Below are 72,089 nucleotides of genomic sequence, written 5' to 3'. Positions count from 1 at the left end.
GAAGAGGGACACTGAGTGCCATTAGTATCTTTAGTCACTTTAAAGTAAACATCTTCTGTGAAGGTTGGGTGCCAGGCTGGCAACTCGACACTGTAAAAATCCAATGCTAATCAATAGCGGACTGGTGTTCCTCTGTGGCTACCCCTAATCGGGAAAAGCCAAAAGACATTCATTTTAAAGTAAACAAATATTGCTGCCATGTTCCTTTACTTAGAACTAAATAAATATCAGAAAAGCACACCATATACAGCCGCCCAGTTGGCCTTCTGATAAGGCCAGCCATGACTCTCTTTAATCAGCATTAGAAGGGCAGACAATGAGACATAGTTTTCATAAACTTGCCAAGCTGATTGTGAATGAAGTTACATAATGTGTCCACAGTGGCACAGTTGCCTACTAAGTTTAGCATAGTAGCATGAAATGCGAAGGAAATCCTGCTGCTCTATGGAGGAACAGTTCAAATTAATAATGAAAAAGCACCAGGCACAATAATTAAAAAAGACATGATCTGCGATTGCCAAAAATAGTCTCAAATCTGTTTTCTATATACACAGACAACACATTATATCTCCACATGTTATAGATAAAATGTGATGTCTGCATGCTTTCTTCGTGGGATTTCACTGTGGTCTTAGATTTCCTCCTACATTCCAAAGTTATATTAAGCATCTTCTAAATTGTACTTTTTCTATGTAGTAGTGTGTGTGTGTGTGTGTGTGTGTGTGTGTGTGTGTGTGTGTGTGTGTGTGTGTGTGTGTGTGTGTGTGTGTGTGTGTGTGTGTGTGTGTGTGTGTGTGTGTGTGAGTGTGCGCCTCTGTGAGTGCTTGTGTACGTGTGTGTGTGTGTGTGTGTGTGTGTGTGTGTGTGTGTGTGTGTGTGTGTGTGTGTGTGTGTATGCACACACATATTTGTGTGTCTGAATTTGTATGCCTTCTGAGATGGAGTGCTGTCCCTGCCAGGACAGGTCTTCTGCATTATGCCCTCTGAGTGACAAGATAGGCTGTCACTCCTCCTCGACCCTGAATAAGATAAAGTGTGACTCAGACATGAAAGACTGAACCTCACAGCTGAATGTTTATATTAAGCAGAACTAGGTTGTTTAGTCACCACAATATATGCAAATGCAGCAAGAGACACAGTAGTAGATAATATTACTGGAGTATTACTGTCCTTAACACATCAAAATATAATTCCTTCAACTTAATCTCATCTGACATGGTGGTGGTGGGGCATGTAATATACTTACAGTACTGCGGCAGTAGAATCTAAACAGAATAAGTTTGAATGGGTAATGGCACAAGAATGTACTCTTTGTGCAGTTTCTGCCAACTACCTGACTGTCTGTAAATATATAACAAAAGGTGTATCTAAGCTTGATCTTTGATTTTTTTTCTACTTCTCTGGTCTTTCAGTGTAGCCCACCAGGCAGGACCTTCATGAGTACAAGCTGAGAGTCTCTTTAGGTCCACTAGGATGAAGTGCAGCGATTAATTAAAAAAGTGAAGCAGAGGCACATTGCAGGCATTGTGGTACAACATTAACAGTGTGCACAGTAATTTGCACAGATGATCACTACCAGATAGTCACTGCTATGTGACTGTCACACCAGTCAGAGGCAGCAGCAGAACAGATGGACTGGTCCTGGGCCACTATTAAGAAGGAGAGTTAGGAACAGGATGGACATCCTTCATCCTATCATTATAGTTGTCAGAATGGGTAAAAGGGTACAAGAGCAGAGCAACACCAAGTCTGAAGCCATGCATAAAGTGTTATTATGGTACCATTATATATAGTGCCACCTCACAGCAAGAGGTTCGCCAGTTTGATCGTCGGCTGGGGTGCCTTCTGTGCGGAGTCTGCATGTCCTCCTTGTGGTTGCGTGGATTTCCTCTGGGTGCTCTGGTTTCCTCCCACATCCCAAAGACATGCTGTAGGTGAATTGGACACTCCAAATTGGCCCTAGGCATGAGTGTGTGCATGTGCGTGCCTTCTATGTAAAGTTGGGGGCCGGGCTCACAACTTGACACCGTAAAACTCCACTCCACTGCCAATCATGAGAGGACAGGTGATCCACTGTGGTGACCCCTAACTGGGAAAAGCCGAAAGAAGAAGATATACAGTGCTCTATATCAGCACTGCATCTCCACCACTATAGCTGGGAATGTATCATGAGGGACTTAGAGAAATGCCTCAGATGGTCACAAGTTAATATTCTCCTCCTCAGTGCACTGAGCATTCACTTCAGCATTTCAGGGAGGGTGTTCTAGTCCCCCATTGAAATAAAAGGAGTGCAGTAGCTAATGATTCCTCAGGATCCTGGAAAGAGTAGTAGGCTTTTTATCTGTTTATTTTATTACTCACTTATTTTATAACCACATCAGTGAACTATTCCAAGCACCTGTTTTAGCCATAACCCATTCAGAAGGCACAAATCGCATAACACAAAGATAACAAAAAAGGTGCACAAAGAACATGACTTGATGACAAAACAGTACAAAGAATAATATCAGTACAAGCATATAACATCAATACAATGAGACAAGAAACAGCTTCACGAGATTGCAAACTCACCCTAAATACAAAAAGAGAAAAGTCAAATTAGGCAAATAGAACTAGTTATAATAGCACTTAGAAGGAAAGGACATTGTTTGAAGGTTAACACACTGGTTCCTCATTTAAACTCTTCATAACTGACATCAAAGCAAACAAGCCAGTAGTAAAAAGCAGCCCCAAGTACACTTATGACATGATCACTGCACGTGTGTGTAAATGACTTGATGCACTCACACTTGGATTATATGAAGACAGACATGGCAGAGCTAGCTGAGCATTATCTGAGGCTGGTATGTAGCTAGTCTTCAGCAGCATCCTATCCAAGCCAAGAATGATTCCTCAGTTTGAACAGAAAATAATTGACTTCAACATTTGGCTAATTTTCTGATGTTATTCCAAGGACATCCAATATGTATCAGTCTGGAAGGAGATGTTAAACAATTCAAACTGCTTTTCACAGGATGCCTGGCACTTTCCCCTGCACATTCCCATACCCACTTCTACTTATACATACCAACTGTTTGGTGTATTGGCTAAAACTGTCTCTACACCATTGTGATTTTTAAATAATGTCAGTCTTCTACATCTAGCAACCTAGCCAAGCAACACCTGGAAAATATAAAGGTAATGCTCTTCAATAACAACACATCTAAGAGCTCAGCAACAGCAAAAAGAGACGCCAAGGAATAAACCAGAAAAACTTTAAAGAACTTCTGAAACCTCAGGTTCATGTTAACACTAGAAGGCTTAATCAGAACTTGCTCTACCAAGAACTCTTCCTGATCATGGAAAATATTGATATTTGTGTTGTCACAGAAATGTTGTGTCCATGCCATGATAAAATACCCTTTTATCAAGATTCAGTCCATACCACTTTTTCAGACCCTACATTGAGGGAATCAATGTCAGATATGGTGGCATGTCTGTATTTCTTCAAAAATTAATTTTCTCTATACCTTTAAGGCAGGATAACAATATGGAACTCTACCAAATCCTGATGACTATAAACAAGACTATTCACCATATACTGACTATCTACAGAACCTCTTCTATGACAGCTGCTACCGACAAGTCCCACCTAAAACAACTTGAGTCCTTTACTACTGAACCAATCATCATCATTCTTTGTGATCTCAACTGTCCATCTATAAATTGGATGACCTATACTTGTGCCAATAAATATGCATAATGTTTCATAGATTTTCAGTGTCAAATCCCATGGCCAAATACTGTCCTCCCTTACCACCAGGACACATCTACTTGACCTAATCATCACCAGTGTTGCACAACTATGCTCTCTAAACCTTCAGTTATCCCTATCAGTGATCAAGTCTGACCGCCTCTCAAAGATCTTTACCATCAGATCCCTGGCCATGTCCAATAACTCTGCTATCATTAGGGATTTATCTAACACAAACTGGTTGTAACTATTTGATAACCAGATTCAAAACCGCATCCCCTTTGATGACCCTGTGACCAACACTGCTACATTTGAAGATTTCTACAATCATCTCAACAACTGTATCAAAATAACAGTTCCAGTCCACCACAAATACAATGCCAAATTTTCAAAAAAGCACCTTTGGTGGACCCTTGATATAAGATGAAGTTACTATTAAAAGGAAAAATTCTCACTCTCGGGAACAAAGTGAAATCTTATAATCAAAATCTGAACTCAAGAAACTAAATAAACAGCTTAGAAATTAAATGAAACCCACCAAAGCTAAGTATAAGTTAAAATTAGATTTTGCTAGCAAGGACAATCATAACCCCATCTTCAACTATATTAAGAATCATAGAACAATGTCCTGCAATATACCAAGTTGATTCTTAACAATATTCCCAATGTATACACATGAGGACTTAGCCAACATATTAGCTGACAAACTCAGTTCAAATTCTACCCTGTTACTCACCCCCTACACACACAAATTACTGTCTATACACCTCCTGCCCTGAGATCACATCCACAAAATCCGAAAAGCTCTCTTGGAGGTAAAAGCAGAGTTCCTCCCTAATCTAATTCAAGTGCAACTTGGACAACTGGATGGGCAACCAGAAATTCATCCCTGGTTTGGCACCTATGTCTCTGATGAAAACATGTAACCTGTAAATAGTTCATCACCCAGGCCCATGCTTACACATATATTAGAACTCATCAGAGATTCGGGATGCATGGCTAGGCTTAAAAAGGCCCTTGTGATTGTTAGCCTAGTAAACACTTATGAACCTATGAACCTACAAAAATACTAGCTGAATGGGGTATTATAATGTATCAGGGTGTTGCCTTCTCACCATGATATACTGCCTCACAGATCCACTCTGAAATGTGTTCAGCCTCACTGTCTGTAATGGATTTGCACCTGTGACTTAGAGAAAAATTGTGAAATGCACAATCAAAGTGAGACTTTCCAGGGGCCTTGTCCCGAAAATTATATAAGAATATCTTGAAGCACTAGAGATATAGTGATATTTAAAGTTAAAGTCAAATTCAGTGCAGAATGACCATTAGAAATTCACAGAATGTAATATTTACATATCATTTACATGAAAACAAAAGGGTGGTATTCATTTCTCTTCATATCTTCCAAGTAAAAAAATTGCTACCAAAACAGGTTGGGAGGGTGGCCTAATGGTTAAGGTGTTTGCCTTACAAACACAAGATGCAGGGTTTGAGTCTCACAAGGGATAATTGGCTAGGCTTAAAATGGCCCACAAGGGCAATTAGCTTAGTACTAATCTATTAAAAACATCTAATGATACGATTTTATTTTTCAAGAGATAATGTATTTCTATATAAAAAAATTATATGTTTTTTCTTTTTATGTGATGAGGCATAAGAAATTCAAGATGCAGATACTCATTTGGCATTGAAGACAGAAGCCCATTCTAACACTGTCTTATCAATAAATATGCTAATAATAATTCCTGAATTGTTCATGAAGAAATGTTGAAATTTTTGAGATATGGGCATTTATATGCAAACAGTAAACATAGCCAAAAATGGTATTATAGGCTAGACATTCTAAAAATGATCAACAGTTAAGAAATTAAGTAAGTGATATGCAAATGTTAACACATAAACTTTGTAGTCCTGATAATAAAATAAACATGGATCTAATGAAGTTAGGAGAATTGCTTTTGAAACATTTAGCAATTTTCAACAAATGTTACAAAAAGGGGGTAGTGTTAGCAGGTAGTGTTAGCAACTGGGAAATGTCAGTAGTAACCCCAAAATATAAGAATAAGGCAGGTAAAGTCAAAACAAAAAACTAAAAGAAGATGATGAAAGATTTATATTAGACACTATTCTGGATAAATTAACTAAAATAAAATTTTGAAATGTAAACTTTCATGTCCACCAGCAGGGAAGATCATGTTTAGTAAATAACCAGATCATTTGTGTATCTGAAAACAGTTTACAAGTGCCACAGTTTATACATATTTTATTAGAGTGTTTAATTTGTTGGACCGTGAACTATTACTTAAGAAGATAAAACATCTGGGTATATTACATCACGTTGTTAAATGGGTAAAGAATTGGCTAAGTGACAATCAATGGTGAATCTGGCTGGAGGGCATGCAGGATGTATGGTGACCCCATACCTAACAAGTGGCACAAGGACCCTTTTTAGAGAAGCATCTCTGTACTATTTATATATGGGATTTGAATATAGGTAACACAGTGGTCAATAAATATTATGCTGATTACTTAAAGATCTGGAACAACTATAACAAATAGATAAGATCAAGCTGAATTACAAAAATGTTTACACTCTACAGTGGTTTGGGTGAAAAGAAAATAATATGAACATTGACAGCACTAAGAAAAAATAATGAATCTGGTAAAAAGAAATTAGACGGTGGTCATTTCCTAAATAATAATAGGTTCATAGGTTCATAGGTTGGTACTAGACTGTCGGCCCTAGGGCCTATACAAGCCTAGCCATAACAATTCCCTGGATATTGCTTCCCACAATATTTACTTCCCTGGACCCCTGTCTAGCAGGGTGACTGACGTGATTCCTGGGGTGAATTTCCTATCACCCATCCAGTCATCAAGGGTCCTTTTGAAGAGGGCCAAAGAGGTGCTCAGCTTGACATGTATGGGCAGTCTATTCCAGAGTATGGGGAGTCTCTGGGTCAGGAACCTATTCCCCCAGCATGTTTTATTCATTGTGATGACCAGGTTTAGATCCCTAGAGCATGTGGCTCTGAGGGATTGGGATTTCTTTAAGGGTAGCATGTCCAATAGCATTGGGTTTGACATGGCCTTGTATGTTAAGCAGAGATCACCTCTGAGTAGGTGATATGTGACAGAGTATAGCTGGAGTTTTTTAAGGCGGTCAGCATAGGGCATCTGCTTTAGGCCTGTGATTCTTTTAGTGAGGTATTTCTGCAGCCTTTCCAGTTGTTGCAGATGTCTTGAGAGGTACATACCAAATGGGGCGTTGTACTCTATAATGGGTCTAATGAGGGATGAGTACAGTGGGACAATGACCTCCTCTTTTCTGGATGAAAAGCCCTTAGTGATGAGGTGTGCCACATAGAAGGATTTCCTGACTGTTGTGGCGATGTGGTTATCGAAGGTGAGACCACTGTCCACCTGTGTCCCTAAGTCTCTTATCACACTTTCAGTGTTTAGTGTACTGCTACCTATGTGGTAATTCATGGGTACATATTTTTTCCCAAAGGGGATAACTATACATTTCTTGGTATTGAGCTTGAGCCCATGGCTCTGGCACCAAGCATCTGTTTCTGTAAGTCCCTTTTGTAGAATATCCACATCATTTGGGGATTCAATAATGGCTCCTAGTTTGCAGTCATCTGTGAACTTTGTTATCCAGAGTCCCTTAGTGCTGACCTGTACTTCAGAGAAGTAGATGCCAAACAAGAGCGGTCCCAGAACTGAGCCCTGAGGTACTCCAGCTGTCACTTGTCTGGAGCTGGATTTTGAGTTGGCTGCTTTTACAGTGTGGGTTCTGTCCGTAAGCCAGTTGGCAACCCATCGAGTGATGTAAGGATTAATGCCCAGCTTAGTACGTTTATCTATGATTCCATGGTGTTGAAGGCCTTGATGTGGTCCAGATAGGCTGTGTGGACTGCCTTACCCTCGTCCACAGCTCTGGAGACTGATTTGAAGAAGTCAATCAGGTTGAGGAGTCAAGATCAGCCCTTTACAAAACCAAACTGGGTGAGGTCCAGTGTTTGAAGGTTGCCATTGTCTTTGTTTATAAGTTCCATGATAATGCATTCCATGGCTTTGCAGATCAGGCTCATCAGACTGATGGGATGATAGTTCCTGGGATCCAAGGTGGATCCCCCCTTGTGGAGTGGGATAACTGTAGCTGTGTGCCACTCATTGTGCAAGAAGCCTGAGGTGAGGCTATGATTAAACATGACACTTAGGTGAGGTGCCAGTTCATTTTGTAGTTCATGTAGTACACAGCCCAGGATGTCATCTGGTCCCATGGATGCTGTATTCTTAGCTTTGGAAAGTGCGTTTTTTACCTATGTGGCCATGAGTACTGGAATTTGGCAATCTTTTGGTATTGATATGGGCGTTTTAGGGGGTAAGAGGGGGGTGAAGGTGGCACTGAATTGATCTGCCAGGATAGTGGCAATATCCTTGGGATCTGTATATTTAATGCCATTCTGTTGTAGCTCAGAGCAGATCTGAGCTTTGCCATTTAGATTCTTGACATAACTATAGAATGCCTTGTGGTTGTCTTTGGAATCTTTGGCAATTTTATTTTTGTAACTAGCTTTGGAGGATTTTATGAGGGATCTTAGCTTCTTACTGAGGCTGGTAAGGGAGTTTTTTGCATCCTGGGATTTTCCTCTTTTCTGCAACAGTTTCTTCCTTCTGTTGTATAGTTTGTTTATGGCAGGGGACCACCAGATTGGGTTCCTTTTTTTGGAGGAGACCATCTTGGTTCTGTTTGGAATGTCATGATTCATGCATGAGTGGATGTGCTCGTACAGTGCCTTAGTGTAGGATTTAGCGGTCGAACTTTCAGTTCCCATCTGCATGGGCATCATGAGTAGCATGAAGTTGGCTTTGGAGAAGTTTTTTATGGAGGTTTCCCTACTGGGGGGTGGGGGTGGGATGTGGACATCAAGGGTGATTAGCTTATGGTCAGACCTGACCAACGAGGGGGTGACCACTGGTGTGGAGCATTGATCTTCCATGTTGGTAATGACCAGGTCTAGGATATTTGAGCCCCTGATGGGATTATGGATTAGTTGGTCCAGGCCATTGGAATTTATGAATTCTAAGAACCATTGGGCAAAGGTGTTGGTACCCAAGTAGTTTTCCCAATTAATGACAGGGTAGTTGAAATCACCCAGTATTAGGGTGTTTGGTTGTATCTTAATATTATCTAGTATGTTTAGTGAGAATCTTGGGGCATGGTGGGGGATCTGTAGCAAGCTACAATTTGGATTGCAGTCTTACCTAGTGTTAGTTGCACCTGTAGAATTTCAGATGCATTGTGTTGGGCAACTAACCTGGCGGTGTGAATATCCTTGGTGAATATGGACACTCCTCCGCCTTTAGTACGTCAGTCCTGGTTTGGTGGCCGAAAAGTGTGGTAAGAGGTGTAGCCTGGTATTGCAGGGGTGCCTTCTGGAGCCTTGAACCAGGTCTCAGTTACTGCACAGATATCCATGTTCTCCATTTTTAGGAGTGCCTCGAGAGAGTGCATTTTGAAGTTTAGACTTTTAGCTTTGAGTAGCATTACCTTCAGATTTTGCATGCTTATATCTGTTACAGTGGTGGTTTTGTCCTTTGAGCCTTGTCTAAAAAAGGCACTATAGGGGTTGCAAGAGCCTTAGCCAATAACCTAAATCCCAGGGGCGACAGGTGAAGACCATCTCTGGCAAAGCATCGTGGTTTGTTGATCATGTCATCCCAGGCAGACAGATACTGGATCCTCTTTGAATGACACCAGAAACTTAGCCAGTTGTTGAAGTCTATCGTTTTGTCCTTATACTGTGGTATCATTCTGGGTGAAGGTAGGATACCGTTCAGGGCTAAGGTCATACCTGCCTGGGCCACATGACCTGAGAGCTCTTCCATGTCTCTTTTCATTTAGTCCAGGGAGGTACCTCTCAAGTCATTCACTCCAACATGGACAATGACAGAGTCATATTTGTACTTGTTATAGAGTGACTTGAGTGCATGCATTATGTGGCGGATCCTGGCACCCGACAGGCAGCTGACAGTAATTTTCTCCTTGTTCAACCTAGTGAGTGGGACATCAGTGTGCCTGACTATAGAGTCACCTATGACTAAAGTGTTGGGTACATTGTCTTGCCTTGGGGGCTGTTGTTTGGTGGCACACTGATGTTTTGAGCTATGTGTCACTTTGGTTGTGAATGGTGTTTGTTTGCATTTTAGATTCAGAGGTCCTTGATGCTTGGGCAGGTTAATGTTATGGGCCTCTGCATAAGTGGGTTTAGTGCTACTATGTGTGGATGTTGGTGGCATGAGTTTTGAAGAGCTATGTGTTGCTTGAGGTATATTGCAGGTGTTAACCTTCTCCTCTTGACTGTCTAGCACAATCTTGGCTGGAGAGAGCTTTGCTTCCAGTTTGGCTATGTAATTGCATCTCTCGCAGGTTGTAGTGTTGGGTGGTAGGAGCAGAGGGCTGTCCCTGTACATGAGGCAACTGCTGCATTGCCCCAAGATACCCAGATTCATCAGGTAGACAGGAGAAAACACTGGGAGCTGACCCTTAGACATGCCTGGATAAATCCTTATTTATTAAGTACTAAAAACTGGTTTCCTCTAGACAAGTAAGGAAAGTTGAGTGCTGTAGTAATTTGTAGCTTATTTAGTGCTTACAACAAGTTCTGAACAAGTGCTGAGCTCAAAGAAACAGATTTGAGTGCTAAAACTAAAAACTGGCTAGTTCTAAGGGAAAATTTGAAGAGCAGAGAATTGAGTGCTTATATCAGTTTAAGACTTCCTAATGATTTCCAGCAGGTTTTAGAGCAAGTGCTAGTCACAGAGATTCAGATTTTAGTGCTACTACTGAGAAAGCAGCTAGTTCTAAGGGAAAATTTGAAGAGCAGACTTTCTGGCACTGGGAATATATTAAAGTGCTAGACTAATAAGCTAATACAATTGCAGGAGAGCAGAGAACTAGCAAATCTAAGGGAAAAAATTGAAGAGCACCACTCAGAAGCTTACAAAAAATCCTGGATACAGCAAATCTGTATCTGGGCTACACTAGTTCAAGGAAAGGTAGGAAACAGTTTTTTTTTTCTTTTTTTTTTTTAGAGAATGAGATAATTCAGTATGCAGAAGCTACTAAAGGGGTGGGCCTTTGCTAAGTTCTCACTATTAACAGTAGAATGAGCTGATGTAATGTGACTAGGGGGTAGTGTCCAGTATCAACTTTATACCAGAGGTGGGCAACTCAAAGGCACCAAGACATAAGACCACCACAAGAACAAGGTGTTGGGAAAAACAGTTGTACAGATTACAGAGATATTAAATCAAAAGTGCAGACGAAAAATGAGAATAAACTCATCTTTTCTGAATATCACAGCAGGCAGTAAGTCAGTCTCTCAGCACAGCTTGAGTAACAGGCGTATCTGATTTAAGGCACAGAAAGCAGAAACAGACCTATTATCCAGACAATACAGTTGCAGGAATGCCCTGCCAGATGAAACCAGTTCTGTTCACTTTCTCAGACTAAAGAAAATAAGGCTGTAACAAACTAAAAGATCATGGTATTATCATAGACCAAATATTACATTTCAGAAAACATAAGAAATCTTACATCTGACTGTTATAAATCATCAGATTTATTCAGAGTTTTCGGAAATCAAGGTCCTCCAAAATTATGGTCAGCTTGTTAATAGTATCATAAGAACTAAGATGGAAAATTGAAACATCTTCTGTTCTAATATTAAAAACAAATCTAAAAGGCAGTTTAGAAAGAATACAAAGAAAAGCAACTAAATTCATAAAGGGGATGGAGAAAATAAATTATAACATGAGGTTAAAACATATGAGCTTATACACAATAAAATTTAGATTTTTGAAAGGTGGTATAAAAATCTGTAGTGAACCATTCTTTTGGAAGTGTCTAGAAATACACAGAGGACTGAGATCATGTTAAGTGAACCTGTTAGCAACATTAAATAAGGGCAGAAGTAGAACAACTGAATTTTCACAAAGAATTACGAGAGTGTTGAATTTCTTACCACCACACTTAAAATATGTCCCTGATTTGGGATTTGAATGCATTTAAACAAGAACTCAATAACAGAGTAAAAAAAAGTTTAAATATGTTTGGGCCATGCTGACCAAGAAGATCACCTGCAGATAGCCAGGGCCTCTCCTTCCCTATAACACAACTCTAGACCAGCTGTCTTGCTGCGCTGGACAGTGACCACAAGCACAGGTTCACAGCTAGCACAGGATTCATCCATGTTTTGATGTGCAGGAGGAGACTAATGCATTGTGATTCAACATCATCTCATCCTAACCATAAAGATTGTTTTTATTTGCTGCAGTATGTCATCAGGAGGGTGTGTGTAACATCCACTGTAAAGCAGCATTGTGCCACAAAAACCACACCCTCCCCCCAAAGTAAGTGATCTAGCCTTTGGCTGCTCAAGCTTATCCCCTGTGAGTTGCACTATATTATCACTGGTCACTAGTTAATCCTGATATGCCAGCATCACAGGCAGTACCCTCCCCTGTCATAATACCCTCTTGTCTGACCCTGTACTGTATTATTCTGTATAGATTAATTTTAAATTCTACTTTTATTTTTTAGAACTTGAAATCAGATTGCAACTTTTACAAATGCGTTGCTTGTTTGTTTGTTTGCATTTGTTTAGCAAGTAGAGCTCTGATCTCAAATAACCAATCTCAGCCTTAGAAAGGGTTAAAAAACTTACAATAATTAAAACTGAAAACATTGAGTAAAATATCTTTGCCTACTTTCTTCTGCTGAACAGACATTTGGACTACAATTCATGGAGTCTGTTCAATCCAGTATTATATAGTTTTTTCTTTTATTTTTGAAATTCTTTTTCTAACTGCACATAAATTACCAATAAAACAAATCACACATCAGGAAAAGAGGTTTTCCATGGAACAATATCATGAATTAGATGCAATGAATATTCCATATAACAAAGACTCCAACACATTCTAATAAAATGAGAGATATTTAATACAGCATCCCTTTTATTTTGTCATTGCCACTGCAAAATATACAAATAACCAAACAGATTTGTAATAAAAAGAGCTACTTCTGATTTACAAAAGACCATAAAATAACTCAGTAGTGCAGCAAAATGATTTTATTTAGTCATCAAGAAATCAATACAGCATGACTTTTGTAAAATTAATTTTTCTCCAAACAGAAGGTTAAAAAACAGAATCCTGACTTAGAATAGCAGTTAACCAAAGCTATTGATACACTACCATTTAAAAGTTATAGATATCAGCATGTATTTCTCTATTCCCAGGCTTCACTTCTTGCTGACTTTCATTTTTTTTTTGACATTCAATCCTTGATTATTTGCAGTAACGTGGTGGAACAAACACCCCGGAGTTTTTTATGCCCAAGGTTATGTTGAAGAACCTGAAAGAAAGAAAGAAAGTAGAGGGCTAAAAATTAAACTGATTAGCCATACTTCTGATACGCTCTAACACACACAGCTATGTTTTTCACACCCAAATATACTCTTCCTTCATGACTATTAGCTAACACTGTCTTTCATGGATTATACTATACATTAAGTATGTAAGGTGTAAAAATGCATTCTATATATTAGGGAATATCATGTGATACTTTCTTCATCATTAAACATGTCATTGTGATAAAAAAATGATTTTGTTGGTAGTTATAATGCTGTTCACTGAATTCATTGGGAGGTTGGTCATAGAGATAGCAGATCTTGTTTTAGGCATGGCTGGATGCCACAAGCCATCCTTTCTCTGTGGTACAGAGTGCTGGTAGTGGGAGTGTGGTTAACACAGGTAGGGTCAGCCATACAGCAATGTCACTCTATGACACATGGAGCACACATTTCGTTTACCTTAATTTCATGAGACACTCAGGATATCTCACCTGCCTTTAGAAAGCATTCCTCATCTTGTCTCATTTCTGTTTTTTCCTTTCCCATATTCCTCCCATGCCACACTTTATTAAATGTCTCAGTGGATTCACCCTCCTCCACCTATTATAGAAATGCATTCCATTGTCTAACACTTTGTATGAAGAAAGGCTTTCTTCATTCTAGGGAGAATTTTGTTCCCAGCCATCTGCTGCCTGTAGTTTCTACTTCCCTCCTATCTTTCCTTCATAAGCTGATCGCTTCATCTTCCCCTGACATAAACATTTGTACCCATGTTATGTCTCCTCTGCCTCTTCTATGCTCTGGTGAGAAGAGCCCCATTTACTTAATCAGTATTTGTATTATTGCTCCTGCATTATACATACACATAAACACACACACACACACACACACACACACACACACACACACACACACACACACACACACACACACACACATGCTCGTACACGCACACATTCACACACCTGGTTACACCTTCCAATACCATGAAATCCATTTCTTTAAATGGTCTTCAGCATTGCAAACACACACACACACACGCACACACACACACACACACACACACACACACACACACACACACACACACACACACACACACACACGTGCACACACTAGTGTCTGGTATAAAGGGAGCATATTCTTGACATTGAATGAAAACCTCTAAAAATACATCACAATACAGACTCAAACACGCTGAGCACTCCTTCACCATCCTCATCCCCAAAACCTGAGAGACTACCCCTAAGCATGGTAGTGACACACTTCTACATAACACTTACGAAAAAACTGACAGTCTACCTGTTTAAATAATGAAAGTAAAAACCTACACAGTGAGAAATACTGACCTAAATATACAATTGTTGTGGAAAACTAGTTAAAGTTTAGTCGGTGGCTGTGACCTTCTGAAGTGAATCCTCTGTGTACAACTGTCTAATCCTGCTATGTCTCCGTCATGATTTGACTCCTAATGCTTGCACTTATCTTGACAGCCCCTGTGTGGTTCAAAATCAAAGGCTCTAGTGACATCCAGATCAGTCACTTCTACATGTACAACCTTCTCAAGTTCTCCAGTAACCCAATTATACACACAAATATTTCAAGCATGGACATTGATGCCCTTCTAGCTTGCCAATATACCAAAACATTTGTTCCCATAATAAGTGTCCAGGCGGTTCTTAAAAATATGTAAACTAGTACTTGCTTTAATGTAATTTGGTAGTCTGTTCCATGCATCAGTTACTCTGTCAGAACCAATTAGTACACTTCTCATCCCTATAGAATCTTCTGTATAGGTTGTCTGATGATTCTCTAGTACTTTTTGACAACCCTAAAGATTCCCGAAGGTAGTTGTCTCTAAATGCCCTATATACCTGAATAAAATCTCCTCTTAGATATCTGTAAGACACACTGTACAAGTTCAGATATTTTAGTTTTTCATAATAACTTAAATTTTCACATCCATGAATGCCTTTATATTATTTCCACTGTACTCTTTCCAGTTTACTCATGCTTGTTTTCTTATAGGGTTTCCATATTGTTATTCCATACTCAAGTTTGGGTCTAATGTAACTAGCAAACAATTACTTCATTATTTCGATTTCCTAGTCTTTATAAATCTTTTTATACAGCCTATAGTTCTATAACTATCATTAACCAATTGGATGAAATGATCAGAAAAACACATAGCTGGATCTACCCATATACCCAAGTCCTTAAATGAGTCTAGAGTTTCAATCGCTGTGTGCTGTATTAAATATTCACCTTTCAATTTATGTCTCTCAAATCTCATATGCTTAGTTTTTCATGTATTATTAGCATATTTGTTTGCCTGTGCCTAAATGGAAAGTTTAGTTAAGTTATTTTGCAGACATGCCTTATCTATAACACATGTAATCAGTTTACCCAATTTCAGGTTGTCTGCATATAGCTGTACAACACCTCAGGTGAAAAATGTAGGTCAGAAAGATTACAATCTAAACAAGTAAGGGCCTAGGACAGAGTCCTGTGGGACACCCTGTCTGCAACCAAGGATTTCACCTGTCCAGTTGCTGTATGATACTTGCCATGTCCTATTTGTAAGCCATGCAGCTATCCATCTTATCAAGAGTACATCAATACCTAGTTGTACTAATTTATTGATCAGTGTTTTGTGTATGACCCTGCCAAATGCTGAAATTAAATCTATATTGTGACACCCCTGCACTGGCTCAGTAATCAAGGAGTCTCTATTCTCACCACTAGCACCAGTGAGGGGCATGCACATTGGGAGGATGACAAGTACACACACAGTAAAGTACAATTTCCCTTCAGAGCACACAAAAATCACAGTCAGTCTGGGGTTAGTTTCTTTCTCTCTCTCTATCCAGATCCCCAGTAAGACTCCCAACTGGCACAGCTATAGGTTTATGATCTAAGCTGAGTGGTTAAGCCAAAACCTCCAGCATCCTCTCTGTCCAACCAGTGCTTTATGTCCCTGTCCAAGTAGCTGACATACACACACCTTGAAATCTGATTTATATACAAACACACAGACACTCCTGGGGAAGGTTGACACAGGTTTGCTAGCTATGCCCCCTTCTGCCCAGACTATAAGGTAGCAATCACTGCCACCAACCACCCTTACTTATCAGCTACTATAAGACCCTTACAAAGGGTGACCAATTCTACTGTGTAATGTTACTATTATCCAAAAGATGTGACTAAGAATTTAAGGCTATTGGAGTGGCCTATAGAGTGTCACCAAATAGATGTGCAAGTACTCTAAGAGCTTAAATATCTCTAAACAAACCAGTCACAATTTAAAATGTTTAAATATATTTAATAGTAAATAATAAAAGCACATGACAATACTGAATAACTCAACACAGTGACAAGAGAGCTCAGAATCACAGGAAATACTTTAAAACAACATTGCAGGACAGTGTCAAATAAATACAAAAAAAAATCCAAACTAATCTTTACTGTATTCCTATCTATATATAAGAGATACTATGCCCTAAATGACTTACTTACAGAACAAGGCAAATACAAGTGCTGAATGAAAGTTTTCATGTCCAAAAACATATACAAAATGCACAGACTTTCTCTGAGAGATGGTTCTTAAATTAATAATACACATTACTGCTGGGTTAACTGAATGACATTACTCTTTGTCACCTCTGCCTTCAGTACCCAGGTTAACAGAAACTTAAAATCTAACACCTCTGTGTCAAAAGTACTTATCTCCCAGAAGATGGCCTAGAACTGGAAGTCGTAAAACAGTTAAACACTTTTACATTTGAAACCTGTAATTATTTCTGTTTCCAGACAATAGAAAAAACCTCTAGCTATAGATATCCTGCCTCCTAGATGAAATTGGGAGATACCACAATCATAAACATTTTCAATTTATTTTCTTAAGGATTTGCAAGTTAATTCTGTATGTTCCGGCTACTACAATTAAAACATATATTTCCACAGGTATATACATTTCTGTTCTTTTCCAGTATGATACACTGTGGTTACATTCTTGAAGCTCAATAGATAACATACAGTTTATCACACACTTCTGCACCAGCAGTTTAATACACACATAACAGGTAGTTCTCTTACATTTGTAAGACAAGCCTATGGACCCTATTAATATTCACAAATGACACACGACTATCCACAAAAGTCCAGATAGCTGGGCTGGCAGTGTCACATTTCTCCCCTCTCCGAAAACTCAAGCTAGTTTTTCGAGTGACCCTTGAGAAACATTGCTTGAGAGGGTGAACCTATCTGAGAATACCTTTCCCCATTCCCTGTCCTGAGACCCCATCTGCAATGGCATTGCTAACCCCACTGCAGTGCTGCACTGGCATATCATATACTTGCAACCCTAGGCTCCACCTTAGTAACTTGGCATTTTTTTGGCTGTCTCGATGTAGCCATGTTAAGGGATTGTGGTCTGTAACTACCATGAATTTTCTTCCATAGAGATAAGGCTGATGTTTCTGCATTGCCCACACTATGGCTAGGCTTTCCTTTTCTACAGCTGCATGGCATTCCTCCCTGGGTTTGAGCCTATGACTGAGATATACCACTGGATGCTCTTCTCCTGCTGAGGAAACCTGGCTAAGTACAGCCCCCACCCCATGGTTTGAAGCAGTCACCTGCAGATCAAATTCCTTGTTGTAATCTGGACTTATTAACACAGGGGGTCCTCCCAAAGATCCTTTAAGCATCTGGAATGCCTGCTCACATGCTGGAGTCCACACTACCTTATCTGGCCTGTTTTTCCTTGTCAGGTCTGTGAGGGGAGCAGCTATGGTACTATAACTGGGGACAAACTTTCTGTAGTTCCCTGCTGTCTCTAAGAATGCCCTCACCTGCTTTTTGGTAACGGGGGAGGACATGCCTGAATGGCATCCACTTTGGCAGGTTCTGGCCTGATCTTACCACTCCCCACTCTATGTCCCAGGTAGGAGACCTCTGCCATACCCAACTGACACTTGCTGGGCTTAATGGTCAACCCTGCCCTCTGTAGTCTGACCAGCACCTCCGTGACATGCTGAAGCTGCTCTTGCCAGGAATGGCTGTAGATGGCAATATCATCTAGGTAAGCAAGGGCAAAATCTCCTGCTCCTGCTAGGATACAATGTACCAACCTCTGGAAAGCCACTGGGGCATGTTTCATCCCAAAGGGCATCTTTGTGAACTCATAAAAGCCAAAAGGAGTCACAAAGGCTGATCTCTCTCTAGCACTGGGAGTCAAGGGCACCTGCCACTAACCCTTGGTAAGATCAAGGGTGGTAAGATACTTAGCCCCACCTAGTAGCTCTAGGGCTTCATCTGTCCTAGGCATGTGGTAAGCATCTGACTCTGTGTGACTATTTAATTTCCTGTAGACCACACAGAACCTGGTGCTGCCATCCTTCTTTGGTACCAGCACCACTGGGGAGGCCCAGGGACTGCTGGACTCCTGAATTACCCCTAGTTCCGACATGTCCTGTATCTCCTCCCTCAGGTCTGTCTGACTCTCTCAGGCACCCTGTAAGGGACTTGCTTAATAGGTCTTTGGGGTCCTGTATCCACATGGTGCTGCACCAGGTGGGTGCACCCTGGTTTCCCAGTGAACATGTCCCCAAACTCCTGTAACACTGCTCAGATTTCTCGAACCTGGGTAGGGGTTAGCTGCTGGGATATTGCTACCCCTTCCACTGAGGTGTCAGTCTTAGCCTCACTGAGGAGATCCATTACCAGACCCCCTCAGACTCCTCCTGCAATCCACTACAAATACTCAGCACAAGGGCCTCCTTACCATGGTAAGGATTTGTCATGTTAACATGGTACATTTTGTGCCCCTGCCACCTACCTAGAAGTTCTACCATGTAGTTAGCATCACTGACCTTCCTTACCACCTTGTAGGGACCCTCCCAGGATGCCTGCAGCTTTTTGCGTCTGACAGGAATGAGAACCATTACCTACTGCCCTACAGCATACTCTAGTTCAAGCATTCCTGTCATACCAGACATTTTTCTGATTTGGGCTTCTGCCAGGTTCTCCTAGGCCAAGCCCATGAGTTCCCTGAGCCTTGTCCTGAGGTTTAGGACATATGCCACAACAGACTCCTTGTGGAATTTACACTCACCCTCCCACTCATCTTGAATCAAATTTAGAGGTCCCCTCACCCTATGCCCATGCAGCAAATCAAAGGGTGAAAAACCTGTGGATTCCTGGGGAAACTCTCTATAAGCAAACAACAAATGGGTCAAATATTTGCCCCAGTCCCTCTTAAATTGATTTGCAAATGCCCATAGCATCATCTTGAGTGTAGTGTTTAACCTCTCAACAAGACCATGAGTCTGGGGATGTTAGCGGGTGGTCTTTAGGTGCTTCACCTCACAGTACTTCCACAGATAAGCCAGCAGTTCTCACATGAAATTGGCACCTCTGTCAGTCAGTATTTCTGTTGGAAAACCTACCCTGCTGAAAATTTCTACCAAAGCATTTGCTACCTTTTCTGCCTCAATGGAGGACACAGCCACTGCTTCAGGGTATCTGGCACCATAATCTACTACCACTAGGATATAGCTTTTCCCTGTGGAACTCAGGGTACTCAGAAGCCTCACAATATCCATAGCTACCCTCTAAAATGGCTCTTCAATCACAGGCAAAGGCATCAAAGGGGTTTTCAACTTGTCTTCTGCCTTGCCTACCTTTTGGGACTGCTCACAGTTCCTGCAGTACCCTGTTACATCTCTGGAAATTCCAGGCCAATAGAAGTTCTGCATAATACATCTCTTTGTACGTTTTATGCCCATTTGACCTGCAAAGGGAATATCATGGACTATGGCTAGAAGTGCCAGATGGTAGGCTCTAGGCACAACCAACTGCTGCATTCTCTCACCCTCTAGCGCTCCCTCAGGGGTCCACTCTCTATATAGTAACTCTTTGTCCCAGAATACAGATTCCCCTTTCCCTTGAGAATCAGATCCCTCACTAGCTACCTCCCTCAGGCCTTGTAATGTAGGGTCTGAGAGCCGATCCTGTCTCAACTCACTCATTGTAACCCTGCCCAGCTCCCTTTCCACAGGAAGTCTGGCATCCTCTGACAGTGGTGCCTCACTGTCAGCCTGGGTACTACTACTCACCTTTGCCCTTGCAGTCACTCTGTCCGAGGGAAACATCAGTACTCACAAGCAACTGTGACTCATCTTCAGTCTCACTGCTATAGGGTAGCTCCCTCCCTGAAGTAACCACCTCACCAGTCCTAGCTGCAAGTGTGTGGTCAGTCTAGGTCTCCCCAGGCTACTAGATCCACATGATTGTCTCCAAGCCTGACTGCATATAACTGCACGCACACAGGGTACTGCATTATCAAAGTCATTCCCTATCAAGACATCTGCAGGGATATTGTCAAACAAACCTACTTGCTGGCTTCCTTTTCTATCCTCCTAGTCAAGTTGAACCCTAGCCAAAGGTATTTGGAATGGGGTCCCTCCTAAAGCTCTGACTGGAGTAGACTGCCCAAGCAAGTACTGCTCCTCTGTAACCATTGCAGGCTTCACAATGCTTAAGTCAGAGGCTGTGGATCTCTGCCTTGGCCCCTGTCTAATTCACTAAGATAGGATATAACCTCTTGTGGAAGTTTGGTACCTTTGTTATCTCAAGACAACTTACTGCTGGCATTTTGTCATTCCTACATCTCATACCTTTTTTTCCCCATGTTGCCTCCGTGGACATCTATATGCAACATGGCCCCACTGGTTGCATTTAAAACATTTACCCCTTGGTCCTGGACATGTACCTAGACTAGTGGCTTCCTCTGGTACTGGCAGACTCTGTTGGGGCAGTTTGAGCTGGCCACTATGGATTCCCTTAGACCCATGAGCAGCACTGGGTGTCCCTTTCCTGTGCAGAGATGCCCTGCTTGCTAGGTATAGGTCTCCCTTCTTCCCCAACTAATCTCCATTACTGCATTGTCTATCAGCTAATTAGATTCTTAACTCCTCAGGCAAAGGGCTAAGGGCTTGTTCCCTCACCAAAAGATCTGTCAGCCCTTCAAAAGTACTGACCTGACATCCACTCACCCATCTATGAAAATAAGTGCTTAGTTCAGCAACATAGTCACACACACTTTCATCTGCCTTGCATCTATACTCACAAAACTTTTTTTCTATAAGCTTCAGGTGTTAACTTAAAATATTCTAGCAAACACATTTTGACTGTATTATAATTTTAAAAATTCATATCAGACAATTTAGACATTACAGTTACAGCTTTACTATGGGATAAGGGGGTCAGGAACCATACCCAGAGACCTTGGTCAACATTATACTGTTTACATACCCTCTCAAACATATGAATGAAACTATCAAAATTATCCCCTTCTGTAAATTGTGGAAGAAATTTACTGACCTTTGTTGTTTCTGGGGTTTGGTTACTCACTTCCCTATTACCTCCATGACTCTGGCGAAGAGTCAGCATCTCCTTTTAATGTTGCCTCTGCCTCTCATTCTCCTCAGCCTCCAGACATCAACGTTTCTCATTTTCCTCAGCCTCCAGATGTTTCAGTCTCTCTGCTGCTTCTATTTCTAAATGCTTGGCTTCTAACTCAAGTCTCTTTAACTCCAGACATATTTTTAAGTCCTCTGTGGAAAGGTTGAGCTGTCCATTTTCTGAGAGTTGTACATCTCCAAAGTCAGTCTGATTGTCCTCCTGGTTGCTATTCTGTGATGCAGCTGTGGCTAAAGCTGCAATCATGTCTGCTTTAGTGAGGTTGGCATGCACCAGTCCTTAAGCCTGGCACATCTCAGCCAACTGATTCCTTGTCAGCTTGCCATACTCCTCTGCAGACATGCTTGCCTGCTCACCCTGACTAACTACACTAACAAAAAAAAACAAAAAATAAAACAATTGTGATATGAACTCTGAATGTTCACTGCTTGACTGATTAAGAGTACAAACACCTTCAGTGATCACTGTACACAGGCTACAGGAATTCAATATCCACACCACTACAAGCCAGTTAATATGTGATGTGGTTATCTCACCACCATCACCCAATTAATATGTGATGTGGCTATCCCACCACTGCCAAAATTTAATATGTGATGCCCCTGCACTGGCCCAGTAATCAAGGAGCCTCAATCCTCACCACTAGCACCAGTGAGGGACATGGACATTGGGAGGATGACAAGTACACACAAAGCAAAGTACAATTTCCCTTAAGAGCACACAGAGATCACAGTCAGTCTGCGGCTGGTTTCTTTCTCTCTCTATCCAGATCCCCAGTAAGACTCCCCACTGGCACAGCTATAGGTGTATGATCTCAGATGAGTGGTTAAGCCAAAACCTCCAGCATCCTCTCTGTCCAATGAGTGCTTCATGTCCCTGCCCAAGTAGCTGACACACACACACTTTGAGATATGATTTATATACAAACACATAGACACTCCTGGGGAAGACTGGCACAGGTTTACTAGCTATGCCCCCTTCTGCCCAGACTATAAGGTAGTAATCACTGCCACCAACCACCCTTACTTATCAGCTACTATAAGGCCCTTACAAAGGGTGACCAATTCTACTGTGTAATGTTACTATTATCCAAATGGTAAGTGTGACCAAAACTTTAAGGCTATTGGAGTGGCCTATATAGTGTCACCAAATACATGTGCAAGTACTCTAAGAGCTTAAATATCTCTAAAACCAGCCACAATTTAAATGTTTAAATATATTTAATAATAAATAATAAAAGCACATGACAATACTGAATAACTCAACACAATGACAACAAAGTTCAGAATCACAGGAAATACTTTAAAACAACACTGCAGGACAGCCTCAAATAAATACAGAAAACATCTAAGCTAATTTTTACTGTATTCCTATCTATATCTAAGAGATACTATGCCCTAAATGAATTACTTACAGAGCAAGGCAAGTACAAGTGTGGAATGGATGTGTTCATGTCCAAAGACAAATACAAAATGCACAGACTTTCTCTGAGAGATGGTTCTTAAATTAATAATAATACACATTACTGTTGGGTTAACTGGATGACATCACTCTTAGTCACCTCTGCCTTAAGGTCCCAGGCTAACCGAAACTTAAAACGTAACACCTCTGTGTCAAAAATAACTATCTCTCAGAAGTTGGCCTAGAACTGGAAGTCGTAAAGCAGTTAAACGCTTTTACATTTGAAACCTGTAATTATTTCTGTTTCCAGACAATACAAGGAAACCTCTAGCTGTAGACATTCTGTCTCCTAGCTGAAACTGAGAGATACCACAATCATAAACAATTTCAACTTATTTTCTTGAGGATTTGCAAGTTAACTCTGCATGTTCCAGCTGCTACTATTAAAACATACATTTGCACAGGTATATACTGTACATTTCTGTTCTTTACTAGTAGGGTACACTGTGGCTACATTCCTGAAGCTCAGTGCATAACATACAGATTAGCACACACTTCTGCACCAGCAGTTTAATACACACATAACATGTAGTTCTCTTACATTTGTAAGACAAGCCTATGGATCATATTAATATTCACAAGTGACACACTATCCACAAAATTCCAGATAGCTGGGCTGGCAGTGTCACATATATAAATTACATCACAGCACAATTTTTCATTCATAGCTGTTATTATATTGTTATGGAACATCATGTTACAGGTGGTAATAGATCTCCTTTCAACATATGCATGCTGATGTATGGTTTCAAGTCCCAACCTATCCAGTTCTGACAATTACTTATCCAATTTTACCTTCTCCATTATTTTTCCACAACATGAAAGTAGACTTAAGGGTCTATATGTCTGTGGGTTTGTCCTAACCCCCTTTCTCTTAAAGACAGGTTTAATAAGCACGTCTCCAATCTTGAGGAATCATCTAATATTTATATGACCTAGTGAATAACAGCTATAATGGTACCATAAGTTATTGGCTGAAGTGTTCTCAGGTCAAGCTTACTAATTCTGTCTCCCCCTGTGCTTTGTTTGGATCCAGTTTGCACAGTTCTTTTTCAATATAATCGAATTTGATTCCAGTATCTGGGGTTACCTGGATGTCACTAGCACAACGTATCACCCCTTTTTTGGAGCCAAACTGTTTTGCATAAGATTTTGTAAATATGTCTATAATCTGGTGTGTCTGAGAATAAATTTTAGAATCTGTACAGTTTATCAATTTGTGTGTCTTTCCTCCAGCTACATTTTATGTATCTATAAAAATGTTTTCTATTATGCTCAATACCTTTATATAAATTTTCTTCAACTTTTCTTGATCTTGTCTCACACTATGCTTAATCTGTTTGTCCAATTTTATTTCAGTTTTCAAAGTTGTAGTTCACCTCTCTTCCATTCCTTATATTTTTTGTCTCTTAACTTAATGAGATATCTTGTTCTTGTAGAAATATATTCCCCTGATGTATGCCTAGATCCTGATGTTAAACTTTTTTTTTTGTTTGTTGCACTCAAACAATTTCTCTTTCAAAACTTTCCACATTCCATCTGCAGCTTTCCCGCTGAACACCTCACTCTAGTAAAGTTTACATAGTTACTGTTTTGCTTCCATATAATCTGTAATTAACCTTCTGTGCATTGACTTAGATTTCAGTTTGACAAGATTATCTAGCAACAAATTAACCTTATAACCCCATGATCACTGCACATCAATGATGGTAAAACTTGACTTGAAGTTACAGTATTTCTTTGGGAACACAAACAATGTCTAGTATGTTCTGCCCCCTAATAAGTTTTTTTACAATCTAAAGCAATTGTTGTTCCTGAATATATGCTGTGAATAATTTCCTTACTAACATTGTTAAATCAATGTTATTCCAGTCTGTTTCTGGCAAATTTAAGTCCGCAGCTAACAGTATTCTTCCTTCCTGTGTTTCTTGCAAGATATTTATGAATTCCCCCAGGTCATCTGCACTTGACTTTGGTGGTCTATACGCTCCAATAATTCTTATATGTTCAAAGGTTGTCTTTATTGTCACATTTACACAATCTATAGTATTGATGTTATCATTGAACATGTAAGAATCATAGGTTCATAGGTTCATAGGTTTATACTAGGCTATCTGCCCTAAGGCATTTATAAGCCTAGCCCAAAGTTTTGTGGCTTACGCCACCCCTTATATGAAAAAATACTGTGCCCATTAGTTTGTTGTGCCTCTGTCCAGCAGTGACACAGAGATGATTCCCGGGGTAAACCTACGATCTCCCATCCACAGGTCAAAATTTCTCTTGAACAGAGCCAGCGAGGTGCTCTGCCTCACATGGACCGGGATTTTATTCCACAGCATAGGGAGTCTCTGAGTGATAAATCTATCCCTCCAGCACGTCCTATTTATATCCGTGCTAAGGTTTAAGTCGCTTGCTCTAGTGGTTTTGGTGGATTTGGATTTTTGAGGTGGAGCATGTCCATTAATTCCAGGTTGGACATGGCCTTGTATGTCAGGCACATGTCACCTCTGAGCAGACGGTATGCGACTGAATAGAGCTGGTGTTTCTTCAATCTGGCAGCATATGACAGATTTTGGAGTCCCTTTATCCTTTTGGTGAGGAACTTTTGGGGTCTCTCCAATTGCTGCAGATGTCGGGTGAGATTCATCCCGAATGGGGCATTGTACTCGATCATTGGTCTGATAAGTGAAGAGTACAGGGAACAATGACCTCACTAGATCTGGATGTGAATCCCTTCATGATCAGGTGGGCAATGTAGAAGGTCTTTCTAACCACTTTAGCAACGTGAGTGTCAAAAGAAAGGCCACTGTCAACCTGGGTCCCCAGGTCCCTGATAACCTCTTCTGTGCTTAGTGGATTGCCACCTATATGGTAGCTTGGGGTTACCTTGTTTTTCCCGAAGGGTATGACTATACATTTTTGGTGTTTAACTTCAGGCCATGGCTCTGGCACCAGCTATCTGTTTCCGTGAGTCCCTTCTGAAGGATATCCGTGTCCGATGCACTTTCCACTATGGCGCCCAGTTTGCAGTCGTCTGCAAACTTTGTCAGCCAAAGTCCTCCCATGTTGGCCTGTACTTCTGAAAAGTAGATGCCGAACAATAGGGGGCCAAGGACTGAGCCCTGTGGGACACCACTTGTGACCGGCTTGGAGTCTGACATAGCGCCAGCAACTCTAACCCTGTGGGTTCTGTCCTTAAGCCAGTTTGCAACCCATCTTGTGACATATTGGTTTACATTTAAGCTGGTAAGTTTTTCTACAATACCCGAGTGAGGTATTGTGTCGAAAGCCTTTGCAAGGTCAAGGTAGGCTGTATGGACTGCTTTTCCCTCATCAATGGCCTTGGTGACTGTTTCGAAGAAGTCGACCAAGTTCAAAAGGCATGATCTGCCCTTGACAAAGCAAAACTGGGTTGGGTCCAATGTCTGCAAGTCCCCTATATCTTTGTTTATGAGCTCCATTATGATCCTCTCCATAGCTTTGCAGACTAGACTTGTTAAGCTTATGGGGCGGTAATTACCAGGGTCCGTAGAGGCACCGCCTTTGTGGAGTGGGACCACAGTTGCCGTACGCCACTCCTTGGGCATGTATCCTGTGGTAAGGCTGAGATTAAACAGCTGCCTTATGTGCGGGTTTAATTCCTCATTTAGCTCGTGTAGCACACAGCCAGGGACACCATCCGGTCCCATTGATGCTGTGTTTTTAGCTTTAGAGAGAGCAGCTTTCACCTGTGCATTTGAGATGTCTGGGAGGCTACACTCCACTGAGATAGTTATCTCTCCTTTATGGGGGGAGAGGGGGGTGAAGTTTGCACTGAACCTGTCTGCCAGTATGTTGGCAATGTCTGTGGGTTCAGTGATTTTTGTATCATTTTGGACTAATTCTGAGCATATCTGGGAGTTTCCACCCAGGTTCCTAACATAGCTGAAAAAGGCCTTATGATTGTCCTTTGAATCCATGGCAATTTTTCTCTCAAAATTGGCCTTAGTTGATTTTATGAGTGCTCGTATTTTTTTACTAATAATGATCAGGGGTGACTTCCCTTTTATGGATTTTGTTCTATCATGTAATAGCTTTCTCCTCTTATTGTAAAGTTTGTTAATGGCTGGGGTCCACCAGACTGGATGTTTGCCCTTTGTGGAAAGAGTCTTGGTTTTATTTGGGATTGCCTGATCCATGCAGTCCTGGAGGTGTTCATAGAAGGCATTTGTAAGGGCTTCCGCATCTTGGGTTGTGGTTTCCACTGGCTCAGGGGCCTTGAAGGATATCACACCAGTCTTGAGTAGTGTGAAGCTTGCTTTAGAGAAGTTCCTCACTGTGGTCTTTTTTGTTTGGGGGGGGGGCGGGATGTGGATTTCCCGTGAGATTAGTTTATGATCAGATCTCACCAATGAGGGATATACTTCCGGTGTGGAGCATTTTGTCCCCATGTTTGTGATAATGAGATCTAGTATATTTTCTCCTCTCGTGGGAACAGTGACTAGCTGTTCCATGGCATTTGAATTTATGAACTCCAGGAACTGTTGGGCTAGAAAGTTAGGGCTTGAGTAATGTTCCCAGTCTATATTCGGGTAGTTGAAGTCACCCAATATGATGGTGTTTGGAGATACATTTATACCCTCCAGTGTCTTCAGGAAGGCTGTGTGGGGTTCCTGAGTTTGAGAGGGTGGCCTGTAGCATGCTACAATTTGTAGAGCAGTTTTGCCTATGGTTAGTTGCACCTGGATGGTTTCCAAGCTTAGGCGTTGCCACCAACCTGGAGGTGTGGGTATCCTTTATGAATATGGATACACCCCCTCCTTTTGTGGTGTGGTCTGGGTTTTGGGGCCGGAACGCATGATATGAGGTAAAACCTAATAGTGCTGGGGTGCTCTCAGGAGCCTTGAACCAGGTTTCAGTTACAAGCCTTATAGCTATCTTTAATCCCTATCATAACACCTCCACCTGATTTTTTGTTAGAATGTATGTTACAGTAAAAACATTTATACCCTGACAGAACTGGTTTCCAGTCATTGTTCTTTAACCATGTTTCTCAAACAATAACAACATCAATCTTGTGGGAATATAGCAAATTTTCCAATAAAAAAACTTTATTATTAATTCTCCTAACATTAACAGCTATCAGAGATGCATCATATGTTACTATCTGTGAATTGTTAAATTTTTGACCTGCCAAAAATCCTGCCTAGTATTTTTCAAATACTGCAAAATATCTGGTGCAAAATGCATCTTCCCAGATCTTGACAAATGCACACCATCCTGTCTGAACACGTTTGTGCCCAAAACTAGGCTTGGATGCTCTATACATTTCCATTTGTTAAAACGGGACATTTTTCCAAATAGGTATTTACCCAAAAAATGTTTTCATACACAGTGACCTGGCTATCCTTTCTATAGGCGATTTGTGAAAAATATGTCCTAACACCGGTGCAAGCTATACTGTCTACAAGGGTTGTCATTTCCCTACTAACAGTCAGAGAATCCTTGAGGATGGCATAATTTGCACAACATGAATAAAAACAGATCCTTACTTCCTTACATTAAGGCGTTCCAAGGCTTGTCTCACATCTCCTCTTTTTGCTCCTGGCAAGCATAACACTATTTGATGTTCATTATCATCTCTACAAATATAAGTATCAGTTCCTCTAATAACTGAATCTCCAATTACAAGAATATCTTTGCTGGCCAGCACTGAAAAATCTTCAGCTTCTAATACAGTAATATCTGGTCTATCAATTGTTACGAAGGATAGATCTTCATCACTATTAGTCTTATTAATCCTACTGTTTTCACTGTGTATTAAATTCTCGTCCAGCTGGTATTGTAAATCCACATCTTGGGCCATGCAGTCAACATCTGTCTTTCTCTTCTTTTTTCTTACAGTAATGTTCTTCAATCCTTCCACATTCAGTTTTGATTTCTTCCTTTTCATGTGCCCATTGCCTCTTTTTTCTACCTTCTCTGTTGGAAAAATGATGCCTTTTTCTGTAGACTGAGGGTTTTCTGATATAAAACTATCATCATTCCCTGTAACCAGTGTGTTACATAATAAAGCAGGGTCCTTTTTACTACGTATTCTCTTACCTTTACAGTCATTAGTCAGCTTCTTTTTCTTCCTTGTTATTTGTTGTGAACTTCTTCCTTTCTTTCTTTTTTTTGTTTCCATCTAAACAAACCGGATCCTCAGAATGCTGAATACTTGTATCCAGAATTCCAAAGTTGACAGGGCCATCATCTTGTTTCATAGGGGTTGAAAGGTCTTTGCAGAACATAGATGCATCATTTCCTAAATCTGTTCTATTTGTTCTATGCCTAACGTTATTTAGCTCATCAGTCCAGCCATTAATATATGATACAACAGTTCTCCAAGCCATGCCAATTGCACAATGCAATTATCATCATCAAGTCTAGATTTATTTCTAACAGCAAATCATCCAACTTTTGACACGAGGAACACAGATCACCAGTGTTCTCAGCTGTTACCTTTAAATATGCATAGCATTTGTTGCACTGTACAAGATATTTGTGCATTAGCAAGTCATTAATTGCATACTCATTTAAGGAATCCATGTTCAGCTTCACATTAATAATATTGTAAAAGAAAAGAAAATAATCAAAATCAGTAACCACAGAATTCAAAGAGAACTTAAATCAACTTCTATGACAAAAATTATGAAACTAGATGAGATTTTTCTGACAACCCCTTTTAAAATGAAGCAAAGTTGATAGTTGTCATCAAGATTTTCTTCTAAGTAATGACACCTCTGAAATTTCTCTAACATTTTCCCTGCCAACACTGTCAAGCTAAGAGATATATATTCCCTAGCTTTTCCTGTATCCTCCTTACTCAGATTAACACTTGCTGTCCTTTTATCCTCAGGTACTTCTTTCCCATCCTATACAAGATTTTAGCCAGGGATTCTGATTACACTTCTTTAAAACCCTGGGAGAAAGTACAGACTCCATGCAGAAGGAAGCCCACCAAGAACCAAATTGGAGGAAAAAAGCTGTGTGTAACTTGTATACCACTGTGCATGCTAAAGCAGAACCACTTCATTCTACACAGATAGCCTATGGAGGTAAGTCATAGTGTGCATGTTTAACAGTGCATGTACTTGTAGGTGTGTGTGTGTGTGTGTGTGTGTGTGTGTGTGTGTGTGTGTGTGTGTGTGTGTGTGTGTGTGTGTGTGTGTGTGAGTGTGTGTGTGCACGCACGCATGTAGGCACAGCAGAATGATTCATGTAAATTTCCAGAAACAATGTGTTCCTCCTTAGGGAATTTAGATGACTATATATAACTATATAAATGGGTATACACAACTACAGTGCACATCAAATCATTGGTGCAGAGCAATTTGTACTGCAATGCTACTGACTACAAATACTTAGGCAAAAGTCGTATTTCTTATTATTGTTAAAGTGGCCACCAGGGGCAGAATAGCAGCTAGCAAGGGGCAGTGATGGTGCTTGATATTTTTAGTGTTGCTGAAGTGTTTTGTTTATTAATATTTTACTGTTTGTTTCTTTCATGAATTTTTATGCCTAAAGCTGCCTGTGACCATATGTAATTCTAATCAAACACACAGATTCATCTGCAGTTTTGGCACCAAGAACTTATTGTTATCTTTTAATTTACTGTGTTTTGCTGCATTATTTTTCCTAATAAAAAACAGCTTACAAAGAAAATATCTCCCTGGAAGGTACAGGCACGGCATCAAAGATTTAAAATAAAAGCATTTTGTCAAGACAGTGGTATTCTTTTTTTTCTTTTTAATAGTAGTATAGACATGAGTATTCAGCTTTTGTTAAATTTAAGCTACCAGGTAGAACCACATTTAAGTCCATTTCATGTTATTGTCCCTACTACCCCCCCCCCCAGCTGTATACTCTTCCCAAATGTTACTTTTCCAGAAGAAATACTTTGCAGATTTTGCATTGAAGCAAAATTGCCATGAGCTTATCTGAAGCCATCCAGTATTGTTCTATGATTTGTTGTATAAATGCTTGGCATGAGAAAATTTATTTTGATTTAGATTTTATTTTTTACCTCTGATTTTTGCAGTTATAATGGGGTATGAGACTGCAAGTGATAGTGATTAGAAGTTATTGCAAGAATTTCTGGGTGACAAAAACGACGTACGGCATTTTAGAGTGACTGCCAAAACAGGTACATTAGGTCGCAATAATAACTACTTCATGAAATACTTCCTCTTGTGCAAGGTTAGCTCAGTGTACTTAACATAATTATTTATTTGCATATTGTTTCTCTGAATTTCTCATGCATTTAGACTTAACTGAATAGTTTTTGATTTTGTTTCTTTGCTTTAAATTTTTGCAGCTGAGAATGGATTATTTAAATGATGGGCCATTAATGATTTATTGACGCTTAAGTATTTTGCCCAGTGTACTAAATGCTGTATGCATAACAAGTGATAACATTGGAGACTTGTGTCCATCATGTCAAACGTATGATTTGATTACTATTCATAATAATAAATGTAGAGTTTACTGAAGATGATTGCACTTGTACAATTGGCACAGCTTGGTAAACTGCTGTTACATAAGAGATGAATAATATTAGGCAAGGTGTAAAAGTAACACATTTAGGAAAGGCAGTGTTCTCTGCCAGTAAAGATCACTCTTCCTCAGTTAAACATGTTACTACAAGTGACCTCATTTGAATTCAGGATAAAAGTAGTACATGATCTAGGTTTTAGAATATACAGAAGAAAATAAAAAGAAAGTAAGGAAGAAGTTCACAAACATAACCAGTAAGAAAAAGTGAAATAAATGCTTTAACGTCACTACTGGAAAGAGAATACATACTAAAAAGGACACTGTTTTGTTATATAACAGACAGATGACAAGGAATGATAACATTGTTCAATCACAAAACATTCAGTCTACAGAAAATAAGATCATTTTATTTTCAACAAAGAAGAAAGAAAAGAGCAACAGGTACGTTAAAAGGAAGAAATCTAAAATGAACTTGGAAGGATTAAAGGACATTACTATAAGAAAAGTGTAGAAAGACAGAAACTGACAACATGGCTTAGGCTGTAGAAATAGACAGGTAGATGAAATCTGTATGCCTGCAAATTAAATAAGCAGTGAAAACAGAGACATTAATAAAACTAGTTGTGATGAAGATCATTGCTTTGTAACAACTGAAAACGCACATATTTTAGAATTCGAAGTTATAGATTCTTAGATCTGGTCAGAAATTATACACTAGTAATTGGAGATTCAGTTATAGAGGAACTGACACTTGTATTTGCACAGAGAATAATGAAGACCGAACAGTCCTATGCTTTCCAGGAGCAAAAATACAAGATGTGAGTAGGGCTTTATAATGCCTTAATGGGAGGAAGTATGGAGCTGTTTTATTCAAGTTACTTCAAGTGATTGTATCTTCAGTGATTCAGTGATTGTTAGTAGGGAACTTACAGACCTCTTAGATAACAAAGCTTTTACAGGTATTAGGACATATTCTTCACAAATCACGTATAGAAAGGAGAGTCAGGTCAGTATGAATGGAAAGAATTTTGGGGGAGATACCTCTCTGAAAAAATGTAATGTGCAGAACATGTAAGCCTAACGTGGGGTCCATATATATTTAGGCAGAATGGTGTCTACTTGTCAAGACAAGGGAAGATAATTTTTTTTTGAAGCTGATATATATTGCAATATTTGACCAACCCAAGACAGGATTTTTGCCGTCTCAGAAATGTAACAATTCACAGACAACAAATTTGATTTATCTGTGCTGGTTTACTAATGATAGGACCATAAGTAATAAAGTTTTTTTTTTTTTTGAAAATTTGTTAAATTCAAATAACATTGACGTTTTGTTGTTTGTGAAACATGGTTAAAGAGCAATGACTATAAACCAGTTCTGTCAAGGTATAAATATTTTTATTGTAACATACATTCTAATAAACAATCAGGTGGAGGCTTTATGATAGAAATTAAATTGTTATGAGACCTAAGGTTATTACATATTTGATGATAATACCAATGCAGTAGATTGTGTAACTGTGACAATAAAGAACACCTTGGAATAGATCAAGTGTTGATGGTTCATAGGTTCATAGGTTCATACTAGGCTATCTGCCCTAGGGCATTTATAAGCCTAGCCAGAATGTGTTTGGCTTTCGCCACCCATTTTAAATTAATTTTGCTATGCCCTTTTTCGAGGTTAGTATACTGTGCCTCTGTCTAACAGTGGCACAGAAGTGATACCCGGGGTAAACCTGCGATCTCCCATCCACTCATCAAGATTCCTCTTGAAGAGAGTCAATGAGGGACTCTGCCTAACCTGGACTGGGATTTTATTCCAGAGTGAAGGGAGCCTCTGGGTTATGAATCTGTCCCTCCAGCATGTCCTATTTATTTCAGTGCTGAGGTTCAAGTCTCTCAAGCGCGCAGCTCGATGGGATTTGGATTTTCTGAGGTGCAGCATGTCCATTAATTCCGGGTTGGACATGGCTTTATACGTCAGGCACAGATCGCCTCTGAGCAGGCGGTATGCCACTGAGTAGAGCTGGTGTTTCTTTAACCGGGCAGCATATGGCATCTGTTTGAGCACTTTGATCCTCTTGGTGAGGTACTTTTGGGGTCTTTCCAGTTGCTGCAGGTGTCTGGTAAGGTATATCCCAAAAGGGGCATTGTACTCAATTATGGGCCTGATGAGGGATGAGTAAAGAGGCACGATGACCTCCCCTGATCTAGATGTGAATCCCTTCATGATTAGGTGGGCTATATAAAATGTTTTTCTAACCACTTTGGCCATGTGGTTGTCAAATGAGAGATTGCTATCAACTTGGGTCCCCAGGTCCCTAATTACTTCTTCTGTACATAATGGATTACCACCTATGTGGTAATTTGTGGGCACTTTGTTTTGCCAAAGGGATGACTATACACTTTTTGGCATTTAGCTTGAGGCCATGGCTCTGGCACCAGTTGTCTGTTTCTATGAGGCCCTTTTGGAGGATGCTTGTGTCAGCTGGAGAGTCGATTATGGTGCCCAGTTTGCAGTCATCTGTGAACTTGGTCAGCCACAGTCCTTCCGTGTTTGCCTGTACCTCTGAGAAATATATACCGAACAAGAGAGGTCCCAGGACTGAGCCTTGTGGGATGCCACTTGTAACTGGTTTGGAGTCTGACATGGCTCCAGCAATTCTAACCATGTGGGTTCTGTCCTTGAGCCAGTTTGCAACCCATCTAGTGACATAGGAGTTTATATTTAAGCTGGTAAACTTATCTATAATGCCCAAGTGGGGTATTGTATCGAAGGCTTTTGCGAGGTCCAGGTAGGCTGTGTGGACCACCTTCCCCTCATCAATGGCCTTGGTGACTGTTTCAAAGAAATCGACCAGGTTTAAGAGGCAGGATCTGCCCTTAACAAAGCCAAACTGGGTAGGATCCAGTGTCTGTAGGTCCCCAATATCTTTATTTATGAGGTCCATGATGATCCTTTCCATAGCTTTGCAGACCAAGCTAGTCAGGCTTATGGGGCGATAGTTTCCAGGATCCATTGAGGCACCACCTTTGTGGAGAGGGACACTGTTGCTGTGCGCCACTCTTTGGGTACATATGCTGTAGTAAGGCTGAGAATGAACAGTAGTTTTATGTTTAGGTTTAGCTCTTCTTGGAGTTCATGTAGGATGCAGCCAGGTACACCATCTGGTCCCATTGATGCTGTGTTTTTTGCTTTGGAGAGGGCGTCTCTTACCTGAGCATCTGAGATGTCAGGGGGGCAGCACTCTGCTGGGATAGATATTCGCCCTTTTGTTGGGGGGGGGGGTTGCGCTGAACCTGTCAGCTAGGATGTTGGCAATGTCTGTGGGTTCGGTGTATTTTTTGTCATTTTGGACTAATTCTGAGCATATCTGGGAATTCCCACCCAGGTTCCTAACATAACTAAAGAAAGCCTTGTGATTATCCTTAGTGTCCTGTGCAATTTTTCTCTCAAAGCTGGCCTTAGACGATTTTATGAGTGCCTGTAGTTTTTTGCTAATACTGATCAGAGATGCCTTCCCTTTTTGGGATTTTGCTCTATCATGTAGTAGCTTCCTCCTTCTATTGTATAGTTTGTTTACGGCTGGGGTCCACCAGGCAGGACGTCTGCCTTTGGAGGATTGGGTCTTGGTTTTATTTGGGATTGCATGATCCATGCATTCCTGAAGGTATTCATAGAATGCATTTATAAAGGATTCTGCGGTCTGGGCCGTACTTTCCACAGGCCCAGGGGCTTTGAAGGATTCCACCTCGGTTTTGAGGAGTGTGAAATTTGCTTTAGAGAAGTTTTTCACTGTGGTTTTCTGGGCAGGGGGTGGGGTCGGGATGTGAATATCCAGTGAGATTAGTTTATGGTCTGATCTTACCAGTGAGGGATACACTTCTGGTCTGGAGCATAGAGTCCCCATGTTGGTGATGATCAGGTCCAGTATGTTTTCCCCTCTTGTGGGAGTGGTAACAAGTTGTTCCATAGCATTTGAGTTTATAAATTTTAGGAACCTTTGGGATAGGGTGCTGGAGCTAGAGTAATGCTCCCAGTCTATGTTTGGATAGTTGAAGTCGCCCAATATAATGGTGTTTGGAGAGACCTTCATATTTTCCAGTGTTATCAGGAAGGCCGAGTGGAGTTCCTGGGTTTGGGAGGGTGGTCTGTAGCAGGCTATAAACTGGAAGGCAGTTTTACCCACTGTTAGTTGCACATGGATAGTCTCTGATGCTTCGTGCTGTGCCACCAACCTGGGGTGTGGGTATCTTTGACGAATATTGATACTCCCCCTCCTTTTGTGGTTCGGTCCAAGTTTTGGGGACAAAAAGCATGGTATGAGGTATAACCTGGTAGTGCTGGGGTGCTCTCGGGAGCCTTGAACCAGGTTTCTGTTACTGCACACATATCGATGTTCTCCATGCTAAGGAGAGTTTCAAGTGCATGCATCTTGAGGTTTAGACTTCTGGCGTTGAGTAGCATTACTCTTAGTTTCTTATCCCTTGTGATACCTATGGAGGTGGGTTTGTCTTTTGAGCCTTGCCTAAAAAAGGCACTATGGGGGTAGCAAGAGTCTTTGTCAATATCCGAAAGCCCAGGGGTGACAGGTGCAAGCCGTCCTGAGCGAAGCATCATGGCTTATCGAGCATGTCATCCCAGGCTGACAGGCATTGGATCCCCTTTGAATGACACCAATACTTATGCCAATTGTTGAAGTTGATCATCTTGTCTTCATATTGTGGCATCATTCTTGGTGAGGGTAAGATGCTACTCAAGGTCAGGGTCATACCGGCCTGGGCTACATGCTCAGAGAGCTCCTCTATGTCTCTTTTCATGTAGTCCAGGGAGGTATGTCTCAGGTCTTTCACACCAGCATGGACAATGACTGAGTCATATTAGTACTTGCCTTGGAGTGACCTGAGTGGTGTGTTATGTGACGGATCCTAGCGCCCGACAGGCAGCTCACCGTGACCTTCTCCTTGTTCAGCCTGGTGAGTGGGACATCAGTGTGCCTGACGATAGATTCACCTATTACAAGTGTAGCAGGTGTGTTGTTTAGCCTTAAGGGCTGTGACTATTCAGCACACTGGCTTTGTGAGCTATGTGTTGCTTAGGCAGCAGAGACCTCCAAAGCAGACACCCAAGCAACTGCTACCCCAAAACAAAACACGTGCAACACATAGCTCACAAAGCAAGGCTGATGGCTTAGAGGAATTCATACATTTCCTACATTAAGCAAGGAATGGAAAAATAATAGTAACAGCAGTGTTTAATTTTACCAGAAACAGACTGGAATAATATTGGTTCTACAAAATTAGTAAGGAAATTATTTACAATGACTGCTCAGAAACAACAATAGTTGTAGATTATAAACAATCCTACCAGGGAATGGAAAATACTGGACTTTGTTGTGTTCCTAAGGAGATGCTTTCACTTTATCTCACGTTTTACCACCTTTGAGCTGCAGTTATAATGGGGTTATTAAGGTTAAACAACTGCTAGATAATGCTGCCTAAATAAAATCTAAACCAGTGCACAGAAGAATAATAACGGTATATGAAAGCAAAACAGTCACTATGTAAAACTAATGGAGTGATGCATTCAGTAGTGCGACTATAAAATAATGTGGCAAGTTTTGAAAGGGAAATTCTTTGAAAAGAAAACAATCAAAATATGTTTAACATTCATATCTAGGCACACAAGTTCAGGGGAATATATTTCCTGAAGAAAAAATACTTTTTTACTTAACAGAAATAATTTTGTGTGTGTATATATATATATATATATATATATATATATATATATATACACATGCAGTAGGAATGTAAAGACTTACAAATCAATAAACAGTGCAGATTCTAAAATTTATTCTCAGATATGAAAAATTATAGATATATTTAAAAAACCTTATGCAAAACAGTTTGTCTCCATGAAGGGAATGATAGACTGTGTTAGTAACAGCTAGGTAACATGAGCTACTGGAATTAAATTAGATTATTCTGAAAAAGAACATTGCAAGTTGGACCTAAACAAAGCATATGGAGGTCTAGGAATAAGTATTAATGACCAGAGAACTCTTCATTATGAACTTACAATAGCATTATATCTGTTATAAACTAGGTCATTTAAGTACGAATAAATTCCTTGACATTGGACACACACATCTGTTAAAACTATCTTTATGGGAAAGGGGAACAGAGCAAACCCAGACTAATATAAACCTGTATGCTTACTTTCTAGTTGTGGAATAATAATGGAGAATGTTATTTTGGATAAATAATTGTCAGAATTGGAAAAATTGAGACTTGAAACTATATATCAGCATACATTTAATCAAACTAGATCTGTTAACAGTAATATGATGTCAATAATAATATAATAACAGCTATCAATGAAAAACTGGGATCTATATTATAGATCCTCATAGTTGGGACTATGCCTGATGACCTCAGTGATCATTGCTTAACTTACATTACAAGGGAGAAGACTGACTATCTCCACCTCCCTAATATAAGAAAAATACGGTCCACTAAATACTTTAAAATCGACCTATTTCAAAATGAACTCAGAGCTTGCAACTGGAACCCCTTAAAAACTCTTCCACTTAATGAAGCAGTATCATTCTTTAATTCTACTTTCCTTTCTATTTTGGATATACATGCACCTGAGCGTACTATTAGAATGCAATCTAAAACAGCCCCTTGGCTCTCAAATGAAACTAAAAAAATAATCCTCTCTAAAAATAAGGTTTGGAACAAATGGAGATCCCATAGAATTAGCTCTGACTTTCTTCACTTTCGCCAACTTAGAAATCTTACCAAAAAAGCTATACTCAATGACAAAAGAAAGTTCTACTATGAACTACAAGAAACCAACTTAAATAAACCCAAACAATTTTGGTCCTCAATCAATAGACTCCTTTCACCAGGAACAGCTAAAACTCCCTCCCCACTAAATGCTGACCCAGACACCCCTCTCCAAACTGCTAATGCTTTTAATTCATTCTTTACTGAAACTATTCAAACTCTCACTAGACAATTAAACACTAATAACTTCTATCCTCCTAATAATCTAGTAGACTCTTCCTACAACTTCTCTCTATAACCCATCTCTACCTCTTTCATCTATAAACTTATTCTCAAACTGAAACCTTGTACCCCCTCTGCTGACAAACTCCCTTCCCTTTTTCTGAAAAAGGCAGCCAAAGAAATTGCTTACCCTATTACTATACTCATAAATAGGACCATCCAAGAAGGAACCATCCCTGATATCTGGAAAATCTCTCATATTATCCCACTACACAAAGGCGGTAACTCTATTGACTATTCCAACTTTAGACCTATTGCTCTTCTTTCTCCTTTGGCAAAAATTATGGAGGAATGTATTCATCAGCAACTTCTACAGTACCTCTCTCTTCACAATATTATAGCTAACTGTCAACATGGCTTTAGACCTCACCATAGCACCACCACTGCCCTCCTTTCCTTTGTAGATACCATTAACAGCAATTGCAACAATAATCTTCTCTCTTCTGCCCTATTCATTGACCTTTCCAAAGCTTTTGACATGGTCAACCACTCTTCTTTAATTAGCATTCTTGAATCACTCTCATTTGATAGCCTTGCCATCAAATGGTTTACATCATACCTCAGTAACAGACAACAAGCCGTTCTTTGGGAAAACCACATCTCCACCTTACTGCCCATTGCCATTGGAGTCCCTCAGGGCTCCATTCTTGGTCCTCTCCTCTTCTCCCTCTACATTAATGATCTCCACTCTGTAATTCCTCAAGCTACCTGCATTCAATACGCGGATGACTCCACTATCATTTGTTCAGCATCCTCCTCTGCAGATCTCACCTCACTAACTCAAACTATGTTCAACACAGTAGAAACATGGTTCACTAGACGGTACCTACTTCTAAACGCTAAAAAAAACAAACTTCTCCTCTTTACCCCCACCACTCGTACCCCTCCACTAAACTTCACCATCTCCTCAAACAACAACACTGTCATCTCTCCTGACTCTACAACTAAACTGCTAGGAATTACCATTGATAACAATCTCTCTTTTGACCAACACATAAATAATACTATCAAATCAGTTAACAGAAAAATAGGATCACTATACCGCATTAAACCATTTCTCACCCCTTCTATTGCTCACTCCCATCTTATATCTACACTCTTTTATGCCTCTCCTATCTTCACCAACCTCAAGAAAACTAACCTAAACAAACTAGCAACCTGCTACAATAACATTGCCCGCTTCGCCACTGGTAAACCTTTTAGAACCCATCACTGCCTCAATTTGAAACAGGCTGGCTGGAACTACAAAACTATCTTATTATCTCACAACTTACAATTGCCCACAAACTACTGTACCAACCTAATAACACCCCTATACTATCACAACTTTTACTCCCTTATAACAATCTCGCCTCTCTTCGTTCCTCCTGTAAACTTATGACCAAACCCAGAAAGGCCCATAACGTAGCTGGTGACTCTCTTTTCACCAACACTGTTGGCAGACCATGGAATTTGCTGCCTAAAGACTTAACTTTAATCTCATCCCTACCTCTCTTCAAACAACAAATCAAACTGTACTTCCACAACCACTGGCTTTGTTCTTGTAGTACTCCAGGGTAACTTCCCTCTCCCCACCCTCTCTCTACCTTTAACCCTTCTGTTTGCTTAATATTTAGCATCTTCCCTGTTTCTTCTCCCTTGCTGTCCTACTATGCTCTCACCTACTTCTCCCATTCTCTCTCACCTCCTCTTGACTGTCTTCCTTCTTTTCCTCTCTCAATTTCTGACTCCTGTCCCTTCCTATTATTTCTCTCACACTCTCCTACTACTTCTCTACCCCTCTTAGCTTTAATTGTTATCTCTATGGCAGATGCCTTATTGCATATCCTTTATGTACTAGGTAAAATGCTTTGAAATTGACCGAACTTTATGTATGATCCCTAACTGTTTGAGTTCCTTATTGTATGTTGATTTTATTAACAAGCTGATTTTTATTTCTATTTTTATTGTATGTCTTTACTAACAACAAGTCTGTTCTTTTATGTTTTGTGTGGAGCTTTTCTCCCCGGGCCTCTACTGAAAATGGACATATATCCAGCTAGACTAGCCCGGTCAACAAATGTAAAATAAAATAAAATAAAGAGACTTTTCTTCGAACATATAATCATCGACACCTAAACAGTGAATGCTCTAAAGCATGAACGGCCACTTCCACAAATGTTTTCCTCTGGAAAAAATTCATTTGGCCGTTATCAGGAATTGCCCTTTTCCCCAATGTAGAGCAATCTTGGAGTTGGTATATTTAGTTGGGGGGGGGCACAGCCCCCCACATCGGGGGTGTGGGGGGCAAAGCCACCCACTTGATTATGTTTTTTCACAGACGTGGCCATTCATGCTTTAGAGCGTTCACTCTTTTGATGTTGATGATTATATGTTCGAAGAAAAGACTCTTTGAGCATATAATATAGACCAAAAAACTGCACCAAGCTATAATTTATACAGACTTAACTACAGCCTTAGCTAGGGTTCACACACAAAATGCTGATATATAAATTAGAACAATTAAGTATTAATGTAATCTTGATAAGCTAGATAGCTGCATGTCATACAAATCAATCATGGCAAGTATCATACAGCAACTGGATAGGTGAAATTCTAGGTTACAGTTTGGGTGTCTAGTAGGTACTCTCCTAGGCTCATACTTCTTTAGGGTGCATCTTTCAGTTCTTTTTCATCTCAGAGGTACTATTGTCTGTATGCAGATGACTTAAAAATAGGTAAACTGATAACATCTGTTACACATAAGGCATGACTGCAAATAAACTTGACTAAATTGACCATTTATAGGCTCACAGGTACTTACTAGGCTATTGATTGGTGAGGATCTTAAGAAGCCTAGCTTAAAATTCCTCTCAGTTTTTAGCCCTCATATTTTGCATGCAAAGAACTCTGAGCTAAGCTGATCAAAGGTATGGTAGGTCATTTACTGGTTTATCCTATCCTAATTACATTTGAATACATTAAGAGAAGTACTTTGCTTTATGTGGAGTGGAAGAAGGTTCCAAAGAAGCATCTGGACACAGCAGAGTATTGCGTTGATAAACATATCATAAACTAAGCATATGCAATTTGTAAGACATAGACTGAAGGTTGAATATTTAATACAGCATACAATGATTGAGACTATGATTCATTTAAGGACCTGGGTATATTGGTAATTCCAGCTTTTGAGTTTTTCCTGAACATATCAACAAATTGGTTAATGATTATAAAACTTTAGACTGTGTGAAAATCTTATAAAGTCTAGGAAATCAAAAATGATTAAATTACTGCTTGTAAGTTGCATTAAACCCAAACTAGATTATGTAACAATAATATTATGGAAACTTTACAATAAAGCTAGCATGAGTAAATTGGAAAGAGTACAGCAGAAATATTCCAAGAGCATCCATGGATGTGAGAATTTAAACTGTAATGAAAGGTTAAAATATCTGAACTTGCACAATGTCTTGAACAGATATTTAAGAGAAGACTTTATTCACATATATAGGGCATTTAGAGACAGCTACCCTTGGGAGTGCTTGGGGTTATCAAAGAGTAGTACAGAGTCAACAGACAACGTTTTGTTGATCAATGAAAGTAGTATTTGGCTGTTTAGATTCATTGAATCAGCACTGACAGAATTGTCGATCAATAAGTCATTAACAGTCAATTTCCACCATCACCACGTCACACACTTCTTAACTATTACTAATTTTTCATAATGTCCCTGACATTTCCTCATATTTTTTCGGTGTCCCTCATAATATTTTTGAAATTTCTAGTAAACCACCAAGGATTACAGTCATTTAATAATGCAGGCATTATAGTTGCATGGGTCTATGTTAAAAGATTAACTTTTTAAATAGTTGAATTTCATATGATCGACTACTTAAAAACTCAAATGTATCCCTATTCATTTAAACAGCTAATTGTCCTGAGATCACAGTACAGTTCTTCACTTACTTCTTTATTTCTATTAAATTCTCTTCTCTGACTTTCTCTCTAAATATACTATAAACCTGTTTTTCCCTCACTTCATATTGCAATTCCTGTTTGTATTAGACTTACTTACCATTAATCTCATTACAACCTGTCTAAACTTTCCATAAATATTAAATGATTGTCATATAACTTGTATTGATTCTTAACAATTGTTCTTATATTATCTAATAATTTATTATAACTATTTAAACAGCAGATATTTTTGAAGATTTTTATTTACTTATTTATTAACCGGGAAAGTCTGACTTGGATGAAAGCCAATTTTAAGCAGAGGCTCGAGTAGAAATCCTCCAGATGCATGTCTTTCAAATGTGGAAGGAAACCAGAGCACCCATAGGAAATCCACATGAAAGTAGGGAAGACATGCAGACACCACACAGAAGGCACCCCAGCTGAGAATCGAACCAGAGAACCTCTTGCTGTGAGGCAACAACGCTACTGCTGCACCATTGCACCATCCACAAGATCCACAATATCTGAATATTGTAAAATTATTGTTCTTAAAATATTTTGTAATAATTTGGAGCTTTTCTCCCCAGGCCTTCGCTGAAAATGGCCTTCCATCCAGTAGGACTTTCCTGGAAATCAAATGTCAATAAATAAATATATACAGTGGGAATTGGGAAATATGCTCTTTCCCCGACTGTAGTGGGATCTTGGAGTTGATATATATATATATATATATATATATATATATATATATATATATATATATATATATATATAAATAGCAGAGGGTGTGAGGGTACTGTTTTTGAGTTTTTGCATATGTTCGCCTTCTTAAATAGTCAATCATATGAAATGTGACTATTTAAAAAGTCAATAATATGACACAGAGCCATAGTTTCATACATAATATTATCCAGAAAATGCATGTAAAACCTATTGTTTTACTTTTTAAGTGATTTAGAGTAATATTTAAAATGTTGTTCCTGATTTTGGACCTTTGCCCCCCCCCCACCCAGTTATTGTTGGTTTTGTCCAGCATTCTTAACTAAAAACATTGAGAGGAATGTCTATTCTTGTGGCAGTCCTGCCATGAATTTTTGTATTACCAGCAACATTTTTCTATGCAACAAATTCTGCAATATTTCCCATAGAGAGTCATAAATGTACCAGAAGCAGTACTCAGAACTGTACCATGCCAGATGTGGTGTGCAGTAAGGTCATGACCACTATCTCTTATTGTCCATCCACGTCACTGGACTGAACTCAGCTGAGCACTGCTAGTTTGGTTCATAAACATTCAACATGGTGCTGATAAGCTATGCGGCAGACAAAAAGTACAAAAAAATAGTGCAGTTTCTACAGATGCTGGTACAAATTGAAAAGTGTTTGGGACCAGGCTACAAAAGCTCTTATATGGTGAGAATGTCAACAATTTACACTTCAAAATTGCTGTTGCCCAAAAAGGCTGAAATACATAATTGTCATCATTTTTATACTTAAGTTAACTTTTAAACTATATTATATATTTGTAATGTACTGTGGTGGTGGTGCTGCGGTAGCGTTGTCGCCTCACAGTATGACGTCGTCCTGTTCAATTCTCAGCTAGAGCGTCTTCTGTGTGGAGACATACTTGAATGGGCGTACCTTTGTTGAAGGTTGTGCGTCAGAGCTGACAACTCGGCACGTAAAAATCTACTGCCAATCATTAGCGGACCGGAGTTCTGCTGTGGTGACCCCTAACCGGGAAAAACCGAAAGACACAACATGCTAGAATGGCAGTATGTTTCTAATGTTAAAGTAAGAAGAGTGCACCTCAAGTCTTGAACTTCCTCTTTTTAAAGTTCTGTGCCAGTCTTGAATCATTCATATTACTGGATTTCTAACTCAGTTCTGTCAGCACTTAATCAGAAGATGGTTTGCTGCACAGAGTGGCAAAATAGCACATCTAAAGCTAACGTAATAAATTATGAGAAGAAAAATGTTACTTTCTGTTCTTTGATTTTAGGAACAGGTATCTCAAAATTAATCACGAGAGGTAGTAAGTAGAAAAACACCAACAGCAGGTATAAGCTATTAGACAATGAAGTTAAAATAACACAAATGTATATTTGTCATTGCATTTGTCCAATCTCTAGCACGTTTTTATGTCTCTTAGAGACTCCCTTGACCTCTCACACTATTTGCTTTCACTGAAACTGCTGGGTGTATTACCCTTTATCTCTAAGCAAGCTGTAAAGAAGTACTTCTGAGAGTTAAAATTTCATGAATGTCTATTTTCCTGGTATACTAAATTTTACTGAACTGGCAGGGAAAAGCTGTCGAGTGCCTTATTTGTAGTATCTCCTTCACATTGTAACACTGCAGGTCACCACAGTGCTGAAGCAGTTACTGTTGTTGTCTCACAGTACCTGATCCCCCAGTATAGTTCTCAGCTGGGGTGCCTTCTTTGTGAAATCTGCACATCCTTCCTGTGTCCGTACAGAATTTTGCCAGGTGTTAGAATTTTTTCCCATATCCTTCAGATATGCTGAAGGTTAACTAATAATCATTTAAATTGTGTCTTGTGTGCAGTCCATGTCACACTGAGTGTGTTTATGTAACCTGCAATGGGATGATGCCCCATTCAAGACAAATTTCTGTGCCCTGTACCCATTGCATGCTGGGATAGGCGGTAAGTCCCATGTAACCCTACAATGAATGAAGCAGGAAATAGAATAATTTAGCACTATATATCTAATGTACTGGTGAGGGGGAATGTAACTTCAATTAATTAAACACATATCATGCATATATAAGCTAAATCTAAATTTTTATCATTCCACTGTAAATATATGCCCTTCTTTCTCTCTCTCTCTCTCTCTCTCTCACTCTCTCTCTCTCTCTCTCTATATATATATATATATATTTGTGTACACACACACACACACACACACACACACACACACACACACACACACACACACACACACACACACACACACACACACACACACACACACACACACACACACACACACACACACACACACACACATATATATATGTGTGTGTGTGTCCGATTATTAAAGTTTCACTTACGAGGTGAGAACCCATCCACTTTGTCTCATATTAGTAAGAAGACTGACTGGCAGGCATCCAAATTCTGTGACTGTCACAAAGTAGTGCACTGAAAACAAAGAACAGAAGGTTGTTTTAAAAATGCCACAGATGTTAAAACCTATGTAATTTCTTCACTGAAGTAATTATATTTTACACAGTTGACTTACTACTAGAAAACTGTCATGAAAATAGTAATTCAAAACTGTAGCCACAATTTTCAGCTGATTTTTAAAAAACTGGCTGCCATTGTTTTTTTTTTATTCTTATTCAAAAAATTATTATAAAAATGCATAATTCAAACAGGTACAGAAGATTATGCGCATATCACATATCATAACCAGGTTGTTGTGTTTCAGAAACAAATTTCAAAAATTCACTTTGTACTACATTTTTATCTAATAAATAAATCATCTTACATTAACATGATCCCGGTATTATTCCTTTTTTCCTTTTTAATAATGATGTCTTTTTTTACCTCAGGTATCAGTCTTGTAAAAGCCGCTATGATGGCTACTTCCAGCTACCACCACATGCCATTCCCATCCCAACGGCTATCACAACCTAGATGGAAGCTCCTACTTTCACTGCAGTGGGAGGGCAGTGATTGCAGTCATGGCCTGGATGTACTTGGTTTGACTTCTTTACCTGTGTCATTTGGCCCTTTCACTGTATGCAGTATATCTGAGCATGTTGGGAGTAAAGCAACAGCCAAGTGCCACCCAAGGGTGCATGTGTGGATGTTGGAATGTGGCCCCATTACAGCCTTCATTAGGAAGCAGTATAGTTCAGTTGCTGGATAAGAGAGGGACAGCAGGCCATTGGCCACTTCATCTCATCTCTCCTGGGCAGATTTGTAATGGCAGAGATGTTATATGAATACTGTTCACCAGTGACATAATCAGGAACAAAATATCTGCATCAGCAGACCAGACTATAAAGCCATCCAGTAAAAGGTTTAGTGGTCACCAGGCCCACTCTCCACAAAGATTCAGGCTCTTTTCTTATGCACAGTAAAATCTATTCACAAGGACTGCAGCAGCCTGTGTGAAAAAAATGTTTTACTTTTTCTTTCCAGTTCCTCACAGCTTCACCCCAAACTCACCAAATAGCTGAAGCCAGAAAAAAAAACTGTATATGGGATTCCCATAAGCACAAGACCAAACCAAGTTGTCTGTGTGCCAGGCTATTTTCCTAACAGAGCACATATTACCTCAAAATGACTCTCACCCAGTTTTCTGACACTTCACAATACTGCTTGGTAATCTCTTGTTCTAAAATGTCTGTCCACGTACAGAGTACCTTCTTTTCACATTTCAGAACACCCAGCCAAGAATGCCCTTTCATAAGTACATTGTGTCACTACTTGTCTGGGCCCGGGGCTTTGTCTGATTCTTTATCTAAACAGTTATTGTTATATATGCCTGTGTGTGAGTGTCTGTCTGTATTTGTAAATTGATGTAAAAAATATGAAGATTATACTCTGCAAACTTAAGTATTCTCTATAAAGATAGATGTAGATATGCATACTTCTATGTACGGTCTTTAATATAAAATATCTAAGAGATGCAAATTACATGCAAACAAACAAACACTTCATAACGCCTTTTTTAACAATGCCATACTTTACCTGGAGGTGTACAATATACTACCTACATGCACTTGTGACCATATGACGCATGCATCTGGTTTTCTTACCTTCCCATTTGCACAAATATTCCACACTTTGCATTTCCATCTATGAAGTTTTCTCAAACTCTGATTATGAAGTGTGTAAGTGCTATCTAAAATCACATATCTGATTTTTCATTGCAATGACGCTAAGGTTTTCACCTTTTCAATCACGCTCTCAGTGACTTACCTCCCTCGGTTTTGTTTTCTCCACTCCAGGTGTTAACAAGCAATCTCTGCCTTGGATCTGAAGTCCCTCCAATGATTAGCTTTGCAACAAAGGTGGCATTCTTGGGAACACCAGCTTTCATGAATGGTTTTGTCAATGGAGTTTTGAAGCATGTTGAATTGTGAGGAAATATAATGTATTGCAAGTGCTAGAAAGAGATGAGCAACAATAATAAAGCTGTTACCTTAAAAGTGATTAAAACAAATCCATTGTATACAAACCATCATAAAACTACAGAACATATAAAACTAAGAGAGCAATGAGCAATTGCAGCTTAATTCTAAAAGACTGTTAATAATACTGTGGTTTTAATGTTTATTTAAGTGGGGCATAAACTGTGGGGTACATAGTAGAAGCAGGGGTGTGTAGTAAACCATCTTACCTGAAATGAGTTGTGATGTATGGTCCTTTAATCAAAATACATCATGCCAAATGCCATTTCAGCAAATACAACTTCCCAGAGCATCATCTGCCCATAAACACAAAAGGCTAAAACAAAAGCGGTATATCTCCTCCATACAGAAATAATTAATGGTGAGTCCAGGTGGATCTCCTGTGCATAAATTCAAACACTTTGTCTCAGAAATAGAAATGGTACTTTTCTGCAAAATCGCTGAAGAAAGGAGGAAGGCGTATGTGTTGAATTTTGGTAGAGAAAACAAGTATTTAGTTTTTCTTCAAGTGACAACAATACTGATAATAATAAGTCATGAGGGGTATGGGTGATGCAGGGGGCTTGTTCCCCCTCACATAAAACACTAATTTTAGACACATGTTTATTCACAATCATCTGATCACAGTTTTCTGCATTAAGCAGAATGTCTGGTGTATATTAGTGAGGAGACTCATGTAACTGACAGGTACAGTTTGCCAGTAAATTCCTGGGCATGGGAATACCTAAAATTACTTGGAAACAGGGAAAACATGCAAACCATCACTGTAACTGAAGGTCAGGATGGAACCCCCAACCTTTGGGCACTGAGGCAGAAACCTCAACTACTGAGCCACCAAGTCTAGAGGTTGTACTCAATTTTTGGATTATGTGTTGTCATATAAAGACATGGAGCTCTGATTGTATATATGCCTCTGTACAGAAATTTTTTTGTAATTTGTTGTATTACTACTGTTATGTTATGGAGCTTTTCTCCCCAGGCCTCTGCTGTAAATGGACCTTGTTCCAGTTGAACTTTCCCAGTAAACAAATGTAAAATAAAAATAAAATAAATAAATAAATACATATTTGTACCATTACTTAGCCTTAGGTAAAAATTACCTGTGTGCACATCTTGAAATGGCAACAGCCTAGGAAACAATGGGAAAATGGTTCTCCTGCGAGTGGTTGGCATAATGGTCAAGATGCTTACTTAAATAGACAAGGTACAGAGTTTTATTCTCAGCTTTGAAAGAAAATTGTCTAGGCTTAAAATGCCCCACCAGGACAGCTAGCCTAGTACTTACTTCTGACTCTGTATAAGCAAATCTGCAAGCCATCCAAGAATTATTAATCAATAACATAACGTACAGCAAAATTTAAATTGTGTATAGATGTTGATGCAGCGTATACAAGTAGTCAAGATCATGCCTGCTCAACTTGGTCAACTTCTATGAGTCAGTCACCAGAGTTGTGGATGAAGGCAAGGTGGTTCATACAGCCTACCTTCATCTGGCCAAGGCCTTTGATACCATTCCCCAGGAATCATAGAAAAACTCACTAAGCTAGGCATCAACCCCTATATCACTAGGTGAGTTGCAAACTGGCTCACAGGTAGAACCCACAGTGTGAAAGTAGCTGACTCTAAGTCAGACCACCAACCAGTCACGAGTGGATTCCCACAGGGTTCAGTCCTGGGTCCTCTCCTGTTTGGTATCTACTTCTCTGAAGTCCAGGCCAAAACGAGGGGACTCTGACTGACAAAGTTCACAAATGATTGCAAGTTGGGAGCTATTATTAACTCCCCAAGTGATGCTGACATCCTACAGAAAGGCCTCACTGAGACCAACGACTGATGTCAGAACCATGGCCTTAAGCTCAATGCCAAAAAATGTGTTGTCATCCTGGTTCCCATGAATTACCACATCAATGGTAGTCCACTGAACAGAGACGGTGTTATAATTGATCTAGGAACACAGGTTGAAAGCAACCTCTCTTTTGACCACCACATTGCCACTGTGGTCAGAAAGTCCTTCTATGTGGCACATCTCATTACTAAGAGTTTTGCATCCAGGAAGAAAGAGGTCATTGTCTCCCTCTGCTCTTCCCTCATTAGGCCAATCATTGAGTACAATGCCCCATTTGGCATGTACCTCACTAAACACCTACAAAACTGGAGAGGCCGCAAAAGTACATCACAAAGAGGATCCTAGGCCTTAAACATTTGTCCTACATGGACAGACTCACAAAACTCCAACTGTTCTCTGTCTCATATCGCCTACTTAGAGGCAAACTCTGCTTGACTTACAAAGCCATGTCTGACCCATCTCTGTTAGAAATGCTACATATAAAGAAATCCCAATCCCTCCACACCACATGCTTCAGAGACCTCAACCTCATTACCACAATCAACAGAACATGCTGGAGGGACAGGTTCATAACCCAGAGACTTCCCATGCTATGGAATAGACTTCCCATACATGTCAAGCAGAGCACCTCACTGGCCCTCTTCAACAGAAATCTTGATGAGTGGATGGGAAATAGAAAATTCACCCCAGGGATCACTCCAGTGGCTTTACTTAACAGAGGGACTGGGAACTAAGGTTGGGTGGCATAATTCTAGGGTAATCCTATGGGTTAGGATTGTAAAGACTCCAGGGCCATTTGCTTAGTACACACCTATGAACCTATCAACAGTTCAGTGATGGCAGTAAGACTGAAATGTAATAAAAGACAATTAAATAAAACCAAGGATCATCTTTTAATTAAAAAAAACATACTGCAGACCTGTAAAAGGCTGACATTCCAGTATTACATGAATAGAGTACATAAAATAAAACATTTGGCACCATTCCACACCACTGAATCAAAGAATGTATACATATTATAAGACTGACTGCACATAATAAATTATACTGGAACTACTATGAAAAAGTGGAAATAAATTTACAGTTGAGCCATGAAAATGGGAAAAGTACTGGCAGGTGTAAGAATCTAATGGGGATATTCCATTTTGATTCTTTTTCACCATTGCTGTTTTGCGTTGTTTACTTAGAATATACTGTGGTCATAGTCTGACTTCAGAAATCCATCTTGTAAATTATATCTCACTTTTTCCCCTTATGATCTAATGGTGCATAACTCATTGAAAAAAACAACTGACTGTCCAATTACAAATGTTTAAAACTTTTTCAGATGATATACGGATGATATCTGGCCTTGCCAAATACAGAGATGCAACATTTATAGCAGGAAAACTACACCATTAAGAAAATATCAGCCTAAGAAGGGAATGTGATATAAAATGACTGGAACAAAGAAGAATAGGAATAGATGAAGGGTTAGCAATACACGACCTAATGAAAGCAACCTTAGTAAGGAATACCTAGGAAAAATAAAACATATTATACCATGACCCCCCATTAATATTCCAAAACGTGCATGCTGATTGGCCAGCATGCACGTTGTAAATCGACTTATACTAATGGAAAAAGGTCCGGTCGCCCGGACTTTTTCCATTACTATAAGTCTCTTTTAAAACACTGTCTCGCTATGTTAAAAGAGTTTAACATAGCGACACAGGTTTAAAAAAAAAAAAGTAACGGAGAAAGCAACATCTCCGTTACTTTTTACTGTTTCGCTATGTTAAATGGGTTTAACATAGCAAGACAGCTTTAAAATAAGCAACGGACTAATAGAAAGTGATGTATGTAGTTAGGCTTTTGTTAGCATGAATGTCCCAACACGAGGGTGAGTAGCAGATTGATATCACTTAGAGAGGAATATAGTGGGATCACACATAAATCTAAAACCTTCTGCCCTAGTCTGAACAAAGCAGATACACATAAGGAAATTGGTTGAAGAGTGAGACAACAAATAAAGGAAGGGAACATTTTCAGAGTGAGGTGTGAGTCTATTACCCTGAGAAAGACAGTGTTCCAAATGTAAACATTTAAAGATTAATGTGTAGGCAATAGCTCAGCTCTTTAACTCATAAGGAACTAATTGATTCAGTTGTGAGTGGTATAGCAGAGTTTTAACCAAGGTGAAAATAATATGAATCTGCAAATTCTAGTCAATGTTACCTAATGTTTTCTGTCATCACTGCAGGGCTAGTGCAGTGAATCCATTCTCAAGACAGCTTCATACCCAAATCCTAGAATAGTTTTCATGGCGTCTCTGTTCACTAAATGTAACTCGATAAAATAAACTGGTCAGTCCAACAAATAAATATAACCAGCCCTCTGGAAGGCTGAACAAAAGTCCCAGTATATGTAATGAACCGCACTGGCACGAAGAAATTAGTAATTTCTCTCTTTATTTTATACACAAAAAGACAGTCTCTGGTTGAGCGCTTTCATCTACTAGCGTAGATTTCATCAGAACCACTTACACCTTTGTTAACTCCCTTTTTATATGATATTCAAATCTTCAATTAACATGTCATAATTGTAAAATCACATCATTAACCCTAATACTTAAAACTCATCAGTATTTAAAGTGCACAGTGCTGGATTCCCTCAATGAACCTATCTATAGATAAATACTATTTAAAAACATACGTAAAAACCTATTAAAACTACATATTCAGTTACATATAATGACTTCCCTTACCTATATGTGATTACTAAAATACTTTAAAATAATTGTACATACTAAAATTTCTGGGTGATACTTTATTAAAAATAACAGTGCTATCCATTATACTACCTATACCCTATTATCTATCCAACATGGGTTTTATAGAAATATATTCGTTTAATCCTGGATATTCTGATGCATTTAATTTGATTTGCCAGCGTGTCTCTTTTTCCAATAATTTCATCTTGACATTACCTCCCCTAGGGTTCACATACAACTGTTCAAGGATCCCAAACTCAAACTTCCTACATTCTTTATTGGCTTCACAGTGTCTCCATAGGGCATTATTCATGTCTTGCCTCTTCATTCTGTAATAATGTTCATAGATCCTGTTTCTTAAACATCTAGATGTCATCCCTACATAATATTTTTAATAAAGTATCACCCAGAAATTTTAGTATGTACAATTATTTTAAAGTATTTTAGTAATCACATATAGGTAAGGGAAGTCATTATATGTAACTGAATATGTAGTTTTAATAGGTTTTTACGTATGTTTTTAAATAGTATTTATCTATAGATAGGTTCATTGAGGGAATCCAGCACTGTGCACTTTAAATACTGATGAGTTTTAAGTATTAGGGTTAATGATGTGATTTTACAATTATGACATGTTAATTGAAGATGTGAATATCATATAAAAAGGGAGTTAACAAAGGTGTAAGTGGTTCTGATGAAATCTACGCTAGTAGATGAAAGCGCACAACCAGAGACTGTCTTTTTGTGTATAAAATAAAGAGAGAAATTACTAATTTCTTCGTGCCAGTGCGGTTCATTACGTTCACTAAATGTAGGCAGAAGATTTGCTGGCTTGATTATACTTGTAGCAGCCTCAGGGAAGTGCTAAATAATATGACTTTGGTTTCCTGAATATGTGCTTTGTGTCTCCTGCAATCAAATCTCTGATTTAAAACATCACATCCCCATTTATACAGAAATAAAAATCTGATATTAGAAAAGCATCACTTGACTTACATAGTATACCCTTTTCATACCTAATAAACGATACTGATCTTACTTAATGGGCAGCTTATTGTTTTCATTTTTCCTCGCTCCTTAGAAGAATTTCCTCATCTCCTACTTATGCATACCAGATTTCCATTACTGATTTGGATCTCACTGTTTTCCAGGAAGTTGATTCCACTATCTGTCACTCTTCCCAGAACTTTATGAGTTTAGACTTTATTGCTGCATTTGCCCACTAGGGCTGTATTACTTTATATGAAGAGCAAGGCCTGAACCTAGATACAGTGGCAGTAGAAGGGTCCACAACAGTACTAAATGAGTGGGAAGGTATCCTAGGAATGGCAGCATCTGCAAAATGTATGGACTCACTTATAAGGTTGTGAAACCAGCTTACAGAGGAAGGCAAAACTACTATATATCCATGAAGGCTAACAACTGTGTTAATAGGAAGGTTCTAGGTAATGAATCACACAACCCCTTGTTTGTGTAGCCACTCGATGGGTGCACGGAACAAAAGTACTCAAATCCACAACTAGCCAACACCAACAAAACATCCAACTCAAAGCTGTAAATTTACAACTTATTTTATTTTAATTCTGTACAATGTATAAAATAAACAGATTTTGGCCACACACTTTCATCAGTATTAAATATAAATGGCTCATTTTATAAAAAATGCATCTTGACTTAAAATTCATCAATCTTAAACTCAAAAGAATTAAGTGAAATGATCAACAAATTTTACCACGGCCCAAATATACGCCCTGTACAAAAGTATGAAATAACTATAAATTTATCAAAACCAAAAAAATTATTGATGCAAATTTATAACAAAATAACATAAATAAAAATCTACAACAATTCCTTTAGTCCTAGACCAAACAACATCTCCAATGTAACCATCCAAAAATATTCCTTTTTAGATAACGCATCAGTCCAGAACATTTTATTGGTGGAAACGGGAAATTGTATCTATCCCAATAAATATAAAAGCAGCTCCCTTCATACACCGGTTATCAGTAAGATGTTCATAAATACGTGTTCTAAAATGCCTAGAAGTTTTTCCCACATAAAAAGGAATAGTGGATACTGATGAAGGTGTGTGGCCAAAACTGGTCTGTTTTATATTTTGTGCAGCATTAAAACAAAATAAAGTGCGGATTTATAGCTCAGCATTGGATCATTAGTTGGGGTTGGCCAGTTTTGGATATATTTAAAGAAAACTAGAAAATTCTGCAGAATATGAACTTCTTTTTTTTTTTTTTTGACATTTAATCTACCTTGTTTATAAAAAGTGTCACACTTAAAGAATATTTGAGGGTAAATAGGAACTCACCAAATAAAACTGACATACTAAAATCATGTTCGAAGGTAAATAAGAACTTGCTAGAAAAAATATTTGCCATATTAAAATCACTTTAGGAGGTAAGGACTCACAAGATAAAATTTATGCCATACTAAAATAATGTTAAAAGGTGAATAAGATATCACAAGATGAAACAGTATGTAAATGACCTATTCCAGGAGATGCTGCTAATCCATCGAGACTTCTTTCATGATTAATTATATTTGGTAATATGCACATACATGCAGGCACAAATACACATTAATGAATTCACAAACAGGCTGACACTCACACACATAAGTGTACACATGCACTCATGCACATGCACGTACACTCATGCAAGAGCATGTCTGCACCGCTAAAGGTCAGTGAAAGGACAAGAGAATCCAGAAAAAGGGAAAATCCCAAATCAGCAATATTCCTGAAGATTAAGTGATATTCATCAAAACTGGCAGCAAAACTTATTATGTACAGCAACAATCAACTACTGAAATAAAACATTAAGAAAACAGAGGCCAAAGATAAGTGGAATAGTTCCAGGTCAACTACCTGTTAGGAAATGAGACAGATTAAAAGATAATTTAAATCTTGCAAAATAAATATTTATTTAAATTTAAATGAAAATGAAAAGATATATTTATATATATCTGATAAATTCTTAGGACATGGAAAAGATGGATATGGATATTCCCAGGATACTGGTATGGAATGTGAAAAAGATGCGTAACAACTAGTTTTGTTTTTATTTTTGTCTTGTGGATATTCCGTTATAAATTAAATTTTAAAAAACAGCCATATTTTAGCTTTTGTGCCCATTATTTCAAATAGAACACACTCTCTGGCTTTTGTGCATCCTATTTCAACTAGAACTTCATCTATCTTTCTTCTAGTTTGTTATAGGACACAGCTTTTTTCTTTTTCCATTTTCAATATGTTTCCTAAAAATGTGAGATTGCTAATGTACACATTAATCATCCAATATCAGAAATTAAACAAAGAGCTAACCTGTTTGTAAAGGAGAATGAATTCCACATTCAGATTCTCTCCTGATCCAGTAATAAGTTTTCCTGCTAGGCGCTCTCTCTTCTCAATACCATCATAGGAGAAGTTGGCAACAAATTCATAATTTTTGGTTGGGTCAGCCTGGAACATAAAAGCACAATGAAGAAATGAACACACTAAATGTGCACGTCAGTAATCATAAGGCATTCCTGATGTTACCATAAAATCCAGGGGTGTAGATAAGATATTAGGAATTGTACCTTAACTTCCAGAATGTAGCTCCCACCCACAGCTACACCCTACAGCATACATTTTCAATACGGGAAACAACATGAAATGAGCACCCTTAAGAAAAAACTCGTTTAGCCAACAAGGCATTTTGAAAAAAAGATAAATCAACAAAATACGTAGTCTATGTTAAATATATAAGGATTTCGACAGTTTAATTCTAGCACACCTTATTGCACAAAATTAATATTTTTAAGTCTATGCCATGGCACACATGACATGTGTCTGGCAATTTCCTTCATAAAACTTTAACACTCCAAGACAAATCTCTTCCATCCCACCAGTGAATTGGTGTCATAACAGCTTAAAACTCCATGTGAACTGCACACACACACTTTATGAAGGCTTCAGTATTAAGATTGGGAGAGTTTGTGTTAAGTGTAGGTGGGTTAGGGTTAAGTAAGGGAATAGTACAAGAGTGAGTGAGTGAGTGTGTGTGTGTGTGTGTGTGTGTGTGTGTGTGTGTGTGTGTGTGTGTGTGTGTGTGTGTGTGTGTGTGTGTTATGTAGTGGATGTAGTGGCAGTGCTCTGCAAAAGTTTTTTCAAAGGTAAGGTTCAGGGTTAGAGTTAAAGTTACAGGCTGGAGCATGGTTAGGGTTAACAGGCAGAGAAAATGTTATGGTTTAATACAGTGTAATGGTTGGCAGCTATCTTTAAGTTAGTCAAATGTTTAAATTAAAATACATAATAATATTTCTTCTCACATGAGGTAAAGAATGGGAAGGTCTGTGAATGGTGAAATAGCATTTTCTTTATTTATTTTTATTTCTTTCTTTACTAATTTATATATTTATCTGTCAGTATAACTGTCTAGTTATTTAACTTGTGGACAGCACTACTTAATGTTAGGTAGTGCTGTCGCACAGTGTTGGATTTTCTCTGAGTAATTCAGCTCCCCCATCCTAAACATATACAGGTGGCACCCTACAGAAATGCCGGCACTCCAAATGCTGACTACTGACACTCTTAAATTAAGAAAAAAGAAAAAGATAAAGAAAGATTGAAACTACAGGAAAAGAGGGAATCTCAAACATCACTCTTCTCCTTTAAACTACTTTGCATTCCATGTGATGTGGGGAAAAGCCACCACCCCGAGTTTATATATACTAACTTCAAGATTGTCATTCCTCAGTGTAAAGGGAATATCCCAAGAAATGGCCATCTATACCACAGTATAATTCTGTTTTTTCTGCCATTCCATCACCACATTATGGGCCTCATTATAGTGGGTCCCAACATGTCAAATGGCTATCCACATGAATACATTAATTGAATTGTTGATCTTCCAAACTACCCATAGACTGTGTGTGTGTGTGTGTGTGTGTGTGTGTGTGTGTGTGTGTGTGTGTGTGTGTGTGTGTGTGTGTGTGTGTGTGTGTGTGTGAGTGTATGTGTGTGTGTGCTTCCTGATATCATATTTAGGATGTATTTCCTGCCTTATATCCCCTTATGAGATAGTCTGTAGAAGTTCATATGTCTCCAGCAAAAATGCATGCCATCTTTAAATAAATTATTGTGCGGAATATAGCCTAATACTCAAGTTTGTTTATTTCTTTTGTGATTTTATTGCTTTTTGCAGGCTTTGCCATTTGTCTAATATTATTTCTTCTACTTACTAGTACACATTGAAGGCTTTCAAGAATAACTTAAATACCTTCCCTCAGTCTCAGTCACAGCTAACATACAGATCTTGCTCTTTTGTCATCAATTGTGTATCTTCTTGTTATATTTAACCACAAAGTGATAACTAAATGATGGCCTTCAAGAAAAGCATCCTTATCCCACAAGTCCTGGTTAAATTATTTCCAATAATAAGAAACATAACTGTACTACTGCATTTCTTATATAGCTTCATAAGTTTATAGGTTCATATGTTTATACTAGGCTAAGGACCCCCAGGGTCTTTATAAGCCTAGCCATGCAACCCAACTCAGTTTTGTCTCCTAGTACCTTGGACACCTATATGATGGGGAATGTAAATGAAGAGATAGCTAAGGCTTATGGGGGTTATATTAGTTGAGGATTAATTTACTTACTGTCAACCTCTGTCCATCAGAGACATGAGGGCCAGACAAGGGGTGAATTTACAAATTCCCATCCAATGATCAAGATTTTGTTTTGGATAGAGTCAGGGATTAACTCTACTTCACATGGATGGGGAGCTTATTCTACAGTGAAGGGATACTTTGAGACACATACCCGTCTCTCCAGCATATTCTATTTATGTCACAGGTAAAGTTTCTGTCCTTGGATGTACTGTTTTGATTCTGTTTGCTTTGTCGATCGGCAAGAGATCCATCATAGCTGGATCTGAAGATGCTTCATATGCCAGGCACAGTTCATCTCTCAGTAACCTCTAGGAAACTGAGTGCAGAGACAGAGCCTTTAGGCAATCTGGGTAGGGCAGGGTATTTATACATTGAATTCTCCTGGTGAGGAACTTGAGAGTGTGTTGCAAGTGCCTGTTTACGTACATGCCAAAGGGGCATTGTACTGAATGATGGGACTAATAAGTGCTGAGTAGAGTATATTATAACTTCCTTGGACCTGGATGCCACACCCTTGGTTATAGCTTTGGAGACATGATTACTGTCTACATATGCTCCCATTTTTCTGACTACCAGGTCAACTCTTAAGGATGTTCTATTGATAGAGCAATTAGCTTGGGTGGATTATTTTCCAAAGGGCACTATAATGCATTGTTTTGCATTGAGTTTTAATCCATGGCTTTGGCACCAGTCATTTGTTTGTGTTAAACCCTCATGTAGGATGCCAATGTCATGGGGAGAAATCTATGATAGCTCTCAGTTTAAATTCATCTGCAAACTTGGTAAGCCAGAGGCCTTTGACATTAGCCTTGACTTCCAAGAAGTAGATTTCAAACAGGAGTGGACCCAACATGGGGTACACCACTGGTGACCAGTCTCCTGGTGGAGGTGGTCTTACTGATCCTGATTTCTTTGATCCTATCTGTGTCCCAGCCAGCAATCCAGTGAGTTATGTATGCATTTATGCTTAATTCTGTGTGTTTGCCAATAATACCTGAGTGGGGAATTTTACCGAATGCCTTAGTCAGGTCAACATAGGCAGTATGCACCATTATTTTCCCTCATCTGTAGCCTTGGTGACCTGCTCAAAGAAATCTACCAGGCTCAGTAGGCTAGACCTTCCCCAAACAAAGCCAGACTAGGATGGGTCTAATTTCTGAACATTGACAATGTCCTTGTTCATCATTTCAAAGTTAATTCATTCCATGGCTTTGCATATTAGACTTGTCAGACTTATGGGTTTGTAATTGCCAGGGTCAGTTGATGGTCCACCCTTATGAAGACAGATGACCATTGTGACCCTACATTCAACTGGCATATAACTTGTTTTGAAGCAGAAGATAAAGAGTGCCTGAAGTGGTCATTCTATGTCATGTTTTAGGCTATTTAGGAGGCAACTAGGGATATTGTTGAACCCCACTGAAGCAGTGGTTTTGGCCTTAATTACTGCTGCCAGAACCTGCTCCCTGTTGATAGTTGGGGGGATATGCTAGAAGGGATTTCACAGAGAGTAGTGAGGGAGTGGGGGAGGGGGGTGAACTAAGCACTAAATGTATCAGCCAGTAGATTCACTATGTTACCCTGTTTAGTGAACATTGTGCCATTTACGACCAGTTCTGCACACTGCTAAGTGTTACCTTTAAGGTTCCTGACATAGCTGAATAAGGCTTGTGATTGTCCTTAGCCTGGGAGGCTATCTTGACCTCAGAATTGGCCTCGTTGGACTTTATTAGACCTCTTAGTTACTTGTTTAGTTGAATCAGAGAGCTCTTGTCTCTATGTTATTGACCATGACTTTTTCTTTTGTTATATACTCTGTTAAGGTAAGGATTCCACCACTGGGGTTTTGTTTTTGGTGTTAGATATGGGCTTACTTCTGGCAGGTACGACAGACTCATTATAGCCAATTGCATGTTTGTGCAGGGTTTCTGTGAATAGTTCTGCATAGGTAGCTGTATTCTCGGGATGTGAAGGAGCCGTGAATTTTGACAATCTATCTCTTAAGAGCATTTACTTTGCTTTAGGATAGTGCCTAAAATGTATGGGTTTAGTTGGGTTTTCCATGTTTATTTTTATTTGAAAGGAAATAGCTTTGTGGTCTGACCTCACCAATAAGGGCATGACACAGGGGAGGGTGTAATGCTTTCTACGCTGGTGAGTACTAGGTCCAGTATGTTTGATCCACTGGATGGAGTGCACACTATCTGATCTAGCATGCTCATGTTGATAAAGCCAAGGAAATGTGCCTATGAGTTAGAGGCAGTGTACATTTCCCAGTATAGAGAGGGGGAGCTAAAGTATCCCATGAATAGCGTATTTATTTGGATGGTGAGTACTTCTAGTAGGTCTAGGTAAGAGTTGTGAGCTTCATGGGTCACAGAGGGTGACCTGTCGCTAGCCAGGACATAGCAAGGAACCTGGTCTGTGGATGCTCAGACATGGATGAACTCCAGGACATCATCTTGTTTAATGACATTGGACTTGTATTTGCTGCTAACGTAGCTTGAGACCCCCCCCCCCCATTTAGCCCTTGTCTGTGCTGCTTTTCACCTAAATGTGTGGAAGGCACTGTAACCTTGCATTTCCAGAGTTATTCTATGGCTTTAAACCAAGTCTCAGTAACAGCACAGCTGTCCACATTCCTCATGTGTGGAGCTTCTTGTTTAGACTCCTAGCATTGAGCTATAACACCTTACGGCTACCTTGAGTTTGTTCTGTTGGTAGGTTTGTCAATTTTTAAATTGCCTAAAAGGACGCTAAAGGGGGTGAATAAAATTTTAGCCAATACACAAAAGCCCAAATGGAAGAGATACAGACCATCCTTACCAAAGCAACATGGTCTGTTAACTATGTCCTTGCATGCTGATAAACATAGGATCCCATTGGAGTGACATCAGAAACAAAGCCAATTATTAGAATCTATCATTTTCAGTGCATACTTTGGCATCATCCTTACTGAAGGCAGAATTCTGCTCAGTGCAAGGCACAAATCTGTCTGTGATACATATTCAGAGAGCTCCATTATGTCTCTTTTCATATAGTCCATTGAGGTATGTCTCAGGTCATTTAATCCCAATGGCCTATGACAGAAACATATTGGTACCTGAGATGCAGTGACCTGAGTGCATGCATGATATTGCAGATCCCAGCTCCAGACACGCACCTATCCATTGTATTCTCCTTACACAGCCTGATGAGAAGGGCATCTGTGTGTTGTGCAATAGAATCTCCTATGATAAGAGAACTAGATAAAGTGTTTGCTTGTCTTATGGGCTTTGGTCTTGGGGGTCATTAAGTGTAGGCTACTGTATGGTGTCAGGTTTTGCTTTTGTTGTGTGTTTTGGGGGTTGCTGAGGATAGGTGTTGCTGTTCGATGGCTTAGGAGGCCTTTGAGGTTTGGGAAGGTTTCTATTAAGTTCCTCAGAGTAAGATGGCCTATGTCTGTGGTGATCATTATGTGTGAAAGATGTAGTCTGTATGTGTCTTCTAGGCAACATGGTTTGTAAGCAGGATTTTTGCCTCCATGGAAGTTATGTATGTACATCGTTTGCACGTTGTGTTAGCTTCTTTGGGGATTAAAAGGTTGTCTGGGTAAATGAGACAATTTCTATATTGTTTCAGGATGCCCATATCTACCAAGATGGTTGAGAAAAATTAGGAAATTGTATATCCATGTTGTCAGGACCTGTATTAGGATTGGGTTATTATGGTTTAGGGACCTGGATATAAAGGGGGGTCATCGGCATGGTGTCTAGAGTTAAGGATAGATGTTAGATAGTGCTATGATCTGGAATTAGTGCTGTTCAATGTATTAGCTTGCTACTCTAAGCTTAGCTTTGCACAAAGCCTTTCTGTGTTAGAAAGTCATAAATACTAGTTTTATAGGTAAGTTTTAAAAAATAAGCATTTGTAACTGTATAGGGCACTGCTATCCTCCACTGCACAGTGATCACCATCACACAAACATGCCTAAGTTACAGCAGACAAAAAAACTGAAAATTAATTCATATGCCTACTGAGCCCCTTAGATTGTTTTCCACCCCAGATAAATTAGGCAAACACTTTCTGCCATAAGATGGATGATCCTGGAATTTCTTAATGTAAAAGCACAGCAAATGTATCTCTCAAGTACAGATTTACACCAAGCAACTAAGTCCCTAAAAAGCTCTCTCACTGATGAAACAATCTCACTTTAAGCCTCCCTGCATGATTCCCAACTCAGAGAGTTCAGGCTGCCTTTCTACTGCTGTTAGAAACGCAGTCCACATATGCTTAATGTAAAATACACTTTGGTTAGCCAAACCTAAAAAGGTATCAACTAGCTACAACAAGTAATTGTCACTTTAAGCTCCCCCGTGTGTTTCCCACATCAGATAGGCCATTTAACCTTTCTACTGCCACTAGAATTGCAGGTTTAGTCATCTTAATGTACAAAACACACTTTAGTTAGCCAAAAGTGAAAGGGTATCAGAAACAAATTAAAACAACTAGTTACACCAAGTAGTTTTCACTTTAAGTCTGCCTGTGTGTTTTAGAACTCAGACAGACCAGGCTAACTTTTCACTTCCACTAGAATTGCAGTCCCAGCTTTTTAAATACAAAACACACATTAGTTATCCAAAAGTGAAAAGGTTTCATAAACAAATTAAACAATTAGCTACAACAAGTAATTCTTACTTAAGCCTGCCTCTGTATCCCATCTCAGACAGATACAGACTACCTTTCTTCTGTCACTAAAATTCAGATCTACATCTCCTTAATGTAAAAACACACTTCAGTTAGCCGAAAGTAAATAGGTACCAGAAACAAATCTTATAACTTGCTACAAGTAATTACAAGGTGATTCAAAGGCAGACAAGCCTGCATTCAGGAACACACACACACACACACACACACACACACACACACACACACACACACACACACACACACACACACACACACACACAGAAACTTACTTTAAGTAAAATTCAAAGTACACTAACAGTCTAATAGGAGGACCTTCCCAGTTTCATCTCTCAGTACCCAGTAAGATAAACACAGAAGATAAGACTGTGTGGAACTTCTAAAGCCAGGTATACAGATAATGAGACTATGAGGGTCTATATTAGATGAACAAAAGTTCATCTTAGCGAACACTCACAAGAGAGAAAATTGCAAAACTTGAAACCACAATTGTGAGAGCGTGGTACAGTGAAGATGAGAATATTTGCCCTTTCCTCACTGTAGTGCGATCCCAGAGTTGGAATATATATTTAGCGAGGGGTGTGGGGGGCAGCCCCCCACAATTGCAGTTTAGAGTTCCTAGATTTTCGCTCATGTGAGCATTCGTTAAGATGAACTTTTGTTCATCTAATATAGACCCAACTATGAGGAGCTTCCAAGGCCAGATATACAGTAGGGACGGGCATCTCAAAAGCCTCCAAGATTAAAAGCACAACAGGAAAAATGTGGGTGGATGGGAAAAATTCAGAAAAGTGATAGTAAAAATGCAATAAAATGAGAGCCCACTCAAAAATCATTTAAACACCTAGGCAGAGCAGAGAAACCAATTAAAAATACTACACTATAAAGAAGTGCAGCTATAAAAATGCTTTCAGTTAATAGATTTAACTTCAGATACAGAAAAAAACAGAACAGGAAACACAAAAAACTAATTTAAATTGTAAGATAACCTCAATATTTTAAACACAGTTTAAACGGTATACCTTCATAAACTCGAATCACAGTGGTTCGAGTACTCATATGAGCGACTTGAAACCACGAAAGTGAAAACATCAACAGTCCTTAATGTTCAAAAAACAGCAAATAGAAAAGCAGATTCACTGTTTTTCGAACATTAATGTCGAACAAAAAAAACTAAGTGTAAAGCAGGGGGCAAGCCCCCCTGCAACCCCCATACCCCCTACTTTATTATTCTAACTCCGAGATCGCACTACAGTGGGGAAAGGAACCATTTCCCGATCCCCACTATAGTGCAATCCACCCCAGAATGTCAAATGTGCAATGAGCGACTCTCACTGTGCATTCGCTCATTGCACATTCGAACCTTTTGCCGTTCGGCGTTTGCAAACTTTGCAGACTGCCTTTCGGAAAATTGCTGTTTGCTCTTGTGCAATATGCACATGTAAAGGTAAACCGTTTAAACGTACTCCTCTGGATGAAAACTCTAGTCCAAATGCTTTGTTTTCAAGTTCCAAGCTTCCAGCAGTCCTATGATTAAGAGGTCTGACTGCATTTATAATGTAAATATTGGGGGGAAGGGGCTAATTTCTACAAGCTCTAATTGCAACTCAAGCAACCGGCCAAAGCTGACTTTTTGTTTTACATCTGAAAAGTTATTACAACAGACAATTAAATAAGCAGTGCTAATGGAGACTATAAAAATGAAAATCAATTTACAGTTGAAGCTGCAAATTCAGAAGAGAGAGTAAAACTCTGCAGTAAAATAAAAACCCACTCAGAAATGATTTAAATACCTAGGTAGAGCACAGAAACCACTTGCGAATATTACACTATCAAGTACTGCAACTATAAAAATGCCTTTAACTAATAGCTTTAACTTCCAATACAGAACATATCATGACAGAAATACACAAAACTGATTTAACTGTTAAAGTAAGTGCAGTATTTTAAATATAGTTTAAATGTATTTCCCTGGATGTAAAATGTAGACCAAATGTTTTGTTTTCAAGCTTCCCATTTTCCAGCATTCCCAAGACTAAGATGGCTGACTGCTTGTGTAATGTAAAATACCAAGGGGGGAGGGAGCTAATTACTACAAGCTCTAATTACAATTCACACAACTGGCCAAAGCTGACTTTTTGTTTTTAAGTTTGAAAAACTGTAACTTACTGTTATAAGTTTCCCTTCAAAACGTTGTGGTCCATCTGTAAAGAAAAAAACAAATCTTTAAGGTAGTGTTATTTTATTGAAGGTTTAATAAAGATTTCATAAACTATGATTTTATTTTTTTCTGCCTTTTATAATTCATTCACATTTGTTTTTCTTTGCTATTAAAGATATTCACTGGCAATGTGCAGCAGCTTCATTATGGGACATCCTTTAATACACTGACAACAAGGGTTTCTTAATTCCATGAGATACTGCAGTTCATATAGTGACTGTAACATCATAAAATGTAGCCCCAAACACTCTACTGTTGTCCCATTAACAGTGCTTAAATTGATCTGGTGGTACCTAGAGAAAATTACCATAAGATATACAGAAAGCATCCAATGGCCTAAATGTATGACCAGGCCTTTCTGCTTGTATATGATAGCCAAACACTCCTCAGTGGTTACTTTATGCAGGGAACTCATCTTCATCACAATAGTATTAGCTATTCCTGTTCGGTAGAAAGTATGACACAAGAAATTCACATTGGCTGAGTAGTGAAAAACGAAGCAAGTGCAATGAACTAAGTTTGTTGAGTGCTGTATGACACTCATTACGAAGCTTTCATACATCTGTCTGGGGTTTGTCCTCTTTTTTTTCTGCAAAGTATTTCTGAATGCAAAAGTTGCTTGGAAATCAAATGGATTCTTGTATCAAAGCATCAAGTCATGTTACTTGATTGTTCATTTAATAAAGATGACTCCTGTCTGCCAAACCTGTTTCAGCCTCTGAAGTTTTATTTAACATGCGAAAGCCATCTCTTATACGCAGTGCCACACTATGTGTATATTTCACATATATCTAGTGGAGATTTTACCTGGTTACCTACTACAGTTTTGATTTAACGTAAAAGTTTTAATACCTTTGTCTCACTACCTAATGAAACAATACTGAACACCTTGCTTTCACTTAATATGAACCAATATTTGGTATGTTGAACAGACAGGTACCTCACAGCTGGGGTGGATCAGGTTACATTCTTAAGTATCACATGGCTAGGATGAAGCGGGTTACAATCTTGTGTGAAAATGAGTTTCTGGGGTACTGAAGGGTTATTTTTACAGCTTAAATTTTCCCTAAAATCAGCAATTCTGGCTTTCCAAATTAACAAATGTTAAGACTGTTGCTGTTATGACTACATCTAAGTACACATATGAGCTTAATTCCCAGTTATATGATATTCGTACATAGGCCCCTATGTTGGGTCTAACATTTACTTATGACACTGTCTCTTGAGCTATATGTAAAGGACTTTGGGTTTCTAATTGATAACAAGGTCGTTTGTAAGAAGCAAACTTTCCAGCTAAAGTCTAAGATCTTTAGACAGAGGTGTCTGTTTACACTTATAAGGCCTAGAGTTTGCACTATATTAACAAATGTATATAAAGCTATATCATTCAAGTTATTATTCAATACAACTCACCTTTTTGTGTTGTGCATTAAGACAGATCAGCATATTCTAGTTGGTACAAAGATTTTCTAAACATGTTTTTTCATTAAGCATTACTAATGTAAAGTGAAGGGTTAAAAAAGAGTAACTATTTAGTATAAACTATTGTCCTATAAAGGAAAATTATAAATTGACTATAAGGCTAGAGAAGGTAAAGTACTGAGGACAGTATTTGACCTGCAACTACATCTTTATCAGTGGAAGACTAAATCTTAAGGTGGCAAATATGCAGTTTATACTAACAGTACAGGAAGAGAGAGATCCATTACACTATGGAGTCTACTATTGTGGAATAAATAAAGTTCCTTAACAATTGGGAATGCTACATCTTTTGATAGATTTTAATGCATCTTTAGATTGCTGAGTTAGAGATTGAAAGTTGTTGCGCCTTTCGGCTTTTCCCGGTTAGGGGTCGCCACAGCGGAACTCCGGTCCACTAATGATTGGCAGTAGATTTTTACGTGCCGTGTTGCCAGCTCTGACGCACAACCTTCAACGAAGGTACGCCCATTCACACATGTCTCCACGCAGAAGACGCTCTAGCTGAGAATCGAACAGGACAGCGTCTTACTGTGAGGCGACAATGCTACCGCAGCACCACCACCGCACTGTCATGATACCAGGGAATCTGTGTTTCTAGTGATGTTCATCATTCATGCTTAAAATGCACCTACGGACAAGTATGACACTGCTTTAGTACACAGCTGGGACATGCTCACTGTGAAAGTCGTTACTGATGGCATTGGGCATGGTACTGCTGTGGAACATTCTGTCCTTTTACAATCCGGGTGGTACACCTTCTGAGGTAAATAAGTACATGAAGCGGGTCAGTGGCAGGTATGATGGATGCAGCTGCTGGTATGATGAACAGGTGCCAAAAAGGATTAGGGTGGGTTTTAATGATACAGTATGGATGCAGAGGTGGGGAAGTTGAGAAGGATACAGAGATATGTTACATCACCAAAACCCATGGTGTTGTTTATCTTTATAAAATGAGTATTCATTGAATTGTCATTGTGGAAAAGAAGGGGTAGGATCTACTTCAAATGCTTACAGCCTATAAACATATGGAAGTAAAATATTTGCATCATAAGTATGAACTGTGACAAAAATAAACATTAGTCATATAATTCATGCCCAAACATTGCCAAACAGTAGGAAACTTAAATGTTCTGAAAATGAATGAGGGAATTCAATCTTTCTTAAACAGCTGCAGACTTAAGGAAAAACGTTTCAGGTAAAATGCTGGGGAGTTGTAACAGTGTGAATGTAGAATTACCAGCCTTTCCAAATGAAGACTTAAGTTCACTTTATCAAATAGTGTCATTCTTCACCTTACCCTGGAAGTTTGTGTGTGCATTCATTCAATGGTACATGGTTTTGGGAATCTGTGTGTTTGGTGGTGTACTATATCAGTAGAAGCGCATTAGCATACAACAATATCTCACTTCTTTCCACTGTTTTTTTGTCTAATTGATGATGAGGTGCTTGACAAAATGTCATTGTTCAAATTTTTGTATCAGAGCACTGACAAGGGCCAAGGAAAGCATAGCAGTACAGCAGTTCGAGTTGTTTCAAAATGACAGCTGCCATAGGAAAGCACAGCAGTACAGCGGTTAGAGCTGTTTCAGAACTCTGGAAGCTGCCATAGGAAAGTTTGCACTTTCCCTCTCTGTCTCTGTGCACTTTCTTCCTCCCACATGCCAAATATATGCCATAGATGAATAGAAGATCTTCCATACTGCCCAAAAGTGTGCACATGGTGTGTGTGACTGACAGTACATCTGTGTGCATCTGATGAAGGACTACCATCCTGTCTGGCATTACTTTCCTACCCTGAGCTCACTAAGGGTTGATATAAGCTCTGGTTCTCCCATGACCATTAACTGCATGAAGTGGCTACTCCAAGAATGAATGAATAAACAGAAAATTTTTTCAGCAAAAATGTGCCATAAGTTTTGAAAATCTCTAGTTTTGTTTCAGACCCTAATGAGATTTTATAAGCTACAAAATGAGTATAAGTAAAAGAAAAAAACTGTCATAACGTTATTTCATAACAAGACCAAAACAAATGGATTTTGCCTTAGATCTGAAAATGATAACTTTCTTCCTTATGCAATACCCAGTCAAAATGTATGTTTTTGCTCAAAGTACAGAAAAGCAACAAGAGTTACCAGATTGTGTTCATCCATGTAAATTCGGCATTATAAAGCTAAATATTTCATAACTGTGGAAGCTTCAAAATTTCGTTATTCTATTTTGTGAGGCTCTCCAGTGAAGGAAACAGTAATTGCTATTATATCTGATGTAGAAGATGATTTACAGCTGTTGTTGTGTCTTTCGGCTTTTCCCGGTTAGGGGTCGCCACAGCAGAACTCCGGTCTGCTAATGATTGGCAGTAGATTTTTATGTGCCGAGTTGCCATCTCTGAAGCACACCACCACCACAGTCATCAGAAGGTGATTTACACTGCAAGTACAAAAATAATGTGTTGAAGTAAAGAAAATGAATGTTTGCATGTATGTGACCGAGTATCATATGGATTCAATTTTATGGATAATCTGCTACAGTATTATCTTTGTGTACTGTATAACTAAACTATATATACTTTGTATACTGATAACTAAACCAGTCCACTGGCTCGGCCAGGAATATGTTGACAAAGAAAACTGTGTATTAAATGTGAAGGATTCTGTGGTATTACTTAAATATCTTTAGTCATCATCCATAGTAGAAAGGGAGGAAAAGGAGAGGGCATTACAAAAAATAAATAAATAAATAAATCTCCCAGATCACAGTATGAAGAAATAAGAGTCCATCAGGCATTCTCACCTCCAGTAGAAGCACAAAGGAAGTAGAAGTGATTAACTGGTTCTCTACCTGAAGTCAGAAGTGTGTTAGTGGGGTACAAATAGCACACATTAATACTTACTTTGCCATTTTTAGATTGCAGTAACATATTGACTTAAATCAGCCATGAACCCCCAATATATCCATTTTCAGGTTCCATCAAATGAAAATTCTCCCAGCAGAACAAAAAAATATTAGCTCACTCAGTCTACCAAAATCATTCCTCTGTCTCTCTGCTCTAATGTACTTTGTGGCCATTCAGTCTGTTTTCTTTATGTTACTTATTAGTGTGATCATAAAATCAGTTATCCAGGGGGAACTACATTCCCCAAGTATAAGTAAATACTTTCACAAAGCCATATTAATGTCCTTGCACTCCACAGCCCCTGAATGTTGACCATGCAGAAAATATGAATAAATGTCATTGGTAGTAGGACTGGTCAGAAAGCATCACCATTATGACCAGCTGTGAGTGTATCACCCTAAGGATGGTGGCCTATGTATTGGCATATAAGACAGAATATGCTATGTCCATGAGAAGGTTCTAGTCCAGGAACTGATTATCAGTGTCACAGGCAGGAATTCTGCCTGCTTATTCTTAAGCCACTTTGTCCTGTCTGTGTAAACCTGGTCATTTAATGGACTTGCTATGTATTTCACATTTCTGTTAAAATTTATTTAACACAGTATTTCCTTACATCTTTTGGACATATTCTGTTTAATAGTTATGGGTGAGTCCAAGTTTTGGGCACACTTCCATTTCAGAGACACTTCCCCTACAAACTATATGCCTTGCTGTAAAATGTAACTATGTCAGTCAAGTTTCTCCTGGTTCTAGTACCCCCTGGAGCTTATATATTAAGTAGCATCATTCTGCTGTCTTGTGGTTCCTATATATTATAACTCCTAATTAGATTAACATCTATTTATGAATTGCTCTGACCTCTTACATATCATTCCTGAGCTGTGATCTTCAAGACTACACACAGTATCGAGGAGCAGGTGCTCCAAACTTCTTCCCCCATCCTTTTCTAGGGGTGATACCTTTCTGTATGTATCCTAGAACATATTATTTACTATATCACTTACTGCACAGCAGGGACATATCATTCCCAAATATTAACCATATCATAAATGACACGGGTACTTCAGAGTCTAAATATATGCCTTAAGTTAAAGGCTAAAGCAATCAAAAGTAAAGAAGTAAATGGTACAATGAGCAAATGCAAAACGCAGTTATTCAGCATTTCAATTAATAGAATAAATGTAAAATATATAGTTTCTCACCACATGGTCTGGGGTTTTGTCCCTGAATAACAAGCAGAAGGGAGCAGCAAACCACAAAAAGAACAAGCCTCTGCATGATATTTCAGTTCTTCTGACAAACCTGCAGCTTCAAGTAACCCAGATATTTCAGCAGCTCTTTATATAGGATAGCAGAGCAGCAGGTAAGCATCAGCTGACTTGGATAAGGGTCACTTGAAGAGCATGTTCTCTTGAGACACAAAAGGATGAGATAATGACAAGGGCAGGGCTTATTATGCAACAACATTAAGTACATAATCTCAAAGATAAGACAATTTTTATAAGGTGAATGAAAGTGCATGGTCATAATAACAAATGCTGCTAGGATTTATGAATATGTTAAAAGGAGAATCCTCGTTAATCTTTGCAAAGGAGTAATCTAGAACTGGAAACATCATAAAATTTAGGACACTATTTTTTAATTAAATGAACTACATACTTTATTATCAGTAAACTTTCACAGAACAAAGATAAAATGCTTGTTCTAATTTCAATCTGTCTAATAATGGGTCTATATCACCATATCGAATGGTGATAATGCCAAACATTGAAAATATTGAAAGTTCACGAGAACGAACTTGCTATTGTGGTGGCGCTGCACCCCCCCCCCCACACACACACACTAAATATATATTCCAACTACAAGGTCGCACTACAGTGAGGAAAGGGCAAATATCCCAATACCCACTGTACCGCGACCCCAAAAACACAAGTTCGTTCTCGTGAACTTTCAATATTTTTGGCATTCAGCATTATCACCATTTGATACGGTGATATACACCCCTAATAATCATGCAAACTGGAAAAATGTTAAGCTGTGAGATGGTTGCAAACACCATAGACAGTGTGCTGAAAGTCTTTTTCAGAAATAATCAGATTAACAAATTTAGTAACACCAACAAAGTCTAGAAATTGATTATACCTTTAGCAAGAAATCAGCAACATATTTTAGGTGCTGTGCCTGATATTTCAAGAAAAAAGTATTCTGATCACCCGCACTAGTAATCACCTTCCAGAGTTATACAACTGCTGAGTCTTATTTCATTCAAGTCCAATAATCTATGGCAAATTCAGTGAACAAGCTTAAGATTAGGTTATAACTTCATAACTTTCAAGCTTACTTGCTGAAAGCCAGATCATATTATTGGGTCTAACTGAAGAAGATTCACTAAAACAATTTATTTATTTTTATTAACATTTGTTGACCGGAGAATGTCCACTGGGTCAGAAACCCATTTTCTATGGAGGCATGGGGAGAAAAGCTCCAGTTACAGATCAAAATAGTTAAAGCAAGGTAATATTTATAATAATAAAACAGAGTACAAAAATTTTTATATAATTTCCTAACAATTAGTAATACACAGAATAGAAAGTTTTATATAATCTGGTTAAGTGTTAGTAGTACACATACAATATTTTAATGGCATTCATTGTAAGGAAGGAAAAAAGACAGTAGATACATTCATAATAAACAGTTCATTTATGCACTTCACTACATGGAAATTTAGGATTTAGGC

General features: G+C 39.0%; 1 protein-coding gene across 1 annotated transcript; it reads right to left on the bottom strand.

Annotated features, from left to right (window-relative positions):
- Positions 1–12,915: 12,915 nt before the first annotated feature.
- Positions 12,916–70,640, bottom strand: LOC122805338 (mammalian ependymin-related protein 1-like). The gene is made up of 6 exons (XM_044075425.1): positions 70,555–70,640; positions 64,926–64,960; positions 55,738–55,875; positions 47,591–47,777; positions 45,712–45,799; positions 12,916–13,166 (listed from the first exon to the last, which is right to left on the bottom strand). Exons 1-6 carry the CDS (start codon positions 70,628–70,630, stop codon positions 13,100–13,102), a joined length of 591 nt encoding a protein of 196 aa, XP_043931360.1. The 5' UTR covers positions 70,631–70,640; the 3' UTR covers positions 12,916–13,099.
- Positions 70,641–72,089: the final 1,449 nt, after the last annotated feature.

The sequence above is a fragment of the Protopterus annectens genome, chromosome 6.part1 (genome assembly GCF_019279795.1).
Source record: "Protopterus annectens isolate FY-2018-M chromosome 6.part1, PAN1.0, whole genome shotgun sequence".
NCBI lineage: Eukaryota > Metazoa > Chordata > Ceratodontiformes > Protopteridae > Protopterus > Protopterus annectens.
This window is presented reverse-complemented; position numbering and strand designations above follow the sequence as displayed.

What these genes read in the sequence shown, in the direction of transcription:
- LOC122805338 (XM_044075425.1), bottom strand. Translation starts at nt 70,630, where the DNA reads ATGCAGAGGCTTGTTCTTTTTGTGGTTTGCTGCTCCCTTCTGCTTGTT. An exon ending in ACAAAACCCCAGACCATGTG is followed by an intron (nt 64,961 to 70,554) that starts GTGAGAAACTAT and finishes TTTTCTTTACAG; the next exon opens with ATGGACCACAACGTTTTGAA. An exon ending in TTGAAGGGAAACTTATAACA is followed by an intron (nt 55,876 to 64,925) that starts GTAAGTTACAGT and finishes TTTATGTTCCAG; the next exon opens with GCTGACCCAACCAAAAATTA.